This window comes from Cupressus sempervirens, chromosome 3 (genome assembly GCF_028749045.1).
Source record: "Cupressus sempervirens isolate cs-2001-9-10 chromosome 3, ASM2874904v1, whole genome shotgun sequence".
Classification (NCBI taxonomy): domain Eukaryota; kingdom Viridiplantae; phylum Streptophyta; class Pinopsida; order Cupressales; family Cupressaceae; genus Cupressus; species Cupressus sempervirens.
The window spans coordinates 97,934,905-98,006,993 of NC_143120.1; the positions used below are offsets into that span (position 1 = coordinate 97,934,905).

Sequence of the window (72,089 nt, forward strand, 5' to 3'; positions counted from 1 at the left end):
TGATAAAAAAAATCATGAAAATTCTTCCATATCATCCTCATCCTCAAGAGAGGAGTAGCTATTCTGCAAGAAGGTAGAAACCGGGTGGAAGTCAAAAGGAATATCCTCTATACTTACAGCCTGTTGTTTCACACTTGAACTATTATTTCTTAGGGGGCATTTTGTAATATTGGATTCATTATATGCAGGAGGTGATAAAGACCTTCCTAGGTGTTCCCATGTTAGATGTACAAGAACATTAAAGAATTGTGATCAATTGCTTGTTAGCAATGAAGATGGTCTTCCCCTAAAAGTACCCCAACTTCCAGGCACTTTAAAGACTGATCATTTCTTTTACTATAAAATCTTATACTCATAATAAAATGTACTAACTATTTGAAATACAATAGGGAAAGTAAACTTTGAGACGGGGGTGGGGGGGTGAATCAGTCCTTCAAAACTTTATTCATTAAAACATTCACTACACATCCATCTCATAATTTGTATATAAACTAAAATACCAAATAAAGCATATTCATCCATAGCATGAAAACTAATAAACATTCCACACATAAGACACAAGATATTTGGTTACCTAGAAACCCTTTAATGAGAAGGTAAAATAGGGGTGGGGATGACACTCACAAATCTCCACTACTTTAGTTGTAAAGTGTATCCAATGAAGGTTACAATGTTTGATCATAGACTATGATCTACCCTGTGAAAGGTCTATCATGTTAAAGGCTTACAAAGATTTTTAGATCCCCCTATTAAAGGATTTCAAACTCTCATGCAGTCCCTTGCAATAACTACTAATCAGATTATTATTTTGCAAGCAATAATATATTTTATGAAAAACTTAATGATGAATGTTTGCGTATATTTGGGCCGACCATACACATAGGGTATTAGACTTTGATTTCATTGCTAGATCATGTTTCCTTAATTTGATCAATTTCTTCAAATAAATTAAAAGGTAGCTTCAATTCATTTATGAATCTAACAGTTCTTTTCTTTTCTTAAAACATGGAACTTACAAGCAAGAGAGTTAAAGGACCAACTCATTGATGCCATGACAACATTTTTTGGACCCAACAACTTTCAAAAACTTAGGCTCCTTGAGAAATCAGGCCAAGCTTTGAAGTATATTAGGTTCAACTACAAGACCCAAATGAAAAAAAAAAAACCCTTATTATCAGTGAGCCCCCTATATTCCCATTATTGAGTGGGATAATCTTATAAAGGATACCACTAAGATAAAAGCAAGAGATGATGGAGAATTAATGGTACCACCCGAGGAAAGAAGGTATGTCATAATATTAAGAATGAAATTATGTAATAATTACTCTTAATACTTATGTGATCTAACATATTTCAAACTTCACATAGGTTGTCTAACACATCAAAGGCAACCGAAGCACAAGCAACACAACCTCGACTTGAGTGGATATCCAAAACTTGTTACACGCGTTGTAAGTATAAGTAAATGAAAAATTATATGAAAATATTTATAAATTATAAACAATTTGGTCTTGATGAAATTGATTACAAAAAAATCACGACACCAAGCAAAAATATAGGCCATGGAGTTTTAAAAAAACAATCTTTGAAGAGGACAAGAAATTAGCCTACACGAAAGGCTATACAGTCGTGGTTGAACAACTCCGAGCTATGAGTGCACAAGGTTCTTCTGTTGGATCTATCAATGAGGTAAATAAGTCAATTGATTTTTATTTCAAATTGAATAATTTAGCAATTACCATATTTGATATTAAGTTGAAAAATATAAGTTGTTATATTTGTTTAAAGTAAGGAAACAATGATTATATATTTGTTTAAAACTTTAAAGTGAATATATTTATACATATTGAAATGAATGATTAATATTTCTTAGTATTTTTCTTGTATTTATATGTATATATTTCTAATAAATTCACTAATTATTTACATTGGATTGTAGCCTACCAATCCTGGTAGATCAGTCGAGCACTATGGAGGCAAAGATTTGAATGTGGATCCTAGTACTCAAGGTATATATTTTCTATTCAATTTTTTATTTCTAAATTATTAATATAAGTAAACATTTTAAATTGAATGTCGATCTAGCAAACATACCCGCACTCACTCTAAGAAGAATGAGGAGATCAGTAAGAAGGATGAGGTGAAGGCTACTGTTGGAAACATGCAAACTCTGGTGGATCAGGCTATTGACCTGATATATACTTCTTAGCTGGTCGGTTGTTGTCCCTTTGTTGTACTTTTGCTATTTTTTCCAGCTCTGTCTTTTGTGACCTCCTGGTTGTTTTTGTTGGAGGTCTGTTTCATGTTGTTGTTGGATACTTTTCACTATTGCTCTATTATTTTGTTTATCTCTAGACTTCTATTGTTGTAAAGGTTTTGGGTCCTTTAAAACCTGTTTTTACTTAATCAAAACATTTTCAATTGAATTTGGTTTAGTAATACAAATTTAACTATAATATGTATTGGTATTAAGAAAACATCTTGTATTGTAGTTATAGGGGGTGCAGAGGTTGTTCCTAATAAGTGCGTTGAGGTCCAAGCTAGTGGGCAAGACGATGCAATTGGATAAGGTAAAGAGCACTACAATGTTCTTTAAAATCTTTAAAGTCTCAATTTTTTAAAATTTGACACTTTTATTTGTTATTGTTCTTTAAAATCTTTAAAGTCTAAGGTATTCTATTGTTTCTATTTATTTGCAATCATGTTTAATTACATTTGGTAACTTTTGTTGTAAATTGGGAAACATGAAGAAGAATTTGAATAGTGGAAACAAATGATATTTTATGCATTTTTGCTGGTCAATTTGTAGGTCATTCTAGTCATTTTCTATTGTCCATGCTCATTAAACATCTTGATCACAAGAATGTGATGCAGCAACCACAAATGTAGATTAATATCATAGAAATTTCTGCTATCCTTGCACAACACTCAAAATCACAAGCTTCTATAGCAATGGTTGGTGCCATGTCTGGTATGGCTTCCAATCTTAGTGATGATATAAATAACTAGAACAAGTCTTTTCAAGCTGCAATTGAAGAATGTTTGGTGCAATTTGCAAAAAAGGTATTAAAAAATAACTAGTTATTTTCCTTTCTTGAATGTACATGTTGTTAGATGACACATATGAAATTAGTATTAAATATCCACTAATATGTAGAGTTGGTCAATATAATTCAAAGTTCAACTTGTTTATACACAATCATAAAGAGGTGCCAAGAAATTATCTAAAATGATAAGAAATGCCTATAGACAAGGAAAGTGGAGTTTTTCCTAGCAAAACATAGATGTTAGATAGTAAAGGAGTTTCAACCTCCTAATCTCATCATCCAAGGTTGCTTCTAATGTAATGTCAAAGTCCCTCTAAATTTTATTTTCCATATGATAATTTAGACATTTTTAGTCCTTGGGATACCACTTTCTCCATTGGCTAAGTACTAAAATAAGAGTACTGCATTCTGATATTTAGTCATTATGTTGGCCTCTGATATTTCTAGAAATAATGATTCTTTGGTGACTACATATACCAAATCGATCACAACAATAATGGATTTGATACCAATATGATGTAGAGGGGATTTTTGTTTAACTAACCAAACACATTTTTCTTAACAAGATCTTAATGACCATCCAATAGTCTACTCATTACTAGCCTTCCTAAAGAATCACTTAGTACTTGTCCTCTGCCTTCCTAAATTATCTAACAAGACAATCCAATAATTCTTGGTAGAATCAAATTATAATTTCTCATAGAGAATGAATGTGTTTATATGTTGCTTAGACCTAACATGTAACCATATATACTTTGGTTATTGTCAATGAAAAAACCCACAATCCAATTTGTTGCAGTAAGGGCTAAAAGAGACATGATAAAATTAGCCCTCCTAATGAGGTATTTGATTTTTTTCTCCTACAATTTCCAAATGACCCCCAATTTAAATTTCATATTTAGAAACTCTTTTTAGGCTATGAAATAGTATCAAAGAATGGGAATTTGGTTTTTCTCTAAACTCCCTTCACCTAGATTGAGCAAGATTGGGCCTGATTTGCAGATTTAGGACCAACTCGCTCTATAAGTTACTATTGAAAATATTCACTAGACATCTCTATTACTAAGGATAAAATTCTATACCCTTGATTGTATGATTTTGATATGTTTTCATTGTTGGTCAAAACCTTTATATTATATTGTATGAAATAAGGAGAAGTGTTATCAAAGAAGTGTTACTAATATACTTATAATCTGATCCAACTTCCATAAACTTCTTATATAAATAGATCACTGGATTCTTCATCTTGTATTTACATTCTCATTGGGACTTATTTTTATTTTTCTATTGATTGTCCACCGTTATTTTTTCCAATTTGCTTCGAGTGTTTTCACATCATTTTTTCTTTGTTTCTACCCAATTGTGTATTTGTTCTCATCACGAATACATCCTTTTAGCATAGGGTGAAATCATTTGTTAGATAAAGGATTTGTATTTTGTGGAGTAATGTGTTTACAAGAACAAGAAATAACTACTTGTGTTGTTGCCATTGAAAAAAAAAATTGCATCTTTAATCTCACACAAAACTTGAAGCAATTAAAATAAGTAAATTGATAGAAGTATAGAAAAAATGTTCTTTAATTCCAAACAAAAGAATTATTCACTTTTTTTTAACCTAATAGTTATTACAAGATACATATAGATGTACAAATTTAATGAATGTGATCATTACTGTATTCAAACATTATATAGAGAATAATAATAATAATAAATTAGAGAGAGAGAGAGAGAGAGAGAGAGAGAATTCTAGAATGCATATTAAAGTCACTCTTAAATAAAATATTAAATAGTTGCTAATCTCTTGTCAGATCTGACATTGAGAACAACTACTGCTTGCTTGTTAATTTAAACCAAGATCTCATCATGACTTATGTCCTGTAAATTAATTTCCCACACTTCAAGTGATTGTCTACATGAATGTACATTCATCACCTTCTCTTTGATTTAAACCCCTCAAATTGATTACAAGGCATCCTTCCATCGAAACAAACATATCATGTCATCTTGAATGTTGCAGCATGCAAAAGCTAAGTTGAAGAATAGATTTATAAGAAATTACCAGAAGAAATTATTAGGGTTTTTTTGGCACCAAGTATTTTTCTCTCTATGTTGCTAGGCTTCCCATTTTATTATCTTTTAAAGCTCCCAATGAGTTTGTTTCGCATTTCTTCTTAAACATTATTTATGTGTCATCTACATTTATTGTTGTTTCAATTGGTTTGTGTGTTACAATGTTTAACGATTTTTGAGTTTAATTGTGTAAAGAATTTTTTTTTTATTAGAATGCAAGAGAGCTAAGGAGTTTAAAAACAATTCCTTCATCCAAGCACTAAAATCAAGATCAACAAGTCGTGAACAAATTGTAATATAAAAGCATTCATTTTTTGGCCTGAAAGCAATAGGAAAAGTTAGTTTATTCAATCATTACTTTGATGTACTTATTTTTCTTCTAGTTCTAATTTATTTACATGTAATTACAAGAAGGGTAAGATTTGTTGTTTTGTTGATTTTAGAATTAGATTTCTTTTTTTAGCTGTAAAGTGTTTCCTTTCATGCAAGCATGAATATAAGAACATAGAAAGAAGGGTTTCCTTTCATGTAAAGTCACTCTGACCCGAAATTCCACTATAATCATTCATCTAAGACATCTTCAAAAAATTTCACTAGCATGCAATCTTCCAATGGAAAACATGATCATCAAAGTCCCTGATGTGCTCGGCCATTCTCACAGCTTGGGTGATATTCTTATCTTGCATGTTTAAATATTCAATGTATAGTCATGATTGTGGACTAAAAATTCTAAACCAAACCAATTTGATTTTTTTTCTAACAAAAATCAATTGATTCTCTTGATGAATCATGATGAAAACGATCTTTGGGAATGATGAGTTTGGTTCTTGTATGGAGTAAGAGTTGGTCTTTGGAGAATAAACCAACAATAGTTGATCTAAAGGAAAGGGCCAATGTTCTTTTTTTTGGCTTCCATGCACATTGAAGATAAAATCAAACACATCTATGTAAGGATTTTTTTATTGTTGATGAAACAAGCCAAGTGAAAATTGTAGATTTGTGTTGAAATTTCTACACTTGGCCATATGTTTTAAAAATACTATCAGCTAGAAATTGACACCAATTCTCATGAGCAACACTATGCCAACAAAATTAAAACAATTTTTAAAAAGAAAAGTTTGAATCATTAGGCCAATTTCATTGTAAATCGTAGATTTTTTAAACTTCATAACATTGACCTTCAAATAGTTATCAATCTTAGTCTTGAAGATATACTTAATGTTTGTTGGATCCCAATGAAAAAGAGTTTGAAACCTATGGGGCTCACTTTGAATGTGGGTATTTGCATTGTAGGTCTATGGTCCACAACATCATTGCTTAAAGGGTCCTCCTCCACTTCCTCTTCTAGCAACAATTTTTTTTAATATTTCAGCAAGCTATCACAATTGTGACAGCCTAATCTGACGGAATGATGTTGGACGAATAGCATTTCCACTGCATGGTCGTTGCCATTACAACAGCTAAATTTGACGAATATCTATCGCACCCATGGCACTTTTGTCGCAAACTGTCTCAATTGTGACACCCACTCCAAGAAATGATTGTAAGACTTTGATTGTGAGTGTCACTATTGTGACGACATAGTGAAACTGTCAGATGTTGTAATTGTGACGGTGGCCTATTGCAAGTACAAAAATGTCACAATGACCTCTCGGCCTTTCCTTTTGCCAAATTGTAATGGCTTTTTACATCACAATTGCAATGGAAGAGCTTGTCATCATAATTTGCAATGCCAAAATTCTGATGCCCATCCGACAAGAGCTAATTATTGGTATTGTAGCTTGGGCGATGGTTGGTCATCACAATTCAGGTCCAAACATAGTAGTGTGTATATGTAATGTTTAAGATCGTATGCATTATGTCCTCCCAAGAAAGGCTATACTTAGGTATATAGTATAAGTACAAGTAGAAAAAATATCAAAAAATGTCTCATATGAATGATCAAGATGGTAATAATTTCTTTCGCTGGGAAATAAATGTTCAAGGTTTTCTATGTCATCACTTAAGCACTCAATTCATATTTCATTTTTCAAGGCTACTAATGATGAAGTTGACTCAGTTAATCAATAGTTATGTGAAAAATATTCTAGATGTAATGCTATTACAAGTTATATTAAACGATCATCACCATAGCAAAACAACACATTCTACACTTAAGCATCATATTCATAGAATTATAGTTCAAAGTACTTCCAACAATGTCTAGTGAATTTACTCATAAGTTTCCAATATTTATCCTTCAAAAGTTGCATAGTCTAAGTGGTAAATGCACGTTCACAGGTATTCCTTGATAATCCACATGTTACCAAAGGTAAATAGAGTTATAAGATATGACCCTCTTAACATATTCCTTATGATTTCTCTAAATAGAGGAAAGGAATTGTAGGGTCCACATTATCGTATTAAAATAGGGATTCTACTAGTGACATTACCATTTTATTTGCAATTTCTAACCTCATCAGTCCAATACTTCATATCTACCCATTATAAGGGATATGATGAATACTTTCATGTATTTTGTAGTAACAATTCACATAATTAGTTCATTGATTTGAAGTGATAAGATGGTAACAAACTTGTGACAAAAAATGAGGATAAGACCACAATGAAAGAGGTTATGTGAATCACACCTATAATGCAGTCAATGAACAATACTCTAAAGTATTATCTTCATATCATAATTAATAACTAGAATTGCCTCTAATTTTCTATTTGATTGACAAACAACAAACAATCGGTGTAGTCTAATTATGTCATTCCATAGTTATACCATATAGTTCTTCAAACTAAATTTGCATCAATCAAGAATAAGTTTTTTTTTCTTATAACATAGGTGGATGAAAATCACAAACAATGATGATCAGTTTTTGGATTCCATAACGGAGAATCTTGCAACACTACAATCATTCAAAGATAAATTATAGGGAGGATGGTAGTAAATCTTGGCCACGAAGATTCAAGAATCGATGATCATTATTACAACCCAAAGAAGCAATTAACAATTAAATGTCATACACAATTAAGAAAAGAGAAGTTGATATCTATCTTGCAGTAGTTTTTGTGAGAAAGTTCAAATGCTTCATTTTAAAAGGAAAATACTCTAATTTAAGCATGAGGAGTTCCCCCATGCTTTAATGCATTCATCATGTTTACTATGGCATGGTACCAAATTTTTAAGACTCGTATCCTTTCAACTTTAGGGATTCTCATGCATTATGGTTAGTAAGAGTCAATTTTGTAAAGAGAGAGAAGGAAAAGATGTGCATGCAAGACCATTCCAATACAAAATTACACACTTATAATGTATCTCAAAGTGTTCAGACTTACATAAACCAAGCGTGTATATATATAATTATTCTCAAATACCATTAAAGCTCAACTATTTAACACAAGTTGGATTAAAACAAATGCAAAAAGAAGGATTTGGAAAGGTCCACTAGTTGCCAAACCCCTTTTTTCAAAATCTCTCTTCCAGTCCTCTCATGTTCAGCTGCCTCTAGGTGCCTCCATCCCCTCCAAATTTCACAACCAATTGATCTTCAAAGCCTAAGGCAACTCAAAATCTCATGAAGTATCATACCCAAAAAAGCATGAAATTTATTCCCTTTGTCTTCTACAAATTGAAAGCCTTAAAAAAAACACTCACTGAAAAAAAAAAAGAAAAAAAAAGAAAAAAAAATTGTCCATTTCCATCTATGAAACCGTATCTATATTTTAATAAAGGAAAACCCTAATTTATAACTGCCCCAATCCCCAACTCTCGGTAATGATACAATTTTTTTTCCAATACATAACTAAATTTGTCAACATAAGATGACATAAGTTTCTAGTTATTTTGTTTCTTCATTAATATATATTTAAATAATTCCATGTGTCAAGGAAATGAATCCATGTATCAAAGAAATTTTGAGTTATTTGGCATCTAATGAGATAGGTTGTGACAATATTAAAAGAGAGATAAATATTTTTAAAATAACCACTCATGTGGTGCCAAATCAATGCACCATTTAACATGATTTAATTCATATTTATGTGTCTTATCACTTTCTGGGACCATTTTTGATGCTTGTACAAAATGGCATGCAAATGTTACATCATATTTGACCATGTCAATGTGAATTTTTATTTTTAAATAGAGGACCTAATAAACAAATAGTTGTAAAAAATTGAGAGTAGTTTAAAATTTTCAAGTAACATTATGAAAAGCATGTAATTATGGTGAACATGTACTCATTCCTCTCCCCTGGTACATGTTGTCTTAAAATGTTTAGTCAAACATGTAAATGCAATTTATCTTATGGTTGTCCTAGAAGATCATATCCTTAGTGACCTAACAATCAACCCATTAGTGTTTGCAAACTTTGTCATCCTTAAAAGCAATTTTAAAGATTCAAAATAATCAAGATGAACCTATTTTTAGAAGTCTATGGCTTGTCAATATATTGCAAGTCTCTATTCTTGTAAAGGTTATTTCATTGTTCTCTAAGTGTTATGGTTTGATGAAGGACAAAGACACATACTAGGAGACTTAAGTATCAAATTAGAATGTCATATGTGAAAATTGTTATCATGTATAAAGAGAATGATAAGGCTTGTGTACAATGCATTAACTCTTGTTAGATTCTCAAAACTCTTTGATATTATGTTAGATAGTGGCGTCTAGGTAGAATTTATTAAGGCTTCAATCATTTTGTTTGGATGGTTGTGCATTGCATTAATTATCAAGACAACTTTAGTCTCGATACTAGAATTTATTAATTTTGATACTTCCTAGATCCAAATCAAATAACATTATTGAATTTTTCATATAAAAATTTATCTTATTTATTTAATTTTTTTATTTAACTATATCAATATCAAAAAATGTTCTCTAATGAAAATAAAAATATAAAGTATAGTAATTTGAATTTACTAAAAGATAACTTTAATATTTACCTTGAATTTGATCTTCATTTGCATGTCAAAATATTTAACATAATAATTAGTCGACAAGCTTTCCTATTGGAGTTACCTTCAATTAAAATTTGACCCATGCCACTAGACCGTCATTGGTAAATATTTTTATAGTCATACTTTTTGCAAACGTAATGGTTTGGATTGATACAATGGTTTAGGTTGACACAATGATTAATTAAGTTCTGATTTTCTAGAGAGCTATTTCACATTGTTTGGCAGTTTTATATGTAGGTTGGAGAAATTTCCATCATTCATAAACTAATAAATGGATTTCATATGCTTTATCTAATTTGACAAATAACAACTTGCTTGATGGTAAAAGTGTACGCTTTCTAAAATTTGACAGCAAGCAACTCACCTTATTTGCATATTGCAATTATTGGGAAGCTAGTCCATACCTTCCGCTAATTGCAAATCCTGTACAATTTGGACCTATGACTTTATTGGCTAAATATACAAAGTTGTACAAAGTAAGAGACATTTTAGACAAGCGATGGAATTTAGGGTCTTGATCAAGATAGAATGTAAACACCTCAAAGAAAACCCCAAATACTTTGAATGCATCATCTACTCGTAGACTTCAAGTAGCACAAGATTATACACCTTATTTAAAAGTGCACACAAATTTCATCCAGAGTGCATCTATTTGTGGCTCTCCTCCCACACAACTTACTTAGTTCATCGAATGAGCCTTCTTCCTGATGACAACTCAGTCCCAACCATAACTAAATACTGATGTCTAGCTAACAAAATTGAAGAAAATATTGATAATTCAGATCAAGATTCAATGGAGTACTCATTAGTATATTGGGAAGGGTGAGAACCTAATGCCTGGTTTGCATTGGACTTGTAGTTTTGTGGCAAACCATAGGAGTCATCAAGTTCTAGGGCACTATTAGCATGGTTTAAGATGGACGAGTATGTTGTCTAGATGAGGCTTAAATCAACCCTAGTTTGATGAGGAAGTGTTTGTGCTCAATTAGTCTTTTTTCCTTGAAGTTTTTATGAAAGGATACAATTGTTGTTGGAAATAGAGAAACAAGAGAGGGAAAATGGAGAAGAAGAGGGGAAGATAAATTTAAATTTGAGAAGATGTAAGATGGAGATATCTTTGGACTTCCCCCAAATTCATATGAGAAACCACCAATGATATTGCTTGAGCAGAAGCTTACTTTAATGTGTTAGAATATAGTTTTCTTGCAAGACAACTATGCTGAAAATGAACTTCATCTTCAACAATGATGCACTATCAATGGATAGTGCAATTTGACTTAAGAGTTTGGATTTATGCCTTTATGGATTTGATGCAAGGAGGAGGTGATGATACTTGTTTCTTAATACAAAAACTCTCAAACTAGGATAGGCTTCTTCCAAGCCTAGCTAAGCATATCATATGTTATCCCTTAGGATTCTCCAAGGTTAGAGACAAGATGAATGGCCTATTCATTGTGCCACTCTCACCTATTCCAATTGTCTCTACCTAACTATAAGAATTTTGTATAGCTCTGATACCATGTAAAAAATTTCCTAAGGAAAGAATGAAACACCAAGATCTAGAAGCTCAAGAGATAGCACAAGAGAGACAAGATATGATCAAATGAGAATGGATATCAGATGATTAGATCATATCTTGTCTCTCTTGTGCTATCTCTTGAGCTTCTAGATCTTGGCATTTCATTCTTGCCTCAAGAAAATTCTTACATGGTATCAAAGTTATACCAAATTATTACATGGTATCAAAGCCATAGGAGTTTCATTACATATTCATTGGAGAGAAAAAAAAAAATTGCAGGTCAAGATTGGAGCTTGTTGGTGCATATTGGTATCACATTTAGAAGGTCAAAAAACCCCCAAATCAACTTTGTTTCATCAAAAACAAACATCTGAGGTGAAATCTAATGTCAATTTATTTTTGGAGGTGTCACAACAATGATTTAGGAAAAATAATTATAGAGGTGATTTTCAAACAGCGATATCTCCCTCATATGAACTCCTTTTTTTAAGCAATTTTTTTTTTTGTTTTGGGGTAGAATTTCGTGATCTACACATTGGTGCAAGATGTTTGAGATCTTTGTTCCTAAAAAAAATTCAACTTGTAAATCCCAATTTTTGCAATTTCAAAGGCTTAGTTCAGGCTCATCTAGGCACATATTTAGGTGCTATTTTTTTTAGAGTGCATGATTTTTTGTCTACTTTCTAGATCTAGTATCAATTTGGAGTAATTTTGATTAGACATAGTACTTTCAAATTTTGGTCTCATTTTGGCCTATTGGCACTTGTAATTAATTAGATCCTTGAGAGGTCTTGTGTCTTATCTTATTGATTCTGATATAGCATCATATTTGTTGTTGTAACTAGCAAAATCAAAAGTAGACTTAGGCCCTAAATTGGCAAGCAACCATTGTAATTGCACTAAATATTAAGTGCCAAGTCATGCATTAAGGGGGCCTTTCTTTGATTTTTATTTTTTTGCATTTTGGGGGTGCATACATTATTTGATCTCATGGAGTCATGTCAAAAGTGTCACTTTGGTTTAATATTCAAATTGACAAAAATGAACTATCAAAAATGGAGTGCTTTGATGATTGATCATCTAAGAGAATATAAGGAAGTGTTTCCTTATCTATATTCGAAGATATTTCCACCTAATATTAACTGGGGACATCTTTCTCTTCTCCTTTGATTTATGTAGAATAGTATGAGTAAGGAATCTTTTGCTCCGCCTAGTAAGGCAAGTGGTCCTCATGATGTTTGGATGTGTCTTTGGGAAGCATATGGAGATCCACGAGTCCCTCCATTACTAGAGGAAATTCTACCTCCAATCACTCCAGTTGTGGTACCTACAACTCCAGTTGAGACCATACCTCTTAATGCTCTTGTTGCTTCTATTGATCTAGTTCCAACCACAGATGCTCCTGATTCAGTGTAGCAAGAAACACCATGTCTTCCTATTTCAGCTTCATGGGATGACTTCCTTCCAAACATTGCAGTGTTGTTTGTGGAGTTTTACATTGAAGATGTTGACATCCATCTTCTCTTTGTTGAGGAGAATTCTTCTTCACTTTTTACAAGGGAACACTCTAACCCTCATCCACTTGATCTTTCTTTTGAGACTGACATGATTGTGGACACTTCTTTTCAATAGTTGGAGGTGGACTCTTTTACTTCAAAGGAGACATATCAATCTTTGGAGATTGTATTCCAATTTCCTTAGACATTATATCTTTTGAGGATTATTTCTACTAGTTGGGGAGCATTCTCTACTACACCTATGGCACCACTTCTTACTACCAGGAGGAACATCATTCAATTTTCATGGTGCAGCTTCTTCAGTCATCAAGGAGCTTCTTTCATGGGTGTGAATTCATCATTGAGGGGAGGCTACATTTCTTCTCATCCCATATCTTCTTATAAGCATGATTCCTTGTCTTTGGAGTTTTATTTACTTTCATACATGGACATGTTACCTTATTTGCTACCTTCTTTTGGGCATCCACCAGATTGGCGTGTGGCATCTACATTCATCAAGGACTTGTCAACATATGAGTAGACTTTAGAGGCAGCATCCATAGCATACTATATATGAATTCCTCATCCATCTACATTCTTCCTAAAGGGAGAAATGTCTTTTGTAGGCATTGGATACTTTTTTGTCTTCATGACATCCTTGTAGGCGATTATTCAATATGGGGGGATACCATCATGCATTTTTTCTTATGGGAGGCATATGCTTGTACATGCATGATGTATGGGAGGTCTTGATTACTTAATCCTTGCATTCATCTTGTACTACTTCATCTCTCTTTTTGGAGGAGGTTTTTCCCATGAGGTTTTCCCTCTTTCTCCATTTTTAGAGAGATTGCATAGCATTGTATGTAGAGCATTGCATTTGTACATGGGTACCTAAAATGGCCTAATAACTAGGACCCACATTTCATCTTACATTTATCTTTGTGAGCTTAAGTGCATTCCCTTGAGTTGCACTTAAGGGGAAATGTTAGTGTAAATAATTAATTATTATTATACTTTACTTAATTTTACTTAGGATAATGCATTTTTATATTAGTTTTCATGTAGACACTTAAGAATATGCATAGTCATATGAGTTGTCTTGTTGACAACACAAGAGTTAGCTACTTGTTTGAGCACATGGTGTCTACAACATCTCTTTATGAGATACACCTAGGTAAACTTATCCTCTCATCATCGCACAAACTCATGTGCTCAATGGAGGATAATCCACTCTCGGTGGACATGTTCTTAGTTGTCATGTTTATCTCTTTGTTGATTGTTAGTCATTCTAATTGCCTTTATATACAAGCACTTCTAGTGTGTATTCATCTCATATCCAATTATCTGATTAATCCATTCTCCTTTGATCATAGCTTGTCTCTCTTGTGCTATCTTTTGAGCTTCTAGATCTTGGCATTTAATTATTGCCTTAGGAAAATTGGAAAATTCTTGCACTAACCTTTCACAATATCCAACAACAAACTCACACAACACCCAACACCTCCATCACCTTACACCCTTCAAGATCTTTATCAACACCATAATTCAAATTACTTCCACAATGCTTAATTCATTGCTAAATAAGAGATTCTAACTTGCAAAGGTTCTACACATCTTAATGGTTTCAAAACACCAATACAAACTACTCTATCTCATAGCCTACCTTGGAATGTAGGTTAAGAACTCAAATTCTTTAAATCATCTATCAATATTAAAAGTATATTCTAATAATTTTTACTGCACTTTCTCCAATTCCAAAATATAAGATTCTAACTTGCTCATTTAAGCATATAACTTGAAGACTCAGGTCTATGATATTAGGCATACAATCCTCACTCAAATAATGACTCTTAACAACCTCAAATAACTCTACCAAATGAACTCCTATACTTCATTACCTCATTAAGATCTTTCAAACTATTGATGTTTGGGCTCCCAATGATTGTAGAGATCTTTAAACTGTCAAACCCCTGTATGGCTAAGAGTTTCCCTGCTAACTACCATAATTGGTTCCTACATTCCAATAGGTTGCCTTTCCTTCTCTCCCAAATGGTTCTTTAGTATCTTCTAGTTGAAAGAAACTCTTAAACATTCATGTAGCTCCTTCACTTACCTCTGCCACATCCATAAATTACTAATTCATTGTATCATTCTTTGCAACAGCATGAGGAATTGTTGATTCATGAAATCTCCATTACAAGACACCAAGATATTTTGTTTGAACTCATAAGAAGGCAATCCAGACAACTAAAAAGAATCTTTCAATCTTTCCAACATTCTACAATGATAACATGCAGTTATCTATTCCTAAAACACATGTGACTTGTTGCTAACCTATGGTTACATATTACTTTTCCATAATAGTGATGTTAGATATATATAGATGTTGCATTAACCTTGATCCACACCTTCAATAACTCTCATAAAGAAGTTTAATAATCACTAAAACCACGAGATAGTAAGGAAGAACATAATGTTGTAATCAAGTACCTGAGCATGCAGATTTTACTGTCCAAATACAATGTGCTGACACCTTGGTAACAACTCGATGGTATTAGGACTACCTATATTGGTTCTAAGATTTGTTCCTTCCTAAAACAACTTAAGAATCACCATAACTCAATACAAGGAGAAGATAATTAAACTGTGATCCAAATACCAATTTTATCAATAGTATTGCACAAATTGAATGATTTGTTATACAATCATATACATAAAACCCTTTGAGTCTCTTCTCCACACATTCTCTCTCTCTCTCTCTCTCTCTCTCTCTCTCTCTCTCTCTCTCTCTCTCTCTCTCTCTCTCTCTCTCTCTCTCTCTCTCTCTCTCTCTCTCTCTCTCTCCATATGAGATTAAATTTCTTTATAGCCAAAAATAAGACATTTCACCTCCTCTAAGAAGTTCGAACAATATGACTATTCATCTTCTACACTTTGTCAATTTTTGCAAAGAAATTACTGACAACATTTCTTGGCAACTTTTTACATTTTTTCCACATTTTGCATTTTAAGTTCTAATATACTTTCCTAGGTACCTTAAAATGTTTATCATGACATCTTAACACTATATTAAACTCCTATTTACACCCTTGTATGGCATTTTTCATGTTTTAGGAACTTTGACTTCCTTTGACTAACATATTGCTTAACATTAGAACTTGATCAACATGGCCTTAATTGAACACTTACTAATATGAAATGAAATTAGTAAATCCCTAAGATAAAATGACATAAAAACCTACTAATCATGACCCATAACTCCATGGAAGATGGTCAGGGTACCCTGCACTAGGATCACTTACGTGTACCCTCACAATGTGATACAAGTAACTTTGGAGAGAAACATTTAGTGACTAGTATATTAGCTTCTATCTCATTTTGAAAGATTTGAATAAAATTTGTTAAATAGTTATCAAGAAAGTCAAGATCGTTATATTTTAACATTGATATTTGTATCAGTTAAGGAAAAAGTTTACAACACAATGGTAATAATAATAAGACCTTTTATCCATCAAAAAGGAATATTTGCATCAATAAAGAACTTGATAAAATATAGATATAATAATAGAAATTTATGTTATAATATCTATATTTTATTGATATTACTATCTTTCAATATTATTTGACTATCTAAAACTATTCTAAATAAATTCATACGAATGATGTTTCATTATACCTATCTTATAGGAATGTATATAAAAGAGGCAATAATCATTGGTACATAAAGATTTCCTAGGGACATAATGTCCTTCGATAAGAATAAAATCATTGATCTTTTAAATTGAACAGTTGCAATTAGTCTGAACTTAAAATCTATACACATACTTTTTTTTTAATAATATTATACATTTTATAATATTTAACTTTTCTTTTGATGGTTAAGATCTATTGACTTGTATGCTATTTGAAGCCTTTTGATGAGAATTACTATTATATTTCTATCTTAATCTTTTTATTCTTAACTTCAAAATAAATATCCATAATAATAGATATTATTAACCTTAGAAATAGTTTTACATTTAAGCAACAATATAAAGTGAAGAGTACAATTTTCCATATCAGTCATACTAGGTTATAAAATCTTTAGGTTGGATTTTTTCAAATCCTTCAAAACATTTTTTAAATCTCACTTTTCACCTTCAACATGATTCTTTTCATTTAATCTTTTCTAATTTACTAAACTACATATGACTAACAATTTTCTTAGACCTTAACATAGGATGCAAGACAATACTGCAACTTACAAAAAGAGTAAAATGTTTGCATCATAAGTGTACTAAATTATAATACAACTAGCAAACAGGTAAGGTTGTTGATTGTTTTCTATTTTCTTAATTGCTTTTTTGGTTTTCAATTGCTTTTTGTGTAGTGAAATTGACAAATTTCCTATTTTATAAATCTTATGCTTCTAAAGTAATTTTTTTTAAACATATTAACTAACTATTCCAATGAGAAGCATTCAACCTTTCCATTAAAATCTTGTACTGAAAAGAAAAAAAAAACACTTCTAGTTTAAGCAAGATAAATAGTTCAGCTAAAAATACTTCTACTTTTGTAATGCATTTCCTTGATACTTTTTGGGCACAACATGGATGATGACAATGATGAAAGATGGACAAAAGAGAGGGAGAAATCTATTCAATACAATTGTGGCAAATGGCAGGAATTCTTTCTCACATTAGCATGCAAAATTTGGTAAGTTTTCTTTGTACCTTCTTACTTTTATTGAGCAATTATAATTCTTTTACACATATTTAAATCTATCCAATCATTTTAGAGTTTTTGAATTTAATCTAGTTTTCTTAACTTTTAGGGTATTTGATAGTTTTACTCTTAGGGAATTTTATAGTCAAACACTCAATGTCTCAAAGAGCATCATGTAAAGAAAACAAAATAATACTTATTCAAGTTCTTTAAATTGTGACAAGTTATTTTGTTTCACTCATATTTTCAAATAGATGTTCGTTATTAATACAATTAGAAAATTGGTTGGAATATTCTCTAAGATGTCATTTGAAGTTATGGAATGTGGATTCTTGACTTGTTATTTTTAGATTTTTTTTTATTGAATATTTTATCATGACAATGATAGGGCAAGATTACTGACCCGTGTCCTGAAATTACAAGAAGCATAAAGTATAAATTAGTATCTGGCTCAAAAAACCATGAATTGGGGGTTAGCTTAAAGCTCGCAAATATTAATTGTAATGTCTATTACAAGGACAAAAAGATGGAGTTGTTTTATTATTTTTTGATTAATTTAGATGCAAAATTGGTATGGGACACTATGGAAAGACTCATTACTATTTTTCCTCTATCCAATTCAATTCACCTAAAGTTTAACCAATCAGCAAGGTTGACATTTGCGCTAAACTAACATTTTCAAGGAACCTTCACTTTGCCAAAGCCTATTCAACAAAACCATTTTATATTCTCTTTCTACAAAGGGTTAAAAAAGATTTTGTTTTACATCTCTTGCTCTATTTTCATCCTGATGATGGATCACGTAGTGTGATTCGAAACGTTGATGGTAAAAAATCTCTACTCAATCAAATCCAGAAACAAATATATATTATGCAATGGATTGTGGAAATCTGATCTCTTTAAGGGTTAAATTTGTTTAACATAACCATTTTGAACACACCCATCTACCATGACATTATATGAGACCACATTTTTCTTAGACACTTAATAAAATAGATGGTAATAAAAAATGGATCTTAATTGATTGACTAAGGTATTAGGCTTCTTCAAATAGGGTCACCGCCACTAATAGAAAATAGATCTTGTTTGACTTTGGATTCTTTAATTATCATGTCAATGAATAACTTTGTTTTTAAATTTTCTTTTTCTATTAGGTACACTTAGCATTATTTAAAGAAGAAAGAATGAAACTTTGCAATCCAATCAATTATCAAAAGCTTCCTCTTTAAGTAAATCATTTTCTTACTCAACAAGAATAGCTAATAAGCATGCTTGATAGCCTCTCACCAAAGACATATTCTCCTCTCATTTTATTGATGACATAAGGGCCCGTTTGGTTGCTGGAATTAGATTAGAATTGGTATTCTAAATTCTAAAAATAAATTAATCTGTTATTTGGGTCCACCAAATCAAAATTGGAATTTAAAAAAAATAGAATTCCATATGCCCATTTAACCCCAAAACCTTGAGTTGGTATTCCACCTAAATAGTTGGAATTGATGTAATTCTCATTTTAATTCCAATTTGGTGAAAACAAAAACTATAGAATAAATAAAAATGAAGTTTTGTTGAGGTCCACTTGACCTATTTTATTTCCTCTACAAAATTCTAGGCTAGGCCATAAAATGATAGGGGGCTAGGGCCCATAAAATGGCTAGGGGGGTAGGGGCCCCCATAAAATGATAGGCCATAAATGCCTTCTAATCTAATGGAATATCCAAGGTTGTGTAGCTATCGATAGTGGATTGAGAAGGACTGTCGAGGAGATTCATACTAATCAAAATAGGTTTGCTTGCTTGTCAAATAGTGGTCTTGATGCCATAATAATTTATCCTCCTAGTCATTATCCTACTGCAATAATTCTTGCTAGGAAGAACACCCATGTTGTAGGGTGGATGCATGCAAAGGGTCAATGGCTTAAGGCGGTGAGAGTTAGATCGGTGGATTGATTGATCTGGGGTGAAGGTCGGAGAATCTTATCTACTGTTCTTCCTTCCATCCAAAGAAGGAGCTACCATTTATACTCTCATCCAAATAGTTTTCTAGATTCAAAAGATTCAAAATTCAAAATTCTTTGCGATGTCTTGGAAGAAAAAGATCTTCGAAAATGAAAGAACTTGAACTAGTCTATGGCCGCTCCTTTATGGTACTAGTTGTTGTTTTATTAAATTTGATTCATTAATAGGTTCACAATTTGACTTTGATCATTATGGTTTGGTGCCAAGTTTAGAATTCACTATTATATGTTTGCTTTAGTTTTCATTATTTTTTATGTGGAAATAGTCTTTCTCTATTCGTGGGCTATGAGTTTTGATATTTTGGGTCTATTTACATGTATAGAAGCTTTTATTATCATGATCATCTTAATTGTTGGTTTAGTTTATGCATGGAGAAAAGGAGCATTTGAATGTTCTTAACCCCCAAATTTTGAAATGATAAAAACATGGCCCTACTATTCTCTTGGTCGTGTTCTGGGCCTAATTTTAGTTTAGTTCAGAGCCCCTCAAATAGATTATTGTGGGATGGTATAATTGGCAGGTTTGGTTGGATAATCCATCCAATCCATTTACAGTTGTCCATTCCCCATTCTATATGGGGGGGTTGTTAGGATTAAACCATGGATAGAAATAATAATTACATGCAAATATAACCAATATCAGAAAATAATAGATCACACATACAAGAACACAAGACAGCAAGATTTAACATGGTTCTCCCAATCCCTGGGCTATGTCCACCAAACAGCAAGTCCGATATTATTACAATCTAGTGATTACAACCTGATTACAATTTGTAACCCCTTATAGCTCAATACTGTCGCAAGAAGCAATTTTGCATCACAACTATGAAACAATCCCTAATCCTAAGCTCCTTTATACAAGTATTTTTACCACTTTAGGGTTATAATTAATAATTACATGTTAGCCCAAAATCCTGATAAAATAGGGCCCACAAATTTTTTTAAAGAATTTATGAAGTATGTATGTTACTTTCCTGATCAGTCACCATAATCTAACAATCTCCCACTTGGGGACTAATTAGGCTCCACATTGAACAACAATCTCCCACTTGGAGATTGATTCTATAGTTATGTCACTACTCCATGAGGCTCCCACTAGATTAGACCAACCTGGACTCTACTATTCTTTTATTCATGTTCACTCTAAAAGACCAACTGAAGTTGAAGAGGAGTTCAGCTTCTCCCTTGTTACTACCTTTGTAAACATATCTGTTGGATTGTCATCTATATGTATCTTGTCCAGCTTTAACTCTCCATCCTCCAAAACTGACCGAATGAAATGGTACCACAACTATATGTGTTTGGTCTTTGAATGCAGAGCTGAATTCTTTGCAAGATGAATGACACTTTGACTATCTATAAATAAATAATTATCCTTCTGAGGGTGTCCCAATTCTTCCAAGAAGAACTGAAGCCATATCATCTCCTTGGCTGCCTCTGTAGCAACTACATACTTTGCCTACATACTCTACCTCTGTAGTGGATAAAGCATTAATATTCTGTAACCTAGAAACCTAGCTCATGGCTGCCCCACCAATAGTAAAGACATGACCTATAGTACTCTGCCTAGTATCAATATCCCTTGCCAAATCAAAGTCAACATAGCCCTATAAATTAGTAGTAGAGCTCCCAAAGTGTAAACACTTACTGGATGTTCCTCTCAAATATCTGAGAATCCATTTGACTACATTCCAATGCTCAATTCTTGGATGACTCATATACCTGCTAACGACTCCCACTGCATGTGCAATATCTAGCCTGGTAAATATCATAGCATACATCAAGCTTCGTACAACTGAAGCATAAGGTACCTTGGACATCTTATCCTCATCTTCTTGTGTCTTGGCACGCATCTCCTTAGTCAACTTCAAATGACTAGGTAAAGGTGTGCTGACAGCTTTAGCATTCTCCATATAGAAACATTGCAACACCTTCTCAACATAATCAGCCTGAGATAGCGTCAATTTTCTAGTTCTTCCTATCTCTACAAATCTTCATACCAAGGATTTTTTTTGCTGCCCCCAAATCTTTCATAGCAAATGCATGTGCTAACTGGCATTTCAACCCCTTTAATATGATCCATGTTAGACCCAGCTACAAGCATATCATCAAGATATAAACATAAAATAATGTAGCTGTCATCATCTGACCTCTTAAAATAACACAATGATCTGAATGACACCTATTGTACCCATGCTCATGCATAAAACTATCAAATTTTAGATACCATTACCGAGGTTCTTGCTTCAAGCCATATAATTTTTTCTTCAATTTGCACACTAAGTTCTCCTTACCTTTGACCTCAAATCCCCATGGTTGAGCCATATATATCTCTTCATCCAAATCATCATGAAGGAAGGTTTTTCTAACATCAAGCTGCTCTAAATGCAAATCTTCAAGTAGCCACAATACTTAAAGTAGTATAGATAGAAGTCATTTTAACAACGGGAGAAAATATCTCATCAAAATCAATTTCTTTTTTCTGTGCAAATCCTTTTACAACTAACTTGGCTTTAAAACATTTCTAACCTCCATCCTCTTTTTTTAACCTGTAAACTCATTTATTCTATAAAGCTTGTTTACCTACAAGCAACTTGCATAAATCCCATGTCTTATTCTTCAGCAAAGAGTCCATTTCATCTTTTATTGTAGACTCCCTCTAAATCTTAGTATCCACCTGCATAGCTTCATCATAACATTCAGGTTCACTAGCATCAGCAAATAAAATTGAATACAAAGAGGGAGAAAATCTTTCTAGAGGTCTAATTTGCCTTGCTAACCATCTAACATTCACTGGTGTGTGTGTTATTTTTTGTTGTGGTTGTTGCACATCATGAGGAATGGCTAGAACATCATCTTTTGGAGTATCATCCAGCACTACATAATCATCTTCTTTCTTTTGATGTTGCTGCAACAAATCTTTGTACAACACTTTCTCATTGAATATGACATCCTTCCTTCTTCAAATTTTATGATTTTAAAAATTCCAAAGCCTATAACCAAATTCATTAATGTCATATCCAAAAAATACACATTTCTTTGACTTAGCTTCCAACTTGATTCTATTTTCAGAATCTATGTGAGCAAATGCTTCACAACCAAAGATTTTGAGAAAAGAATAACTCACCTTCTTACTAGTCAATGCTTCCTCTGGAATACCACAAACCAAAGGAGTAGAGGGACCTCTATTAATCAAATATACATCAGTATTGGTAGCCTCTACCCACATGTGTAAGGGCAACCTAGCATGCAACCTCATGCTCCTTGCACGTTCCATTATAGTCATGTTCATGCGTTCAGCCACTCTATTTTTCTATGGAGTCCTTGGAACAGTTTTTTGTCTACAAATACCATTAGTGGAGCAATAATCTTCAAATTCATGACTGCAATACTCACCGCCATTATCAAATCTGAGACATTTTAATTTCTTACCAGTCTCATTTTCAACCAAGTATTTCCATTTCTTAAAATTTTGAAATACATCAGATTTTTGTCTAAGGAAATAAATCCATACCTTTCGAGTTGCATCATTAATAAATGTAACATAATAATGAGAAGGTGTTGCAATGTTTCAAAAGGTATGGATTTATGATAATTATGGATTTATGATAATTTATGTTGTCAAAGTAGAAGGAACAATATGACGTGTACAAAGATATAAGGTGCCTACTTTCACACCTTTTGCTACTACAAGGGAACCTTTTGAAACCTTCCAATTTTTATCATTAAAAGTAACTACAAAACCCTCATCACCAAGTTGCCCTACTAAAATTAAATTCCTACTTAGTCTTGAAACATGTCTTAGCTTATGTAGAAGCCAATGATTCCCATTCTGCAACTTAATCTTAACTTTTCCCTTTCCAACAATCTGAAGGGTTCATTATCCCCCAAATAAACAAGTCCAAAATCCCCTTGGACATAATCAATGAAATAACCTCTATGAGGTGTAGCATGAAATGAAGCACCAAAGTCTGAAACCCATGAATCATCAACATTTTCTAAAGATAGAAGCAAAGCATCCTCTTTGGATTTGTTACTTATCACATTTGCCTCTACTTACCACATTTGCCTCCTTATCTCCATCTAGTTTATCTCCTTCATTTTTCTTTCAATTCCAATAATCTTTCTTTTTATACCCTAGTTTCCCATAGTACTAGCGGTCATTCGGTCCTTTTGATTGAGACCTCCTCCCCTTTGACTTTCCTCTTGATTTTCCATGATTTCTGGAATTACTTCCTCTCTCAGTTGTTTTGCCTCTGCTTTGTGCATTCAAAGTACTTCCTCATGTAGATCCACCTGTGGTTTTCCTACTAGTTTCCTCACTCAAAATAACACCAATTATATCATCATATTTTAAGGTACTAGATCTAAGAACATAATTACTCACAGTCATTACCAAGCCATTCCAGCTTTCAGGCAAAGAACACAAAATCAAGAGAGCCTTAATTTCTTCATCAAAATTGATACCCATATAAGATAACTGACTAGTAATAGTATTAAACTCATTTAAATGATCTTTAGTAGATCCACCTTCTATCATTTTCATAGTAAATAAATGCTTCATGAGAAATACCTTGTTTGAAGCAGAGAGCTTTTCATATAGTTTCGCTAGGGTTTGCATCAACTCTTCTGTTGTCTCTAATTTTGTAATATTAAAAACCATCAATGGTGCCAGGCATAATCAAATGCTCCCAAATGCCTTTCTGTCCAAAAGATCACATTCGTCATTTGACATAGATCCTTGATTCTTGCTTTTGCCTTCCAACGGCTTCCATAAGTCCTTCTGATAAAGATAGTCTTATGTTTGCATCTTCCATAACTAGAAATTCTTCCCATTAAACCTATCAACCCCTCAGCTTACCCTCATCTGCCATCGCTCGCACTCAACCATGAGACTTTCTTGCAAAGGATAACTGGAAAAAAAAACCTCGTTCTGATACCACTTGTTAGGATTAAACCATGGACAGAAATGACAATTACATGCAAATATAACCAATATCAAAAAATAATAGATCACACAAAAAAGAACACAAGACACCAAGATTTAACGTGGTTCACACAATCCCTAGGCTATGTCCACCAAACAACAAGTTCGATATTATTACAATCTAGTGATTACGACCTGATTACAATTCGTAATCCCTTACAGCTCAATACCACTGCAAGAAGTAATTTTGCATCACATCTATGAAACAATCCCTAACTCTAAGCTCTTTTATACAAGTATTTTTACCACTTTAGAGATATAATTAATAATTACATGTTGGCCCAAAATCTCGATAAAATAGGGCCCAATTTTTTTTAAAAGAATTTATGAAGTATGTACAGTACTTTCCTTGTCACTCACCACAATCTAACAGGGGTTACTCATGATTTTGAGATAGATCTAGTAACCTCACTAGCACCAACATAAGTAGCAGCTCCAAGTCCTTATGAAGTAGTTAATCCACTGGCAATAGACATAGCAAATACATTTCCACCAGTTTATCCACTACCATAAGTAGGAACAGTTACATGCCTAGTTGTAGATTGTTCAGTTCCACAACCTACAATATCATATGCTATAGACCCGGATAAGACCGAGAAGCCCCTATAAGATAATACCCTAAAAGACCAACCCCTATAGTTTCCTATAAAATTGTAGGGGCCCTCCCACTGGAATAGTGGTATTAGAACTCCTCGCTATGGATGTTCCAGCAATTGAAGATTCTAAATACCATTAACGCAAATAGTTTGTCCTTCGACCCTCGAAATCTAGATTAAGCCTTAGAGAAGTTTTTTCCCAGATGCTCTGACTTTTCCCTTTTTTTATTTTCGTTTTTGTTGCTTTCCTGTGAACCCAAAATAAAAAAATGATGTTAGATTCATTTCCTTTTTTTATTGGATAAATAAAATTTTAGAAGGGAGAACACACCCCCCCCCCCCACTCAACTACAACTACTAGATAAATAAGGGAATCAGACCTGACTATAGAAAGTCGGGGATCAAAGATCTTCATGCCCTACTCTATCTTGGCCCCACCCTCAACTATATTAAGTGGCTTCATTCATATTTCTATACCTTGAAGATGAAGACATATTTGTGTCCCCCACCCTGACTAAACACCTCGAAGCGAATAAAGACTTCAAGAAGCTCCGAGCGGCCACTGCACCCCAATCATTCCTGGAGAAAGGCATTCATTTCAAAGAGGATGGTCCTTAGAATAGTAGGAGATTTAGGGCCATGATTGTCTAATAGACTGAAAGTGGGTGATATAGATGCAAAAATGCAATGTTCTTCTGGTTGCAAGGATAGGCTTCCATATGGATGAAAAGTCCCACAATTGGATGGGATGGGATAAAAGAGGCACCTAGTGGGGCTCCTTTTGATTCTACCATAACGCATCTCTACCCCCCTACTATTTTAAGGGTTATATAATTGAGGTTTCAATTAATAAACATCATTTGATCCCCCCACCCCAAAAAAAATCAATCTTCTCATAACAACCATTCAAACTTTGCCATTCTCAATTCATCAATTCTAGTCTCAGTTCATGCCCTATTATTCCATTCCATCACCATACCCTCACCTTGTTACACCCCTATGATGGAGTATGTCCTTCCCTTTGTACCTTCCCTAACCCCAACTTCCTCCCCTTTGTAGTATGTCCTTCCCTCTGTAGTAGGGGAATTATAGATGTGTAAGGTAGGAGAAGTTCCCTCTGTGGTAGGGGAAGTCCCCTCTGTAGTAGGGGAAGTTATAGATGTGTAAGGTAGGGGAAGCTATAGATGTGTAAGCTCATGTTGAACTAGCTCATCTATAGATGTTGAACTAGCTCGAAGAACAACCATCCATCGGGGGTGTGATATGAGGCCTTAAAATAGACTTGATTTTTTGGAAGAAAAAAGAAAGGCAAGGAAAATTTAAAAAAACTATTTCCTTTTTATCTAAGAAATAATCCAGAGACAAATTACTTTTTATGGCTGCAAAAACATATGGCGATATATTTGATGGAAAGATATCTGGTTTGAAAAAATTAAATATTGATTTAAATTTCGCATATCATTCAAAGCCGGTAATCTCATAAGTAGTAAGTAGTAAGGAGCAAAGGTAGTGGTTATTGACCTTGTTTAACCAAATGGAGGAAATCTATATTCTCACAATGAACTCTTGGTCAACCAAATAGTCCTAAATTGAATTCCCTAATCATAATCTGGATTCCAAATTCCAGAATCCCAAAGCCAACATTTTGAGTGCTAATGCTTAATTTATATTCCAACAACCAAACAGACCCTAACACTAGTATATTTGAGGTCATTTTTTACCATTATTGGTCAAAATTTTGACCTAATTTTTGACCAAATCTCGACCAAGTTCGAAAAAAATTTTTGGTCGAAACCTTTGAAACATGTTGGCACAAGTTCTGCCAAGCATTGGTCAAAATTTTGACCAATGCTTGGTCGAAAACTGCCAAGTATTGGTCAAAATTTTGACCAATGATTGGTCAAAAATAGCCAAGCATTGGTTAAAATTTTGACCAATGCTTGGTAGAAAACTGTCAAGTATTGGTCAAAATTTTGACCAATGATTGGTCAAAAATAGCCAAGCATTGGTCAAAATTTCAACCAATGCTTGGTAGAAAATTGCCAAGCATTGGTCGAAATTTTGACCAATACTTGGTCAAAAAAAAATTTAGGCTCACACTAGTTGAGGTCCACTTCAACAATGGCCCTTCTTGTGAAATTATTGTCTAAAACCTTTCTAATGAGATAATGTGTTATGAGCTCTTCATTAGTGGGATGGAACGTGAATCCAAGAGGCAATTGTGCATCACCCATATCATGACTGTAACTAAAGTTAAGAGCCTCTATTATTGAATTATCTTCCCTATTTCCCATAGCAAAGGAAATGAATATGGGTAATAGGGAAGAGAATTCAATAATAGAGGCTCTTAACTTTAGTTACAGTCATGATATGGGTGATGCACAACTGCCTCCTAGATTCAAATTCCATCCCACTGATGAAGAGCTCATAACACATTATCTCATTAAAAAGGTTTTAGACAACAATTTCACAAGAAGGGCCCTTGCTAAAGTGGACCTCAACAAGTGTGAGCCTCAGGGAGGGTTCAATTCCCTCCTTTATTATTCACTATGCGTATAATCCCACACACCCATTTGATCTCGAATGATGATATGTATTGAATGCTAAGTGTCTATGTTGAATGCTCCAAAACCATCCATTTCATGCCTTCAATTGTAAACAATGTCTTTCTAGTTTCTTTCTACTCGCATGCCCATTTCATTTCATATGATCATCTAATTGTGTCACTCTAAGCTCTCAACTATTTCCTCTTGATTGATCATCTCATAATTGTTGAATGAGAGCTTTAGGATAAGCTATAGGCATCCATCAAAGCATAAAGGATTTTGTCAGACGGTGTAGATGAAGTAGTAGCATTTGCCTTGGGAGACATGCTTACAAAATGGAAGCATAGATAAGTCATGTGAACTATTTAATAGGATGCCTGAACGTAATGTGGTCATCAAAAGCCATGGTTGCTAGATATGCACAAAATAGATATATTGAGAGAATATATTTGTTTAAGTTGCAACTGCCCTAGTAGACATGCATGCAAAATGTGGAATAATAGGTAAGGCATTTGAACTATTTTATTGATTGCCTCCATGAAATGTCATCTAATGGCAAGCCAATATTGTAGGATATGCATATTAATTTGCTGAATATATCCCGATGATGTAGTGACATTCTTGTTATTGCAACCAACGCTACATATGTATAAAACTGGGTTTCCAACTCTTGTTGAGGTTGTAAATTATGTTGAACATAGTCTCAAGCCATAATAGTTTTCTATCTGCCAAAATTAGAAAGAGAATCATACAAACTTGTGCGAGCTCTTTGTATTTTCTTTGATATGATATTTAGGAAAAGGATGAGAAACAAAACTCTAAATAAGCAGGCAAGCTCTCCATGTGCTCTACGCCCCATAGGTAAATCTACTCTAATAAAAGAGGCAATCAAAAACCAATTTACTTTGCATTTGTAACCTTGGGCAGGCTCTTAGTAACATGCTCGCATTGAACCTTTGACGTAAAGGAGAAATAGACAAGCTCATAACCCTCAGGAAGGCTTTCTTAGATAAGAAGTTTCTAAGTAGACACAAATCCTCAATAATAATTCTGCTACGATTTTCTTGTTTAAATCCAAACAAAGTTGTATTATCTTGGGCAGAGGAGACTACTGTTGTTTGTGGTTAAGGATCCTTTAGGTGAGTAGAATCACATGCAAACTAGATGTGACATTGCAGTAAGAAAACTGTAATAAGAGCTAGGAGCTTGCCTAGTGATTAGGGCTCGAGACTAGACACTGCATGAAGCATTTGTAGGCATTTGAGTCTAAAGTGTCACCAGTACAAAATCAAACTAAAAAGGAAACTTGGTGAATAAAACTAAATAAAAATAGTCCTCTTGAGTAAATATCAACATTGTATTAACAATACCATTACAGTGCACTATACTTGGTACAAATATATTGTTGGCTGAGTCCCATGACATCATGCCAGTTCCTAGGTATGTCAATATGCCTACTTATCCAAGTTTATCACTTTCTTACAGATAAAGGACAATCTATTGAAAAAAGAAAAGACCACTTTTTACAAATTCACACAAGTATAAACCCATTCATCTTTGAAGGTAATGCTCTTACTACCATTTCACCCCCAGTAAATTTGTTGTAAGTTCCCAAGTAACGATAGCTATAGCATTAGCAGGGAAAGCTCTCACCAATGTAGGCCCCAAGCCAGCATATAATCCTCTAAAACTGAGTTCTCTATAAATCTGCCAAACATAGAATTGGGAAATGGTTTCATGTTCATTAATATGAGCAGTTATTGCTTTTAAATTCATCTATTGGTTATCTAAGACTACTTAGTAGAATAGATCCTAGACAAAAAGAGAGAAGCTAAGTCCCGTGGTATTTGAATATTTAAATTTTAATCTTTTAATTAGAACATTCTATATACCCACTATAAAATAAGCATGCAAACAATCGGTGTTAGTATCGTGAATGATAATTTTTTTATCCAGAACACAAGAAAACATGCAAATAAATGAATTAACCCAATTCAATAATCTAACCATCAATCCTAATAGATATCCTAATTGATGTCATAAGAATCCAATAGCTTTGTAAAAGCCTAGACAAAATCTTTATTAAAAATTAATTTAAAAACATTTTTTCTAGAGTAGAGTCCATGTAAAAATGAAATTTTATGTCCTACCATCCTAATTGTGTGTATAGGATTTCTACTGGCATTAATATTTGGAGTTGTTTGAATATGGGTTTTTTCAACATTGAGAGGCAAAACAGCTGACCAAAATTGCAAAGCAAATTACAAGTTTTGTTGCACACATTTGATCTACAAAAACTAAGTTTAAATACTTAAATTGAAATTTCAACATTAATGTTACATACCTCAATTCTTGCAAGCCCACCAGAGACAACTCCAACTCATGCTTCTATAAAAACTTTAGAAGAATAGTTGACAAATTGAGAAGACTGGGAATTCATTTGGGGATTCACCTTATCATGTGTACTAATAAGTGAAAGCATATGATAACGATTCAATTCATAAGTACTGAAGAAAATTGTGTTTCCAATAGACTTCCTTAAAAATGTAGTTAGGCCACCACGAAACAAACCTTGTACCTGGAAAATTATGCACCAATGAAACAATCAAATAGTATCTTGTATAATGAAGGATACCACGTGAAGCATTTATATTGCATGTCTACAACTATCACAGTCCAAAGGCCCAGCATATATTTGCTGATGCTTTTTTAGTTGCCTGTTGTCATTCTCCTGAACTTGCAATCTACACTGTAAAACAACAAATAGTCAATGGTATGGAGTCTAGAGTTCAATTTATATACATACAATAGATACAAAGTCTAGTTCTTGTTAACCTTATTAACTCTACTGGGCACAGTACAAAACTTATTAATGCTCCACCAAAAGCCGTAAAAGGAACAACAATCTGAAGTTTGGGCTTGCCGCTGCCAGGATCTCCATACTAATCTCATGGAAGACATTATGTTTGTCTCTATAGTAAAATGTTGAAGACCAAGAATGCCTTTTAGCTGTTGGAGAGAAACAACAGTGGCTGCTCCAGCCATGAAACCCACGATAGTTGCATGTGATAGAAAGTCTATAATGAATCCCAACCTGTAGAAGAATCATAAATGATGTGACACATACTATTAGTGACCAAAACCAACTGTTTGGCTCCACTGAAAAAGATTCTAGTGTTGTCCATGAACTTTAAATAGTTATATAAATTGGTATGACTTTCTCATGCCATCCCAAATAAGCAGAATTACATAACTAAAAATAGAAATATGGGACTTGTTAAAACCATTGAATTACATGAGTTTTTAGTGCAAGCCTCCCACTCAATTATGTACAGTCAGATGTATCTTCTCTATAAAAGAAGAATCCTATGAAGGACAGACATTGAGAGGCTTGCATAGTGACATTATTGCATTATTAGACATGTAAATCATCAACCTGAAAATGCTCGTGCTTGCTTGAAAAATCCCAGCAAAGAATGTTGCAGTCAGGGCCAAGTGCAAAGCTAGTTGAGGATTTTGTGTTGGGGAGACCTCCTTGGCAATCAATGATCCTATAAGAAGTGACACAATAGCCATAGTTCCAACTGCAAGATCCCTTGAGCTCCCCAACATTGCATATATCAGAGGTGGAACAAAGCTAGAATATGCAGTTCATGAATACAACATTAGAAATTATATAATTAAAATCTTAATCATAGTAGATTTTCACAATTCAGACAAAAATTCATATGTAGATTATGTAGATTAAGATTGTGTTTATTTTTAAATTTTCAAATCACACTTCATGATTCATAATTAAGATGAAAGAGAGTTCTAATGAAATACATTATAAGATAGCTACAGCGTTAGAACTAAATAAAAAGATAGGTGACAAGACAAGAGAGAATTAATCCATATGAGATACTATATAGGATGTAGCTTTTTAGTCACATAGTACATTGTTGGTAGTCATTTTTCACTATTCATTTTGATAAAGAGATTTTTTTAAATTTATTTTATATAATTTTTACATCTACATTTTGAATCACACTTCATAATCTATGATTATGAAAAAGACTATGGTTATGAAAAAGATTATGATTTCACAATCTATGATTATGAAAAAGACTATGATTATGAAATAGATTATGATTATGAAAAAGAAGATAGTGATGAAATTATGAAAAGCTTAGCTGGCCAAGTTTTGGAGAATCATTATACCACTCATTCTATTCTCCTCAAATTAAAATGAAAATTACTAAAGTACCCAAAGCATTCAAGCACATAAAGAAAGAAGAAAAGTTAGTACGGAGCATCTGTCATAAGTCATCTCTTCTACTATTGCAGTGATTTGACAAACTTTTTGGAAGTATTCTTCTAAAATATCACACACTTTCTTTTTTTCCACATCTTGTTCAAACCATATAATGCAATCTCATTTATGAAGTGTATTAAAAGCTAACAGAGCATCTTTGTTAGCTGATCTCCCTTGCAAGCTCAACTGAAAGAGAATTCCTAAAGAAACTTAGTCTGCAAATCTATTTTTTGCTGAAAGAAATTGAAGAGAAAACAAATCCTTATGCTTCTGTAAGATGGTTTATAGCCTCTTCCAAATCACCTGAGAAACTCTAAGATTAGAACAAATGCAAAAGGCAATCTATGTGATACCCTTCCAGAAATAATATATGACAGCCACTCTATAGATTCTATTAGCAAAGAGTTTATACCATTTGACATTGCCTCCATTTCTTTTCCCTTGGCTGCTTGGGTAGAAGCTCATTTCTCTTCAATTACTTCAACAGAGGGATTTCCCATCTATCAATAACTACATATGTTAATTAAGGAGTTGATGTTAACATCATCAATCATGTAGAAGCTCAAAAAGCAATACTAATTCAGACTCAGAATGTTCTATGACATACATATTTTAGTTTTCAATAGAAAATATTATCAATCCAAGCCTTACTTTCTATGGGGGGTCATTGTCTAGTTCAACAACTCCTTCATTGTCAAGTTCAATGTCTGATTCAACAATCTCATCATCACTGACATTTTCTTCTAGCACTTTTGGTGTAGTGCTTGAAGTACCAAATTGTTCATCTAGATCTATATCATCATCACTTTCATCCTCGAAAGTACTTTTTTGGAGCACATTTTACAGAAATTTAGTTAAAAAAACTACAAACATTTTGGATTCTCATGAACGTTATAATTTAGATTAGTATAAAACTCCATAGAAACTGATAAAATTGATTCAACATATGCTTGCTTTATTACAATTCCTACTTGAAACTCCTTGGAATAACACTAGTGAGTTCTCAGGTGAGAATAAAGTTAAATATGGGAACCAATTTTTATTTAGAAAACCAACTAATAAAGCGCAAAATGTACACAAAAGAAAACTTCAAAAGCACAAATACCAACAAAGATGTTTGGGACTCAACTTTGGAGTACAAACGTATGATATTAAGATATTTTATAAACTGTAATTCTAGTATAAACCTGCCTGCTAAATTATAATATGCTTGTTTGCCTCAAAAACACACAACTGAATCCTAATAGTAAGATCACAATTTGACTTCTTGTGTAAAATATCTCCTACTTATCAAGCTTCAAATATCTTAATCTTTTTCTACTTTACTTCTTCCAGTAATGCTTGAGAATTAAATGGGACTTCAATGTTTCAATTTGAAACAAGTACAAATTTCCTATATCTAAGTGTCCAAGTCATTTACTATAGTCTACACTAATGCAATGTCTTTGTTCCTCATATATTTTGCCTAAAAAATTAATTAAACTAACTAATTAAATATCAAATTGTCTTGATATTACTGATATTCTTTCATTCCATTATTGAGCTTCTTTCATTCCATCTGTCCCATATGATGATTATCAGGAGAATTTTCCAATAGAATTTAAAGGTTTTCTTTCAATTTTCAATGTCTATCCTTCTATAAGGGACTTAGTAAATTTGGACAAGGTCCTTTCTCGGTTCAAGTATTTTCACATAAAGAAACATGAGAAAAATTTGGTCATTGAGGGGGGGTTCCAGATACTTCTACGCTATGAAAACGGTATTAACTATTTAAGTTATTACAAGCTCAACATAGTAACTATTTAAGTGAATTTTACGTCTTTATTTCCTATTAATCTAAAAACCTTTAATCATTCCAAAGTTACCTTCTATAATTATAGCCTTATTCTACATGTACTAATCAGTGATAAGTTCCATAGTGCATTTATCAGACACCCAAGATGAATTTGACATATTAGGGAATTTATGTAAGATATGAAAGTATATATACATAATCAGTTATCCAAATCTAAATGGCTGGATCTTTTCATGTTTGATTATCCTCACATTTTCAAGTAGTTGTTTCCTTATGATCTTGCAGACATCAAAATTTTCCTTTGTCTATAACTATCTTATATGTAGTTTGTATGACTCCTACTATCATTGATATGTGTCTTGAACTACAATATATTTTATATCCCAGAATCTTGGCTAAACATCTTACATTAATTTTCCTAATATAAGACAATTCCATTTCTCTTCGATCCCATTTAGTCCCTATTTTTTCTCAACTTCCTTCTTTATAATTTCAGTTCAGTAAAAATATGTATCGATTCCTTAGTTTTCAAGGTGGTTTGTTATCCTAACCAAACATATCATCATGAATTTTGCTCAGAACAGTTATTAAACATATTATTGAGGTTTAAATTATCCATTGTTTTTCGTGGCACAACCTTCTACCAAAGTCCACCATTTTCACAGGGCACTTGAGTCCCTTAGTAAAAGTAATAGCTTGCAATGTCAAAGATAATAGTCAATTACATATGCATAATAGTTTGTTGTGTTGAGCCTGCACAGGTAGATGAGTTGGCTTGAGGTTGTGGGTAGTTCCCCATGGTCTCCAAATTGATCTTCATATCTTTGTTCACCTCACATATAAGTTATTTACAATAATTAGAAAATCAACCTCTAGTGCTATGACCAATACCCTATGACCAAAATTTTGAAGGAACAATAATGTGCAATTAGACTTCTTGATGTATAAATTGGGTTTTAAAAAAATCAATTTCCTTTGGGGAAAGTACTTATTTGGTTTTGAATACTAATGTCGTGGAGTTCATTTCAAATCATATAGTGTCTTTTCAAGTGACATACCATGTGTTCCTTTTCTTTTCTAACAAAATTGGGTTTTCAGATCTTCATTTAGGAATGTACTTCATATCTATTTGATGGATATTCCAACTATGATTGGAAACAAGCACTGCCAACATTCTAATCATAATTATCTTTGCAACCAAAGAAAAGATTCTTCAATATTCAATTTGTTGCTCTTTAGCTACTAATCTTGCTTTGTGCTTGTCAATTAAAACATTATTTTTAAACTTGATCTTAATACTTTTTATAATCAATGGCTTTCTTTCCAATGTCTATCTGTCGACTCGACACATTTTTTCATTTTTCTTTCCTTCTTGCTTCATCCTAAATACTTGGTTCACAAGTGCTTATGATGTTCTTCTTGCTAAGATTATGAAGTGGACAATGACTTTCAATCTAGATAATCAATTTCTTCTCTTCCTTCTATAGATTCAATGGGACTTTCAGAGTATGGCTCAACTTTTTTGGGTAAGTGTGATGATATGTAGTGCACTACAAATTTTCACTTCAATGAAAGGATTAGCACCTCTAATTTTCAAATGGCAATCAACCAGAACTTGCTAACAATCTAACCTTAAAAATACATTTTATGCCAAATTCCAGTCACAGTTAAAGACATTTAGCTATTGGAAAATGGCAAGATTATGTCTTATTTCAAATATGCAATAAAATGGGCAAGAAATGTGGAAGAACGTTAAGTTTTTATCCACCAAAACATGAGTAAAATTGTATAAACTGAATGTATTTTTAAAAATAATGTCAATTACCTTCAAAAGAAATATTTGGCATGCAACTTACTTGCTGAAGATGTTTCAAGTTCAGCAACTCTTTAACCACAGGATCCACAATAGTTGGAAGCTTTGACTTGTCTATCAGTTGTGGCTTGGCCTACAGCAACCAAAAATTCATTAGTATATGCATCTCAACATTTAAAAAATACATTAAGCAATTCAGGTCAGTTCCAATCTGTAAATTAATTGGCATTTGTTTCTTCTTTAACATATTCAACAATCAAGTACAAGGTTTTTTAGTTTGGACTCTGCCCTGATGAGCATTGCTAATCAAAGTTATAAACTTCTTAAGGCTTCTAATGAGCATGTCAAGATCCTTCTTGGTAAATTGGAGAATTCTAATGAGGATAGAGCCATTATCTAGCTCACTGATGACATTTCTCGTCATGCAACAAAGAATCCTATTGGACTAAGTAGAAGGACTAGAGCCAGCTATAAAAGGAAATAGTCTTCTGTGGCCTCTGAGGTTAAAGAGCTGAAGAAAGTGGCAGAGAATATGAACAAGCTCGCATTGGAAGCGGTTGAGCTACTCAAAAATCTTGGGTAGCTATTTGTCTGTGATTCTTCTCTGTGTTTTTTTGTCTTGGGTCTTTGTGTTGGGGAGCCTGCCCCTTGCTTTTTTGTCATCATCTCTAGTTGGCTGGCCTATTTTGTTTTTGTTATGTTTCTCAATTAGTACTATAATTCTTCCTATCTTTAGCACTATTTTGTAAAAGGTTTCAAGATCCCTTCAAAAACCTATTTTCAAGTAATCAAAAATGTATTCAACAATCAACTCACTCCCTATAAACTACAATATATTTACATATTCAACAATCAACTCACTCCCTATAAACTACAGTATATTTTATAACTTTTTAATTTAATTGGTAACACCACTGCGACATGTGCCTTGGTATCACATGGACTGAGAGAGACTAGTCCTTGTGACTTCATGCTTTGCCATTGAAAGCACTCACATTTATAAAAATAATCTTAAGACCAATGACACCAATCTCCTTCAAAAATATGTTAGTACTCTTTCTTGGCAACTAATACATTGAATTTCCTAAGCTAAAACATAAAATGATAAAGCATACCCAAGTAATGAGAGATAGGCCTCCTTCTAGCATTGATTTGTCTACAGGCTTTCTTCTAGTAATCAATTCCAATAGAACTACTCCAAATGCATAGACATCACTTTTTGCCATCAATTTCCTTGTCATTGGTTACACAAAGATAATTTTGTCATTGGTTGTACAAAGAAAATTATCTAAGTAGAGGCGAATCAATGTCATGGGGGCATTCGTAGCATAGAAAACTAATATTAATTATATCTATTTTCCTAGGATGTGATTTTTTTTGGAAGCAGATATGCCATAAACATAATTTGAAAGCTCAACCTAGTATTTGAGGCATACCATCTACAAGGTATTCTGGAGCTACATATCCCAAGGTTCCCAAAACTTGAAAAAAGTTTTTGTCCACAACTCCTTGAACTATTAGAGCAAGACCAAAATCTAAAAGTTGCATGCCATATTAAACAGGCAAGATTGTTATGAAACATACTTTCTATGTGAAAATATTCCCTTACAATCAAATTTACTTACTTTGGCATTGTAGTTTGCATCAAGGTGAACATTTGATGATTTCAAATCATAGTGAATGATAGATGGATCGCAGTGCTCGTGCAAATGCTTCAACACTTTAAAATATTTAGGGCATAATGACTTTAGATTCTGTTGCACTGTCTTTATTTTTACAAAAGAAAAACATAGAGAATTTTCTCTTGGCTCAAATCATTATCACTATTGGCTCAAACCATTTTCATTGAAACTAAATGAATAGGCATCAGAAAAGAGATAAAACAATGCCAAAACAAAGGATGGTCTATTTAGAAGTTTTAATAGCCCATAACCACTTTAGGAGGCTTATTGAACCTATTTAGAATTGAAAGTGAATAAAAATGGGATAAGGTTAAGAATTGAAAGAGAATAATAAATGAATATAGAATCTCACTTGAAAACAAATATAACTAAAGATTTAATGTGATGAAGAAGACTGGAAAAGAAAATGCCAATGAATAGAGCAGATCAGGATGTAATGATCGTGTGGACAAAAATACAATCAACCCATTACTCTTCCCATCAGAATAAATTTTGAACAAACCCTTGTAACTGCTTCTCACTATTTTTGTTAACACCACAATGAACAAGAAAATTGACTTTGTGGAAAACAAGAAAACTCTTTGATAGGAATCTGTCTCGAGACAAAAAAAAAACCAAAGTTGTTATGTGTTTTCCATAGCTGCATATATTTGTTATAAGTATTTGTTGTTGCATCAAAAATTTGAACTATTAATGTCAGATAAAAATGGTAGATTTATTCTGATCCATGGCATGAATCTCAAAAGAGGCATTGACTACTAAATCGACAATCTCAATAGTAATTAATTGACAAAAGATGCAGGGATGCAAGGTTTCACGGATGGGAACGAGGGTTTAAATTTGGAGATGGCATAGGGACAGTGGGTGAACAATGGTGGAGCACTGGCAGGGGTGGTGCTGCTATATAATATAACATCTTTGTGAGTTTTCATGAAGGTGGCATTCTTATTAGAAGTGGTTAAATTATGTTACAAATTCTGAGGGAAGTGCTTACCAATTTGTTACCAATCTAGCCTTTGACATTAATCAAAAGGACTAAAATGAGACCGAGCTCTGATACCACTTGTTACAAATGTTGTTGCCATTACACCAAAATATTGACCTATTAGTGCTCGATACAACTAGACTTATAAAATCTATAGGAATTATTTGTAGTTCATACCCATATGTGTCAAGTAGTCATGTGATCACCTCAAACAACTTGTAGTTCAATTATAAATATAACTTACCCAAGACTAAACAAATGCTACCATTTCAAAAGCATTCTGCAGTATCAACATAAAGCCTCTATTAACATTACTGAAATCCAACACAAACAAGCATGTGTTCTTAAAGTAAATTTCAATTTTAGGACACCTACCAAAAGATCTTGATTACCTGAAATGAAATGAATTGAATCAACCACAACAAAAGTTAAGGTTTACCAAACCAAAAAAGTTGATCACGAGGCTTCAATTGAGTCCCTACGACTGCATCTATTGTTGCATTGTCCAAAGCTAGTTTTGTTATCACATGTTGAAGTTTTGTGCCAACAAACAGGATCAACTTTCGTAAGTATGGAGGAAAGCGAAGATATTTGAATCAGAATAAATAAGGTGGTCTATATACTCAGTAGTTTAGTGCTTGACAGAATTAACTAAACAAAAAAGTCATTTGACATGAGACAATATCAGAAAATAAAGATAACTACAAAGAAATAAGTGATTGGCTTTAACCGATGAACTTGTCATCACTTACTATCACAGGGATGAATGATATCTAGAAGTAGAAGTTCAATCCTGATTCAGAAATTAACAAGATTTGATTAAGCAATTAAATGTTAAAGATGATGGTTATTAGTTGGACCCAAATATAATTTTAGAATAGATTTCTTTATGAAGATAAGCAAAAACCATTTTGTCATACATAACAAATTGAGGAATTGAGCATAAATTTACCATGCAGATTGAAGAAAATGCAGATAATTACATATCCCCAGAGTGGCTAGCTGCAAAAATACCAATCATTACCTAATTTTAGGTTATTCATTCGCTTTTACAGATCATATTTTTTGTTTTTCAAAATCATACAAGTAGAGATTGACTCACTGTAATAAATTATTAATTATCTTAGTGGTATGTTCTCTAAAAGAGGCCATAAATCATCAATAAACATATCCAAAATACAAAAGGAGGTCAAAAGATTACAGAAATAACTATTTTTCTTAAAGGGCCATGTGAAATGCCACATGTATATTTGTCTCTCCTCTCTCTGGTCCTTTTACATGCATCATTATCTCCTGTATTGTCAAACACATTGTTGTGCAGGACTTAATTTCAATTATGTATTAGTAGGTATTGAAGTTTTGCCATAAGTTCCTCCTTATAAGTTTTGGTGAATACAAATACTACACTCTCAACATATATGCTTATATGGATAACATTTTAAAATTTAATACCTCTCCTGACTCAGCTTGTATGTATGTTCTTTTCAATTTTTGTACTACAGTCTCCTGTTTCATTCTAGAAGCAAAACACATTTTCACTTAATAGTCAGGGATTATGAGGTAACATAATCATCAATAGTGTCCATACTAGTTTCAACTACAACAATTTTAATATGTGTGGCTAAGTTTGACAATCAGGAAGTTATCATCAAAAATCATAGCCAACAACATTGTCAAGTATTGGCCAGAAGTATTTGGAAGACAAGGTCCTTATAAGCTGAATGGTGATCTGATCAAATGGGAAGCCTTGATACATGATTGGTCAATTGTCTGAGTTTTGGCACAAGAGATTTGGTTTCTTGCACAATGGAGCTCTACCTCTTTTGAGGAATAATCCAAAACTAAGTTCTTGGTTACAACTGAGAAAGTACCTTTTCCCCATTTCAATCCAAGGGAGTCTATGCACATTTTTTGATGTGATAATTGGTTTTCATTATTTTGGCACATTAAAGACATGCATACAAGGTAATGGCTCTCTTTGTCTGGCTCCATTACCATGTTGAAAGCTATATTGTGTGTTGTGCCCATCAATTCTATTTATTGTTTAAATTTGACAAACAATGCAGTGGAAAACTAGATGAAAGTTTTAAATGGTTTTTTGGGTGGCTCAAACAAGTCTCACTAAATCCCTCTAATAAACTAGGATTGTATCTTTTGCAATAAGAGAAATAGGAGCCTAGTTGTCAAGCAAATTTCAACAATACTTGACACTGGGAGAAAAACTTGTCTTGAAAGTGTTCAAGAGCTCAAAGAAACATTGGTGCAAAGTAATACAGAACAAATACTAGGACTCAAATGATTTAACAGGAATTGCGGCTATATTTCGACTAGGTGATCAGCTATTAGGCAGTTCATGTGAGAGTGCAGAAGCATCGTTGTGAATCACATTTCATGGAATATTAAAAAGGGCAACATATTGGACTTTTGGGACAACTCATGGGAGGGCCACCAAGCATTAGGCTCTATTTAGGAATATAAGACTCCTAAAGGAGAAGGTGGTCTCCGAGCTCTCTGATTACACTACCAAAATCTATTCTATATGTTACTTTAACACACAAACTGTAATGGTACAAATATAAAAGTTTGAACTACGAACCATTCATGATAATGTTAAGGATATAAATGAACAAAAGTAAACAAGCACCAAAAACAAAACATGAACTCTTTTGTTAATAATATGAGATGTACTCTCGTGTGATGTGATTTAGCTATACATTCAAACTAAAGGTAAATATAACCAAACCCAAGTTTGAAATTTGGTAGGCATGCCCCTTAATTTTCTTTACAGTTTGACACTTTAAATGTCGAGGTTAAATATGATCTGTAGTATTCATAAAATCATTTACAAGTAAAATTGCAAAACATAATAAGAGTGTTAAAAAAATAGTCCAACAACAAACAGTCTAGTGGTAAGATTGATTGGCATGTACCAAAATCCTTTAGTCATGCAATACATATACAGAAAACAATCTAGTGGTTACAATATTGTTGGGACAAACCAAATTGCATCAGACAGGCAACCTGCTTCAAAACAAACACAATAATGCAGGTCCACTAAGACAAGGCTAAAAGAAAATACCACAGGTACTTTTGATAGAAAATATATACACCAAGCATGACTTCTATGCCAAATATTATTCAAGCTTGATAGTCCATTCTCAATGCATCAAGTGAGAGAAAGCTAGTTTTAACCACTTGGGCAAAGAAATAAGAAAATAATGTCTATAAATAGAAAACAAAAGTTGACAACTGTTGGAAATCAACAAAAAGCAGTATTGTGAACACCTTGTGAGCCAAAGTGTTAAACAGATCACGCAATAAAAATAGTATAGTAAGAAGAACATCATCTAGAATTCAAAATACAAAATGACATGCCTAAAATATGCTACTAGCAGATAGTAGGACTAGTACTTGTTGCCTAATAGAAGGAGCCTAATTTACTTGAGTAAAGCTAATAGTATGTGGAAAAGTCAAAATCAATGAAAGGAGGCTCAATTATATCTCCTTAATGTATGACTCAACTCTCAGAAGCAATATTAAAATTAAAAAATATCACTTGCCTATTAGCAGTTTTTGACTAGTGACTGCTGAAAAGAAATTTCAAGACCGTTATAAAGAGACATGAACTAATTATGACATCATCGTCTTATTGTTTATATTGAGTATTTTTATCCTATAAAAGTATGGCAATCGTAGGCCAACCCTATTAGTGACATTATTAAACAATTCATTGCTGAGAGCATGGAGCATATGTCTTTGGCCTACCAAATTTAAGGTGCTAATGGTTAAGCAGTAAGCCTATAGATAAATTGTTAAAAAGGTAATGTAGTTTAGGCTTAACAAAGCCTTCATCAATAGGAAATCTTTAGTTATTATAGTCCTGATCAATGTAACTAATGCTTTGTTTAGGCCTATAAATGTTGCTTTTATCTTGGTGATTCAAACTAGCATCTCAAGCGTCTTCAATCATATTTGACATCCATTATCCCAACTTATAAATTGAGGAGGTCAGAGTTCACAAGATGTAGCATTTTTTAGAAAATATGAAGCATTTTAGGCACAACATTATGTTATCCCTCATGTACGATTTTGATAGATACTATCAGTGTCTTGTTGCTGAAAGTTTTAAATCCAGTAAATATTTCTTGTAGTTCCTCATTTGATTAGAGGCAATAAAGACCAGAAATAAGAAATACTTTGGCATTCCACTAATTTGAGAGGTAGTTTAAGTAAATTTGAAAAATAAGAGCTGAAATCTGTCATTCCTATGAAGGATCCTAGTTATCAGAACCTAAATTTGGCAAAAAAATTAGCATTTATACAGATTGTGAAAAAGGCCCATATGAAAGATTGTGCTTAAATAGGAGGTAGATGGAGTCGCTACATTTGAGAAATGAATTCAGTGTTCCATAGTGATGTGTCCCTTCCAAGAAAGCACATCCCCAGTGCAGGACATTTTTGAGCCTTCAGGAAACATTCCCCTACAACACCAATTATGCCACCTATGCTGGGGCCATTACTAGGTCGCTTCCTATATGACCATATATGTCATTACATACTGATTGTGACCTTTGACTTTGTGAAAACTAATTTACCTTTCATGAAGCACTAGCAGAGATATTATCCTACAGATATTGCCTTGAAGATTTCAATTCACTTAAATTTGTATATAAGCAATAGTACATATCTTCTAACTCAGATACAATACCATGCAGCTTAGATTTTTATGTATACGGTAGCAACATATTAGTTTTCACCCAATTTTGTAATATGCAACTTAGTTATGCAAGCCTGCAGAGACATAACTATTTGGTCATGCATATTCAGAAGATTTAGTAATTTCAAAGCTCATAAAAAAATGTTTGGTGGAACATGTTCTGATGTTGTTTTTTAATTTGTAACTTATTTGTAAAACTCAAAATGCTATGTTTAGAATTTTCCATTTCTTGCACTTATTTTCATGTGTGCAGCAGCTAATTTATGGTTGGGGAACCCATTACTAGCACCTACTCAACGTTCCCCCACCCCCCCACCCCCCAAACAAAACAAAAATGGAAAGAAACTAGTCCAAGGACTTGGCAGTGTTAATAGTAATAGGTACTCTCGTTAAGAGTGCAACCCAGGTTAATATCCATTTTATGATCAAGTCAAGGTTTACCAAGCAACATGCATGTCGAGTGCACTTACATTTGAGATGCTTGGGGCTGCCCAGTATTTGACAAGTCAAAAGAATAATGTTATAGTTAAGGTTGTGAAGTTGTCCATTATTTGAAAAGGATACTTTACCAACTACCACAAAAATATGGCAAATAGAATGGTAACAGTGGCTCAGTACCTAGAGGTCGCTGCGTAACAATATTGGGCAATTTAAATATGACTACAGTGTTGTTCAACCTTGGCATAATTAAATAGGAAATCAAATTGAAACTAAGATTAGAATCTCCCTTGCTGCAATAAGGTTGTTGCATAACAATTTAGTCTATATTCAAGGAAGCCTAAAGTGCAGTTCATGCTTAAAAAATCACATTGGTCCGAACAATTATGATGGAAATCACTATCAAGATTGAAACTAACATTAGAATTCCCCTTGCTACAAGAAATAGATTATTTTGTAACAATTAAAATTCAAATACAACCCAAGGAAGCCCTTCGTTCACTAGCACTAACAAAAGCACGATCAATGTTCAAATCCCTAATGATATAGCGTGACCCACATTACTCAAAGTGTAGATAGGTTTTCGATGTAACAATTAAAAGTTGAATATGACCTGAAGGAACTCCATCGTGCTAGCTGACCAGAAGCATAATCCACATTGTAATCCTTTTAGCACAATAATGTAGCACAAAAATCTAAAGGGCGGCGTTGGTAGTATTTTGGTGTACCGACTATGGGGTACATTCAAGACTAATCCAAGTGCATAGGTGTAGTATCCTCCCCTATTTTTTTCCCAAATAAAGAAACTTGCAAGCTACTTTATGATATCAATTAATTTGCTTAATAACTCAACATAGCATTTTTGTCAAACTCTTGGCACACATACTACAATATATAGGAAAATCTGAAACTTCTTATTTGCTAATTAATTATTGATTTTTGCCATGTAAATGTGCTCATACAATTGTTTAACATGCTGTGACAAATATCAGTCTCGTATTCAACAACTACAATGTAAAGTATAAAAATTTGACAAAAGAAACCTGGAATTAGTTGTTGTAGTATTTTTGCAAGTGTAGTTGGCAGCCTTCCAAACACCCAAATCAACAAGAATAAACAATAAACTTGTTGCAAATACTGTTCATGCATTGTAGCAAAATCACTATTCATGCGCACTGTAGCAACCACTATTCACGCGCACCATAGCAAAACACTATTCATCCGCACTATAGCAAAACACTATTCATGCACACTGTAGCAAAACACTATTCATCCGTACTATAGCAAAACACTAAATGAAACCCAATGTGTTTGGAAACACCGTTAATCCTCTTGATTGTGTCTTTCAACAGCGAAGAGAATGCTAGCAAAGAGGGATTCCGTCCTCCAAGCCCGATAATCAGATATCCAGCAACATAACATTAATCTTCATCCAAGCATACTAAAAAGAAGCTCTTCCATTTCTTTTATAGTGTTCTCACAAGAGCTCAATCCTTTGTTTTCTCAATGTGGGATAAAACATAACTCCCTTTATGTAACTTATGTCTCCAATGTGTTATTAAATAAAGGGGACTCTTTTAATTTAAATATTTTCCACAAACTATAGTCTATGCATTAATAAAGTTAAATATTTAAATTTAACTTTACAAAATAACTTTATCAATGCATAACAAATCTTATCAATGATAAACAAGTCTTATTGCCGTTGCCACTGGATGTCCGACCATGTCCAAGATGACTTACTATAAAGAGTAAGTTTGCCCAAAGTTGCCTCAAAACCCTTCAAAAAGACCTGCAACTGAAACTATCTAGGCCAAATGGCCTCTAAGTCCCTTTAATGTCCTAGTTAGCCTACGGGACCATGGGAAAATAGGCTAACGACAACATCGTGCTATGAATGCTAAAAAGGTAGCACATAAATCTAAAGGGTGATGTTGGTAGTATTCTGGTGTACTGACTATGGGGTACATTCGAGACTGATCCAAGTGCATAGGGGATAACTACAGTGAGGCTATAGTGTAATAATAATGGGCTTACACTCAAACACAGCCCAAGAATAGTCAAGCTCTACAATCATCTTACCAAAGGTTTATCAAGAAAAAAGAAATACAATTAATGGCAGAATTGAACATAGATCCATAAAACCTATAGCTGAGAGCTAAAACACTACTTACTAACCTCAGTTTCCAACCTGGTGATGTGGGAAATCAAGGCGGCCTTAGCTAACCCTACTCCTTTGCTCCTTCGCTCTTGCAGCTCGTGTGCTTCATGAAAATCAAAATGAATGCTTGTGCAGCTCCCACGCGCACTCTGTGAAACCCATTTTCATTTGAACATGTTAAGCTCGTGTTGGTCAAAATTTTGACCAACACGGGGATGGATTTTTAAAAGAAAATATTTTCCCTTCCATATTCTGACCAATCTAAAACATTTTAATAGATGGTCGAAAAATGAGGTCCAATGTACTAGTGTAAGGATATATATTTTTGAGGAAGAGTAATTAGTGACACTTCCTTTTATGTCATAAAGATTCATTTATGCTTTCATATCAAAGACTTATTGGTGTATCCCTTGCACCTCCTTTGGATGCAAGTGCTAGTAAATATGATATTAATTTTAAATAACATTATAAGTAAATGAAATACAAATGAATTTAATTTATATTTTAAGAAATAGTCTTTATTTTTATAAAGGAAAATTAAAATAGATATATTGAGAAAATTGCTAGTACCTAAGTAAGAGCAGAAAACAACGAAAAAACAAATGAAGTTCCGCCTCTCGCTGTGGGCAACGTCTATACAGCCACGAAAATGCAATTTTTTTTAAAAAGTTTGAAAAAGCAATGTAAAGGAAGTGCATTTTCGTGGCTGTATAGCCACGGGCCTCGCTGTGGCTGCAAATTCAAATCCACATGGAGTGATTATTCGAAAGGTGAGATTTTTGCGAGACGCAATAATGCTAACAATCTCATGTAGAGGAAAATTTTACAAATTCAAAACAATCTTCGTGAGGACATCTTTTTCAAATTCCTGCAACGCACAAAAGCAATTACAAACAAACAATAACAATCCAATCGACTATGCTGCCCTTTTGCAGGCCTGCAATGACCTCATTACACTCCGCCAACTCCATGCCAAAATACTTATAGGTGGCCTTGAACATGATCACTTTCTTGGTACTAAACTCCTCAGTTTCTATGGCCTGTATGGCAGAGTGGATAATGCGCGTCAAGTTTTTGACAGAATGCCCAACAGAGATATATACTTATGGAATGTAGTAATCAGGGCTTGTGCTAAGAATGGGTTCTGTAGAGAAAGCCTTCAACTTTATCACCAAATGCAAGAACACGGAGTAAGGCCAAATGAATTTACTTTTCCCTCTGTGATCAAGGCTTGTGCGGAATTATTGGCTCTTGAAGAAGGTGAAGGATGTCCCAGTCTGTTGGCTCTTAGAGAAGGTAAGGGGATTCATGATCAAATTGTCAGATTTGGATTCTGTTCAAATGTATTTATAGGTGCTGCTCTCATTGATATGTATGTTAAGCTGGGAAGTCTAGAAGATGCACACCATGTGTTTGACAAAATGCCCCACAGAGATGTAGTTTCATGGACTTCATTAATGGTTGGGTATGCACAAAATGGAGGAGACGCTGCAGAGGCGTTAGTTTTGTTTCATCAAATGCAACAGGATGGCGTGATTTCAGATCCTATTGCCGCGATGAGCGCTCTCCAAGCTTGCAGCCGGTTGGGTGATTTGGGACAAGGTAAGATGATTCATGGTTATGTTAATAGAAGAGAAATTGAGCCAGATGCTGTTGTTGGTACGGCGCTCGTAGACATGTATGCGAAATGTGGGGTTGTTGATATTGCAAGCAAAGTGTTTGACAAAATGCGTATGAGAAATGTGGTGTCTTGGAATGCAATGATGGCGGGATATGCACAGAACGGATATGGCATTGAGGTGTTCGAAATGTTTGATCAGATGAAGTTGACAGAGGTGGAACCCAATTCGAGCACCATGGTGAGTGTGCTCTTGGCTTGTGCTCATTTAGGAGCTTTGCAACAAGGCAAGCAATTTCATGATTATATAATTAGGAGTGGATTTGATTCGAGTGTTCTTGTAGGAACGTCGCTGGTTGACATGTATTGTAAATGTGGAAGGGTAGAAATAGCAAGACAAGTTTTTGATACAATGTCCGAAAGAAATGTGATTTCATGGAGTGCGATGATTGCAGGGTATGGTATGCATGGACGCGGGGAGGATGCTGTTGCTCTATTTTCCCAAATGCAACAGACCGACCTGAAGCCAGATCATGTCACCTTCGTTTCTCTGCTGTCGGCATGTAGTCATGCAGGCCTGGTAAAGGAGGGTTGGCAGTTTTTCGAGTGCATGAAACGAGAGTATTGCATAATGCCAGGAGAGAAACACTATGCATGCATGGTGGACCTCCTTGGACGAGCAGGGTGTTTAGATGAAGCTAAGGAGCTTATCAGAGAGATGCCTCTCAAACCTAATGCTGGTGTGTGGGGAGCATTGCTTGGAGCGTGTAGAATCCATGGCAATATTGAACTGGGTGAACTTGCAGCAGAACATCTTTTTGAGTTGGAGCCTCAAAATTCAGGTGTTTTTTTACTACTGTCGAACATCTACGCTGCTGCTGGCAAGTGGGATGCTGCTGCAAAGGTGAGAAAAATGATGAAAGATAGACGGGTGAAAAAGACACCGGGATGCACCTTGATTGAGATGAATCACAAAGTTCATGCATTCTGTACGGGAGATAGATCACACCCGCAATCAGAACAAATTTATGCAATGCTGGATACTTTGAGTCGCCAGATGGAGGAAGCAGGGTATACACCGGATACAAATTTTGTGCTACATGATGTAGAAGAGGAAGTAAAGGAACGTATGCTCTACAGTCATAGTGAGAAGCTGGCCATTGCTTTTGGGATTATTAATACCAGTCCTGGAACCCCTATCCACCTCATAAAGAATCTACGTGTGTGTGGTGATTGTCACGTTGCATCTAAGTTTATTTCCAAGATTGTTAAGCGTGAAATAATTGTTCGAGACATAAATCGTTTCCATCACTTCAAGGATGGTTTGTGCTCATGTGGGGATTACTGGTAAGGGCTGGCCTTTGAAGAGTCACAAGAGATATGAACTTGCATATCCACGAAGTAATGCTTATAACATGCTAAGCCTGTGTACATCTGCCAATCTGTGTGTCCCTATTGTCGTGTTGAAGATCCAAGGAAATTAAAACCAAGTGCACATAGAAAAAATTGAAACCCACATGAACTGACCTTGACCAGGCACTTTATTGTCTGATATGGTAATGGAAGTTGTGAAGCAAACGAGCAACTAATATTTCAGAGCTCCCATAAAGGGCTTTAAGAATTATATTATGGTAGTTGTAAACTGCTCGCGACATAATATTTTATTGATGGAAATATACAAGGGACTTTCCTTTCTAGTAGATGGTCTCCCTGTGGGACAATGGAACTCTGAGGAAATTTAGGGCTGAAGGGTATGTTATTATTGTTTTAGTCACTATTACGTTTTCTAGGCATGTTTGTTGAGCTGTAATTAGATTATTTCCTTAACACAGGGTAATGAAAATGGCACACAAATGCTGCATATCTGTTTTACATATTAAAGGCAAAAAATTGACTGATTATTTGTATGAATTTCTCAACTTGTTGAATTTAACATTGTTTTGGCTTGTCCCTGCAGTGTAATACACTTTTGAGTTCTATCCAAATGTAATTTTCTCAATGTACTATTTTTTATAACTTTGGAATTAAGTTGACAGTAGTTTATTGCTAAAGCCATTATTGAAGATTACAGCAAAGGATTTCAGAGCTCACCTATAGTCATTGAAAAATTGACTTTGTTCCTATGGTTTTGTACAGGAGTTCAAGTTAACTTTGGATCTTTCTCATTGGATTTACTAGTCACACCCTTTCTGGTGGAATTTTTATATTATAGCCAATTGTGACAGTTGTAAATTGGGGAAGACTGATAAGGAGGTGCAATTTACAGGTGATTTTATGACTACTCATGGCTTTTACGGTCTAGGGTGTTTCTGTTGCCAACTTATTCTGAACATCATCTTCTTTTGGAAAGCGGCATAGGCACTTGATTCTTTTGCAAATTCTGTGCCAAAAACAATTTTATCAGTGGGTGGATGAACTTGGAGCAAGCTCTCTTGCTTTGATTTATTCCAGTCAATCTTCTTCGGACTTTCAAACTTTGTGGAGAAATGAAAGCAAGTTAGTGGTTGAAATGGCAGAGGTCTTTGACTATCGGAGAAGCAATTTAAGTACCGTCGAGCAAGATAATACATGATTCAGAGAATAAACTGAAGGAGACAGAGGAGCGCATTACAAGCCACCTTGTTTAAACCCATACTGATGTGCATTACCTTGCCGACATGATGATGGGAATCACTGCAATGAAAAGGTCCACCATGTTATCCATCATTCCCTGCATTTATGAGCAACATTTTGGTCCTGCTTATTTCTGTTTATCTTTTTTCTATTTAAGAAAATGCACAACCTCCCTATTTCTGATGGCTATCGTCATATTTTTGGCTAAGAATAGTAGCTCCTCCCATATCCTGAAGGGAAGAGATTTTTGCAGAGGTGTGGTGATCATCAGTAGGCCTTCCAGGCCATTATTTGTTTGTATGTTGAAATCAAAATTTCCATTAATCCATTAATCTTTTAGCACTTTTCATGTTAAGTTCAAATGTGTTTCAGTATTTTCTGGAAATGATTGGTTGTTTTTCAAAATTGTTTTGGAATATTTTTTTTGGTCTACTAGATTGAGATTTAGGCTTTTGGCTTGAGGTGATGTAGAACAATTTTTTTTGCCATACGTTCGAGATGAAAAGTTGCTTGTTCATCCATTCTGACTTGCGTAAATAAATCTTTGTTTTACACAAACAACTTTTAAATTGACGAATGCTTTGATTTCCGCTCTAGCCATTTGTCGATCCCAGCCCCTGTTTATTATCTGTATTAATCGTCTGCATTTTTGTCTGTTTATGTTCTGTATGAATTGTCTGCATTTTTGTGGACTACAAATTTTCAAAACTGGGAAATGTATAAAAGAACATAAACCCTTTTTTTCACAATTATTTATAGTGTATACCATGTCAAGTTACTGTGTGTTCATTGTCTTTCATTGTTTAATAGCTTTAAACATCAACAAAGTGCCACCTAGTGGCGTGTATTTGCCGGAAGTTATAATAGTTTAATATTAAAATTTAATAGTTAGAAAATAGTAAGTTTAGATAAGTGATAATAGTTTTAGAACAAAAATTTAATAGTGAGTTGTAATGATGAGTGAGTTGTAATGATGTTAATTAAATTTAGTTTACTCAATATGTATTTAAGATTTAAAAAAACTATTTTCATATATATTAAAATATGCGAAGAATACTAATTTCTAAAAAATAATAATCATATAAGTGTAATGTTAGAATTCACTTATTCTCTTTAAATTAAATTATTAAGATTAAAAACAATTATCATTCAAACTACATATATCAAATAATAGTTTTTAACATAAAAATATTTTTGAATTTATAATATGTAACTATTATAGCTAAAAAAGTATTTAATAAGTTTTATGAGTTTGATATAAGTCTTATGTGTTTCATATATTATATATATTTCATCCTTAAATATAAGGTAGTGGTTCCTGGAAATCTGTTCCTATAAGACTCAAATAATATGAACCAATCAAACTAAAGTAAAATATTTTTCATTATTTTAGAAATTAAGATTTGACATATAAAAATTAGAAACAATCAAAAGATTAAATTAATTATAAAAATACTTACCTTTCATTGGTCGAAGTAGGTAAAATTAATCACTTGTTATACACAAGTGATTGCAATAGTATGTGCCTTTGGCAAATACAATAAAAAAGGCTTTCATTGACACCAATCCATCGCCTGATCCTAGACTTTAAATTGGTCGTTATCTCTCAAGATCAAATGAATTTCAATGATATCATTTGCTTATTCCTATCTATCGTGCATGCTTCTAAGCAATCAAATAGGTAAAGTGATATGAGACTTGAAATGAAATTGAAATAAATTCCTACCTAAAAAGATAAATGGGAGATGGCTTATAATGCTTAGGACATGTTTATATCAAAGAACCAAAAATCAAAATCGGATCGGAATCGACAAGGCTTGCTCGAATCGTGAATCGCCTATGAATCTTTTATGAATCGAGAAATTAAACAAACCCTTCAAATTTAAAGATTTTAATATCTTAAAACTTATTCCATGCACCCTTTATTGAATATAATTAAAAGAAATGTAACATCATCAAACAAAAGTTAACATATATAAACAAGAAACCTAATTGATAAATCCATCAAAAATGTAAAATGTAAATTGTAGCATAAATAAATAGAAATCATAGAATCATAATGAGTCACGACATAGATATATAGAATTATAAATGTTGTCAAATCATAAATGTATGTAAGATGAAGATCCATAGAACTAATGACATCAAATCATAAAGGTATGTAAGATGAAGATCCATGAAACATATATCTATCTATAAACAAAATGAAAAAACAAGGCTCTAGCTCAAGCCTCATCATCATCCTCAAGCTCGGTTGCAATCTTAGCCTTAGCCTCAACCTCTGAGTATCTTGTATGTCTTCTACAAAGGCGTCTAAGGTAGGTCCTAGAGAATTGATGAGCCATAGCCCCCACATGTTAGATGGGCGCATGAACATCACTAAGGCGTGTGTCTATGGCATGCTCTATGTGTGCACGCATGCATTTGTCGGTGCTTGCACGTGCTCCAGCCTCCTCCTCTGCCATGGTCATAGCCTTAACCTCTCTATCTACCTGGTCAATCCACTCATAGTCTTCCTCAATGAAGATTGTTGCATTTGTAGCCTCAGTGAGCCACTCCGACTCTAGATCAATCTCCTCTAGAATGATCAAAGTAGAGTCTACGGCCAAAATTTGTCTGGTCCTAAGGCAAAGGTTGTAATGAACAAATACAAGATAATTTAACCTCTGCACAGACATGTTTTGCCTCTTCGAGTGAATATGCTCAAATATGGACCAATTGCGCTCAGATCCAGAAGCGTTGCTAGGCTAACTAAAAATACAGATGACAATCTTTTGAAGATTTGGGATTGATTACCCTAACATTCGCCACCATCTATCTGAAATAAGGGAAAAGAAAAATAATTAGTCTCATTTACAAGCACAACTTTAAGGCTAAATTACAAAATTAAAAACTAAATTGCATAAGTTGTAACAATTAGCTTGAAAAATATATTATTTTTACCCGATTTTAATGATGTGTGAGCCTCTATGGCCATCCTGTTAGAGAAAAGTGACCCCTCATTATTGAATTTGTCCAACTCAGTGGTTGTAGTTGAGGCACTACCATTAGGACATAGCCTCTACATGACTATGTATAGGTCAGTTAGAACTTCCTCATCTGCCCTAAAGTCAGGAAGGAAACAATATGTTGGATTAAGGTAATAGGCAGCTAAATGGATGGGCCTATGGAGCCGATTTTGCCATCTCCTATCAATAATATCCCAAATGAGGCCATACTTCTCCAACAATCCAGCATACTGGGCTCTAATGGCCTCCTTGGCCCTATCCATGCCCTCATATATGTAGCCTATAGAGGGCTTCTCCCCATCAACAGTTCGTAGGAGAGATACAAGGGGCTCATTGATCTGCATATAATGTAAAAAGAAAAATGAATTGAAACTTAAAACTAAAATATAAAACTAAATCATTAAACAATTAAATAATTAAATAATAATATAATTGTTAAATTGTAAAAAAATTACCTTGATTATTTTTTAAGTAGGTGTCCAAAAACCATCCTCATCAAAGAGGATATTCCCCACATCTATCCCCACAATAGTCGTAGTATAGGAAGAGGAAACAAACTCCTCCCCAACAATCATGTGCCTCAATTCTTCCTTTGATGTCATCAAAGACTTCAATGTGATGAGCAAACCTCGTGATGCTGGGATGAGCTAACTCCCTATTTCTCATGTATTTCCTCATTGTGGTGGGTACAAATACATGATTGTCTATAAACTTGAATACATTTTTTGTCTTTTCTACACATGATTTGATCCACTCAATCTTACCAATGTCCTCCAACATGAAGTCAAGGCAATGTGTGGCACAAAGAGTCCAAAATATTGTAGGGTGTCTCTCCATCAATAGTTTACCTATAACAACTTTAAAAATTAATTAGAATTTTACACATGTTAAGAAACTTAAAATGAGAAAAATTTAAATTTTGATAAGTTAAACATCCAACTTAAAAATTTACCTGCAATAACATAACTTGTTGCATTATCTGTCACCAGTTGCACCATGTGTTCTTCCCCCACCTGTGTTATTACTTCCTCAATAACATCACACAAGAATGTGACATTTTTGACATGAGAGGAAGCATCAATAGATTTGATGAACATGGTGGATCCTACAAAAGTTAAATAGATAAAAACATTTAATTATCATGGACCATCAAAAAATTAGCAATCAACAAATCAAAATTTAAATTATTCAAACACATTTCACAATGCATGTAGGAAAGTAGAATGATCAATCACCTCCACAGAAAACAAGAGAATTGAGGAGTGTCCTTCCCCTCTTATCTGTCCAACCATCAGTCATTGTTAGAAATATTAATCTTTCCTTGGATGTATTTAATTTGAGATATTCCAAGGATCCCTACATGTAGTTTTTCCTATTTTATGCATGTGGAGGACATGTCATTTACTTGTCCTCTAGGCCACATGTGAGTACAACTCATTTTATAATTCATTTTATAAAGGAACTTAATTTACCCCCTTAAGAGGATCTTGACACTTTGCATACACTTATTATGAATGTGGGATTCATAGAAATGAGAGTTACACATGCGAACACATGCAATTCCTTTCTCATCTCTTTAAAAGAGATGCTTCTTTCTCTTTCTTCTTTACACATCACATTGATGTTATTGTATTGAGCTATTTTGCTCCACCACTTTCCCTCTTTCTCTTCTCTAGGCATTTGCCTTCACTCATAATACTCACAAGTGATTTTCTTTGTTTTCCCCTTTCAAATTCTTGTCTCCATTGTTGAACTACCTTGGTGCATGCTCTTGGATCTTGCCTATCTCATGGTAACATTATTTCACACTTAACTTACTTGGATTGTTTTCTTTCTTTTCTCTAGTTTGTCGTTTCTTACATGGTATCAGAGCTTGGTTACTAATCCTTGTTTGAGTTTTAGTGTTGAAGGTTGCCATTATTGGAGCACACCTTATTTGGAGACATTATTGAGAGGAGAAATTTTTGTTGTGGTTTTTAGCTCATTCTAACATCTTGTGTGCAGGTTTTATCATTTTTCCTAACCCTCTTTGAAAGGCTTGTTGCCAAAGGGTATTTCTATTTAAAAATAAAATAAAATAAAAAATTGCTCTTATTTTGGAAGATATGCCGCTAAAACAAGTAGCATTTATCAATTCTTAGTTTAATTTTTTTTTAATATATAGTGTGAATTTTTTTATTAGATATTTAAAATCAAAATTTATTATTTCTCTAATATTTTCATTGCAAGAAACACTTCATCATCCTAAGTGTTATTATATTTTGTTATTCTACTTACACTAGTTGGTTAAATCTATCTCATATATCTTTTAAAAACAATTAATTAATTTAAAATCTTCTTTTATCTATAACTTTTGTTTTTAAAAAAAATCTTTGATAATTTTTTTAAGCAATTTTGTGCCCTTCTATTATATTCAAATCATAACTCCTCTCTATTTTAGATCATTTATTTTTATTTCCCTATTTTTTCTCTACTCAGCGTCATCTATTTAAGATTGGGTCTGCATTCTTGTTTTGGTGTTTGATCTTTTTCAAAGCTTAGTACTCTTGCTTGGTTCATGCTTGCACCTACTATCTCCAATCTATCCTATGACTTTCTCACCCTTCGTTGCCACTCCCTCCCTATGTTCTCTCTGTCCTGTTGTTGTCATGGACGTGGACATGCCTTATCCCTTGCTGGCTTGTGTGAGTGTAAGTGTGCTCTTGCATGAGCTATCTCCTTGCAGATTTTGTTCCTTTCTTTCCACCATTGTGCGCCTCCCTCCTCCTTCCAATTGATGCCCTCTAGCTTTAAACTTCACTACTTACCTCTTCATCACGTGCCACTACCTCCCACCTTGTAACCCGAGCCTCCTCTTGCATTTGCATGTTCTCCTCTTGCTACCTTTCTACCTTGCAACTGTTGCTTCTCTCCATCCCTACTTATGTGCCCTTGCTGCCCTATTTTTTTTGTTCCTATACGTGAGTGTCCTTGCAGCTTGCTGCATTAGTTTAGGGCTCACGCTAGGCTTAACAAATTTTTTGTTTGTCATTACCCTAAACAAGGTTTAATATAAAGTATTTTTTAGTTTATCTTTTTGTTTAGGGCTCATTGGGTTTAATAAGTTTCTTTGTGTTTGAATTTACTCTAACTTGGGCCTCCTCTTTTTTTCATTATCATTCATAAGTTATAAGTGTGGTTTTTTTTATATTATTTTTTTGTGTTGTTTGCAATTTATTTTTGAATCAATTAGGAATCTCCTTTGAGTCATATATTAAGTTGTAATGCTTTTCTTTCTTCTCTATATTTTTATTCATCTATTACCACATCATTACTATTCTCTATTATTATTTCTTCATTTATTCCTTTAGCATTTTTTTGCAAGGTTACATTATAATTCATTATTCATTCTTATTTCTTACTTTTTATTTTTATTCATTTGATAGAGACTAGTTTCAAATCTATGTAGCTTAGGAATCTACAGTCTCTAGGCACTTTTTTAAATAATTATCTATTATCAATTCTATTTCATTTGTTTTTTGTCCTCATTCAAATTTAGCAAGTTAAATATATCACATTTTTTTTTATTATCTAATTCATTGTAATAAAGTAATATTTCTATAAGGGAGACTTTTTTTCCATAAAGATGTCAACCTTAATTCCCAAAATTAAACTTAATAATTCTAATTACCACTCCTAGAAAACTCATTTTTCATTCAGTTTTCATTTTAAGCACATGTTGGACATAGCCATTGATGCTTCTGTTGAACCTAGTTCAACAGTCACCCAAGATGAAAAAGATGCTTGAAAAATTAAAAAACAAAGAAGCTTTTGTAATGCCAACCCCTAATTGACTTTTTGTATTATATTGCCGAACTCTTTTATGCCAGTTTTATGTTATGTTTGATGATCAATGATATTTGTTTTCTAGATTGTTGGATATTATTTCATACTCAGTTGATTATATGATGAGTTACTTTGGTACTAGTTATTTCATGTGTTTATTTTTATCCTTTTGATAATGATATATGTATGTTCAGTTAGTGATTTCAGTTATCTCACGATGATAGTTAGATAAATTATTTATATGCAGTTTCTATGGATACTTGCCCCATACTTATATGTGTATGGTGTACCTATCTGTTTCACTTTATGATTGACGTTCCTAATATGGTTGAGGGAGGGAGTCGTAGTCACCTGTGAGTCGAGATCTACATAATGCATCACTTCCTGCCATTGTTTGTTTAGTTTAGAATATATGTGTATGTACATGCATGGATTTTATACCATATCGCAATATCTCAATGGTAAGAGAGGGGAGATAACTCTTGAATCTGAATCCTATCCTTAAGCCAATTGTCCTATAGTGTAAGACAAGTATCTGAGTTGTTTACCCTTTCGAATTTGTCAAGTAATGTAAATTTGTGATTATAACCCTTGAGTTTGATCTAGTTTCCAGTACTTTATGATGGGTTTTCGTAGTTCATCTTGTGGATCTATGGTGATTTTCTGTTATAATTAAATTGAATTAAAAGAGTATTTAATGATTTAATTTAATGGAGATTTATTAAGAAAAATCAATATTTAATTCATTGAGAAATCAATTAAATAAAATAATTAAATTTAAAGATTTAGTTAAAGTCTAATTTTTGGCATAATAATATTTATTTAATTTAATAATAATATATTCAAGAGTTCATTTTTAAATAAATGCTAAATATTATTATTACTTAAGTTAATAAATATTTGTATGAAAAACGTCTCGAGAATTAATTATAGAGGGAAAAATAATTATTTAATAAAGATATTTTACTTAAATGGCAAAAAGGTTGTGCATGAAATAATAAAAGATAAAAATCAACGAGTCTTCTTGCATGATTGCACAATCAGAGCCCTAAATTTAGGGGAGAACTCTTTATCAGAGATCTAGAGCTCATTTTGTAATTACAAAGTTTTGGAGGAGTTGGTTTCCAAAAAGAGGGTTTGGAAAGAAAAGGGAATTGTTTGCAAGTTTTGTGCATCTATTGTTTAACATCAGATCTAGGTAGGATCTTGTGGTTTGTGTAGTAGTTGCTCGTTCTTTGATTTCTCTATCTTCTCTGTGATTGCAAATTTGTTTTCAAAATTGAATTGGGTTGAAACCCTTGTATGTGTTTTTATTGTTCTTCGTTTGAGAAACCTCTATATGAGAATTGAGAATTTGAAACCTTGTTGTGATTCTATTGTTTTTCATTTCGAAATCGACTATAAATAAATGGTAGAATAGATTTGTTAAAATCGGGATGTGGGTTTTGAAAAGAAAACCACTTCTGTTTTATAGATTTTGGTTATTTGGTCCGGGTTTATATACCAAGATTATATATATATATATATATATATATATATATATATATAGGGCAAAATTGTTTATATTTTCATAAAACAAATTATTTTATAATTTCAAAAAATTGGTGAAAAATATGGATGCAAATTTAGGGAGAGGCTTGTTGTTTTTAATAAAAAAAATTGTTGGTGGGCAAGGGCCACCACCGCCTATCCTTCCTTCTTCTTTTCTTGAGCTGACATGACAATAGTTGCCATTATTGGCAACTGAGCCACTAGGCGGCTTTCCCATTAAATGGGATATGCGATTTGTATCACATGTAGTTTTTGCAAATTTTTTAATTTAAGTTCTATTTTATTTTAATAATATTATTAATATTAATTATTAATTATTAATATTATTATAAATAAAGTTTATTATTGTTATTATATTAGTTAATTTAATAATTATTATTATTATTAAATAACATATATTATATATGTTATTAATTAAATAATTATTCGTATTAATAATTTAATAATAGATACTAAAATCTTAATAATAATATTTAATTACAAAATTTTTGTAATTATAATTTATTGAAATTCTAATTAACTTATTATTACAATATAATTGTGAGGCAAATGGGTAATTATATATTGGGAAAATGGTTATCTTTAGCAAACTTGGGTTGTGTTGGATGGTTAAATTTAAATATGAAAATGATTTCTATAATTCAAAAACCTTAGAAATCTTCACACGTTGAAAAGACATAAAACTAAAACCCTGATTGAAATCGAAAATATTATCATTTGTTATACTTGGAAACAAAAACTAAAACCTTGGTTGTTATTGAATCTTTATGTTCTAAAAATGAAAATAAGAACTTGGAAACCTATAGTGAAAATTAAACTTGTGTGTTTTCCAAAACCTAATGAATTATGAAAAGTTACTATTGCATGTGTTGTATGCAATGTGTGGTTTACTGATGTTGGGTTTCGGGATTGACTTAGCTTTGACCAAATCAGGATGTTTACTAGAGGCTGGGGAGTTTTGTTCTATGATGATGTTATGGCTTATTTTGGTTACGATCTTTTATACCCAACTATGGTGATGTGTCATGTGTGCTCTATGCTGAGTTAATCAGATGTTTTGTTATTGCTTTCAGTTTCTCTTGTGTAGAACTGAGGTGAATGGTGTGTCTTTTTTGATATAACCTTTGAGTCTTCGATTAATTATTTTTGGGTTGCTTCCCAATTGCTTATATAGGATTGAGGTGATATTAAGTTATTGTTTATGGCGATTTCATGTGATTGCATGGATTTGGTTTATGTGTACTTGATGTTGGATCAGTCTTGTTAGGATGATTGTATTGGTGAAACTTGTGATTTTGATCAAGTGATATTTTAGTGCTTTCTAGTTGCTTATTTAAGAACTGATGGGTATTTTATGGTCGTATGAGACCTTCTACTTTTGTTGAGCTTAGGGTAGGTTATTTGTATGTCATGTTGGGAAGTGACTTGCAATGGAGGTTGTAGCCCTAAAGAAGGTGCATGGGTAACCCATTGTAGGTTGTTTTAATAAGTGATAACACTACATTAAATGAGAGTAAAATTAATAAGAGTCATTGTTTTTCTTCACCTGTGCCTCTAGTGCTAGTACAAGTTAGGATGGGAGTATGGAGGATGCTTGGTTGCGACCTTGCTTCATTAGTATGACTTGTCAATACAAAAGGATACTAGTGTCGCATAGAGTCACTAAGGGATCGGGTCCAATCAGGCTGCCTAGGTAACCTTAGAGTTGGCTCATGCGATGACACTTGCCCATTTACATAGTAGATTTCCTACGTGTCATTGTTGCCTCTAGGTTTAGATGTCATTTGCATCTTGGTACTTTTGAGATAAATTACTTTCAGGTATTCCTTGACCTAGATGTTGGATGTGACTTGTGAGTTAGTTATCCTATTTGGGACTTGAGACTATCTCCTTAGTGCGGTGGGAGTGGACCATTTAGGTTTCATGAGGTTGAGTGGTAGTAATTTTTACTTTTACCATTGAGATTTGACAGTTTGATGTCGTGGCTAGACTTCCCTATTATGTACTCTCTTTCATTTTGTGTCTTATGTACTATGATGGATGGTTGTACTTTATTGTATTGTATTTGATTTCATAGATCTTACTAGATGATGTAATCTATTTTTATGATGTATATTCTTTCAGCCTTTCATATCCTGTGACTTGTATAGTGGATGATTGTGCATTCTAGTTATTGCCATGTGATATTTGAGATAATTTTATATTATTTAAATAGATTCATAATTGGAGTTATTTTGTATTGTGGAATTTGTGTACATTGGTTTTAGTATTAATTAAATTTAAATGTGATTCTACGTCATGGGACCCTTAAGAGATGCAATCTGTTTATGTGTTGCTTATGTATGAGTGTATGTTATTGCTTCCACTATTTTATAACTATTTTTGTATATTATCTTTCAAAAAAAAAAATGTTTGGCAAATTTAGTAAAACTTTAGGTTAATTTCTTTTGGGTTCCCTGGCAGGGCGTTATAGCTTTAGGTTTAATTGGTGTTTCTATCATTCCAAATTTATATGTTTTAATTGCAAATTGTTCCAAAGCTTATGAAGCCTAGACAATTCTGCAAACAACTTATGACAGTACAGATGAATCTCGCAAAATACAGTTGCAAGATCAACTTGAAGATCTCAGGTATACAGACTTCAAAACCATGGATGAATTTTTGTTAAAATTTGATGCTATTAAAAGTCATTTAGTTGGTTTAGGTGTTCAGTTAGCTGATATTCGTTTGATTCATTATATTCTTAAAAAGTATCTTCCTAGACAGTTTCAGCAGCTTATAACTAATATACATGCTCAACTTGATGCTCAATTGACTTATGTTATATTTCAAAACTTATTACGATAGGAAGAAGCTAAGCTAGTTCAGTTTGGTACTCTTAAATCAAGTGAACATGTGTTTATGTCTAGGAATTCAAATAATAATTACTTTTGTTCAAATAATAATTATCATAATCATAATAATAATAATTCTAATCATTCAAATAATAAATCTAATGTCAAACATAACAATAATAGCAATAATCACAATAATAATTGTAATCATTCCAACTATAATAATAATAATAAAAGGAATCATTCAAATTCCAAACCTCATTGTTCTTATTGTGACAAAGATGGTCATGTTGTTAATAATTGTTTTAAAAAATAAAATGATAAAAAACCCATGAACAACAATAATCACCATAAGAAATCCAATCATAAAAAAAGGTAACGTTAATGGTTCTACTTCTCGTCATGCTTTTACTTGTGGTTATAATGTTTTTCGTCCATTAGAATGGATAGTGGACAATGGTGCTTCTCAACATGTTACTTCTCACAATGAAGTTTTTGATTCTCTGCAACCTAATCTAGCTAACATTCCAATTCAATTAGCTAATAATCATACCTGTAAAGTTGAGGGTTTAGGTGATATAAGTGTTCCTAATGGTAAACTAAATGATGTGCTTTATGTTCTTGATCTGAAAACTGATCTTCTTTTTGTTGCAAAGTTATTTTAGGACTATAAAGTTGAACTCTATAAGGATATGTGTTATGTGATTGATCCTCAAACTAATGAAGTGATTGCTAATTCTAAAATGGATCGTGATAATTTATTTATATTTCATGAATTTTCTATTCAAGGTATTCTTTACATACCTCCATTGATTTCAATATATGGCATGAAAGACTTGGTCATTTAAATTCTGATTATATTACTTTAATGTAAAAAGGAAATATGATTGATGGTTTGCCTCACATTATTCCTTCCAAAATTATGTGCATTGGTTGTATGAGTAGTAAGATGCATAGGGAGCACTTTCCAAGTGGTAAATCATGGTGGGTAACTCATGAGTTGTACGTTGTCCATAGTGACCTTTTGGGTGGGCCTCGTGGAGAATAACTCCATCCAAGGTTCTTAGTATGCACTTACTTTTGTTGATGATTTTTCTAGAAAAACTTGGATCTATTTCTACATAGCAAGGATCAAGTTCTTGATACATTCATTGAATCTCATTTATATGTTGAAAGGCAATCTGGTTTTAAACTTAAAATTCTTAGAACTAATAATGGAAAGGAATATGTGAACAATGTTTTTCACTCTTATTTAAAATCATGTGGAATTAAACATGAGCTTACTATTCCTTATACACCACAACAAAATGGTGTGGCAGAAAGAAAACATCAGACCATTCTTGAAATGGCTAGATGTATGTTACATGCTAAGAATATGCTTTATAAGTTTTGGGTTGAAGCTATGTTTTGTGCAACTTATCTTCTCAATAGGACTCCTACCAAAGCTCTTAAGGAAACTCGTCTCAAAGAGGCTTGGTTTGGTAGGAAGCCTGATTTACATCACTTGCAAATTTTTGGATCTATTGCTTATGTTCATACTCCTAAATAGAAAAGGCATAAATTAGACGCTAATTCTTCTCCTTCTATTTTTGTTGGGTATGATGAAAACACTAAGGGTTGTAAAGTTTACGATTCTACTAGTAACAAAGTTCAAGTTGCAAGGGATGTTTGTATTGCAGAAAATGGAGTTCATGATTGTTCTAATGCACATGATGCAGAACTTAATAGCACTAAAATTGTGCTAGTGGAGGACCAACCTCCTTCTCTAAACCTTACTCCTCCTCTTAACCCTACTCCTCAACCACCAATTGTTATTTTTGCTCCTTCTTCTTTTGCTAGTAATGATATTCATATAGCTACTAATGATGCTTTTATTGATGATGATTCTTCTTCTAGTGATAATTGATGGTCCGCCTCACAATAGGTTTGTAATAACCATGCTCAAGGCCTTACTTAGGAATAATATATTCAATTTAAGGATTATTCTTCCTATCATGAGGTGCATTTAATTTGTCAACCCAGGGATGTATACTTGAAATGGTCGGCACAGTATGTAATGTCCCCATCTTTTTAGCCTCTCAACGGAGTTCTTAGCCTTTCATTCTTTGAAGGCTAAGTGGAGAAATAAGGTGAAATAATTAAATTAATTTCTTATAAAGTCATTAAATAATTTAAAAATTAAAAGGTGACTTTATATTTAATTAATTTAATTAAAAAGTGAGTAAAATAAATATTAAATCATAAGTCAGTGAAATAATATTATATTATATGGAAAAGGGAATCTTCTAGAAGCACAACTAATTATTGTTGGAAAGGAAGAAGCTTCTAGAAAAGTGCAATAAAATAATATTCTTGGTTCTTCTAGAAGGGGTGAAGGAAAAGAATAAATAGAGGAGAGAGCCTCATTGTAGGGCATCTAGATTTGATATTGACATTTGTTTGTGCACTTGTGGAGCCAAGGGTTTCTGCAGGACATTTCAATCATTGAGAACGATAATTCTCTTTGATTGGCAACTTTGAGGCTATGAAACTATCAGCTGATATTGTTGCATTTGTTGGAGGTGATATTTTAGTCATCTCATTGAAGCTTATTGAGTTTTTGCAGCAATTCATGAAGAAGATATACTTCAGATTTAAGGGGTCATTCAATGCCCTCATTTTATCTGCACTTTGCAAGAAGTTAAGCAACTAATTTGGAGGCATATTAGGAAGTTTATACCCATCTGCTATAGTGCCATTGCTACAAGAATCGTGAACAGTGTCATTACTACATTAATCGTGAATAGTGTCATCGGTACAAGGATCGTGAATAGTGTCATCGCTGCAGTGGTCGTGAATAGTATTGCTACAATGCTTTGAACAATACGACTATAGTGCATGACAGATTCTGATAAGTTTTAAAGTTGCTTACCAATCTCAGGTTCCCTTCATTTTATCTTCATGTTTATGCATTATCTGAAATACATCTACATGGTTCTATATGGATAGTCTAGTTAGATTGTTGAAGGCATTGTAACCTGATTTTATATCAAAATTTTTATATCAGAAAAATATCAATTTTGAAGTTTGAAATATGATGTTAATTTGCATGCCAACTTTTTGTCATAATGTCACTTGGCTATAAGTGTTAATTTGCATTGAATAGATGTCATATATTGCATCAAGAAAAGAGAAAAAAAAGAGTTTCATTTCATGTTAGGTGTAGACTAAGCAGAAGAGAAGTCATTTTTCAGTCATCTTATGATATTAGAAGTCATCTTTCTTATTCTGAAAACAAACTAAAAATAAAATTAGTCATATATCCCTCTGCTGTACAAGTGTTTGACAAAATTTCTAAAAGCAAATATAACAAGTTTCAATCATATTTGGACAAGGATATTACACAGTATGTGCACTAGGTTTCTTAAAATGTCATTACGCTTATGCTGCAGGAAAGTAAAATGCAAGGAAAGAACCTACACTAATGTTGCAGGAAACTATCATATTTAACTCTTCACTGAAATAAAAATTGAAAATGTAATTAAATGCTAACCTATATTCCAACTTAGACCATTCACTATAACCATTCTCACAAATGTTGTAGGAACAGTCACAAAGTATGATGTTGCAGGAGGAAACTTACAACTTCTACTTGAAATACTATAAATGTTGGAAGTAAATCTACACTATTCTAGTCTAATCCACCTTCCAAGTGGGCACCCTTGGTTGGCTTCTACTAATCTACTAACATAGAATGTAAACCAAGAATTATCTCATTATATTTCAAAATTCCTTGCATGAGAAAAATACATAAAACTGTAAAAACAATTCACTACAAGAGTCAGCAGTTTCTTTTCATAAACTTTCTTCCAACCTCCTAAAACTATCGATCCAATCCCTATAAATAGAGGATTGACACTTATTCTAAAATAAAAAACAAGTTGATAACAAATATGCTAGAGAAAAAGAAGGAAACATAACAGTTCACAGTTCAAACAATAAAGTCTAAATAACCAAGTCAACACAATAGTAAACGCAAAGGAAATATAGCAACGGTTCATCCCCGCATTCATGAAATAATGGCTCCTCCTTTCTAGCAGTCGTGTCCTCTGATACCATTATAGTTCTTCCATCGTGACTCGACTTTAATGTTCCTCCTTGAATGTTGTTAACCATCTCCAGCTTCTTCCCTATCAAGTTAGTTATGATGCAGAAATATTTGCAAACAAGCATAATCAAATTAAATCCAACTATTAGAACACACATTCTGATGGTTATATGGAATACTGCATTATATATATAATATTGGCAAAATATGACATACTATCTACCCATAGGTTAATGGTTCTATCTAGACTTAATCATAGGTTTAGCTAAACATAAGTTCACAAATGTCTTGGCAATATTAAAACAAAGTATTTTAAAATTATCATAAAATAGAGGCAATAATTAGCCTCATCAATAATTCCATTACTACTAAGCAAAAACCTAAATGAGCTCAAGGCCTACTTAACCAAAGTGATGACTATATTACTAGATTTGGTGGAATTAAACATGGGAGGATTAATTATTGCAATTATGCTTTGATGATTTCTGAATTCTAATGATCCTAAGTCTTTTGATCAAGCTAACTCTCAACCTCATTGGAAAAAGGCTATGCAAGATGAATATGATTCTTTAATTGCTAATCAAACTTGGGACTTAGTTAATTTATCTCAAGGCAAGAATTTAGTTTCATGCAAATGGTTATATAGAACAAAGTTGAATGCCAATAATGAAATTATTAAGTTTAAAGCTTGATTAGTTGCTAGAGGCTTTTCTCAATTTGAAGGGTTAGATTATAATGAAACTTTTGCCCCTATTGCTAAAATGCCTACTACTGAATTAGTTCTTGCTTTAGCTTCTAAAATGAATTGGCCTATTCATAAAATGGATGTTGAAAGTGCTTTCTTAAATGGTGATTTACATAAAGAAATCTATATGGCTCAACCCCCCGATTTTGTTAAAAAAAGGTAGTCAAAATCTTGTTTGCAAATTGAAAAAATCTATTTATGGTCTCAAACAATCATCTAGAGAATGGTCTTCTAAGATAAATTCATTCTTTATTTCTCAAGGCTTTTCTAGGAGTAAGAATGATCCTAACTTATAGATTAAACATACTTAAGATGATATTATCATTGTTATTCTTTATGTGGATGATCTGATTCTCACTTCAAATTCAGAATGTTTTAATTTTTGATATTAAGTTTCAAATTAAACAAAAATTCCAAATGACCAATTTAGGTATTTTACATTACTTATTAGGCATGCAAATTTGGCAAACTCCTAAGGGTATTTTTCTTTCTCAAAGAATGTATGCTCATGAAATTTTAGAAAAATTTAAGATAAATGATTCTAACCATGTTTCAATTCCATGCAAATTAGGAACTAAATTAATGGCTGATATGAATACTCCTTTTGTTGATGAAACTTTATATAGACAACTAGTAGGTAGTTTAAATTATTTAACTCTTACTAGACCCGATATTGCTTATAGTGTTGGTTTGGTTTCCAAATTTATGTCTAAAGCAACAAACACATTTCAAAGTTGTTAAAAGAATATTAAGGTATATTAAAGGAACTATTACTATGGGATTATTTTATGATGCAAATTCTGCTTTCATTTTACAAGGTTATACTTATTCCAATCTCAGTGGAGATTCCAATGATGGGAAATCTACTTGTGGGTATTGTTTCTTTGTTGGTTCAAGTGCAATTTCTTGATAAAGTAAAAAAGAACACTCTATTTCTCTTTGCTCAATTGAAGTTGAATACAAAGGTTGTACTAATGCCTCTAAGGAAGCTTTATGGCTTAGAAGAATTCTTGAAGATTCAGGTCTACCTCAACAAGCACCTACTCCATTATATTGTGACAATCAAAGTGTCATTGCCTTAGCGAAAAATCTAATTTTTCATGCAAGGACAAAACATATTTCTCTTCAACATCACTTCATTCAAGAACAAGTTGAGGGCAAGCAAGTTACGCTCCTTTATTGTAAGGGTGAAGATCAAGTGGTTGATATTTTGACAAAACCACTTTTTAAAGAGAGATTTTGATTTTGTTGTAAAAATTTGGGTTTACAACCCTTTGATGTAAGCTCCCCAATTAGAACTATTAATCTTTCCTTAGATGTATTTAATTTTGGATATTCCAAGGATCCCTATATGTATTTTTTCCTATTGTACACATATGGAGGACATGTCATTTACTTTTTCTCTAGTCCACATGTGAGGACAAAACATTTTATAATTCCTTTTATAAAGAAATTTAGTTTATCCTCCTTAAAAAGATCTTGACACTTTACACACACATTTATTATGAATGTGGCATTCATAGAAATGGGAGTTACACATGCGAACACATGCAACTCCTTTCTCATATCTTTAAAAGAGATTTTTTTTCTCTTTCTTCTTTACACATCACATTGATGTTATTGTATTGAGCTATTTTGCTCCACCACTCTCTCTCTCTCTCTCTCTCTCTCTCTCTCTCTCTCTCTCTCTCTCTCTCTCTCTAGGCATTTGCCTTCATTCATAATACTCACAAGGGGTTTTCTTAAATTCTTGTCTCCATTGTTGAACTACCTTCCAGTGTATGCTCTTGGATCTTGCTTATCTCATGGTAACATTATTTCACACTTAACTTACTTGGATTGTTTTCTTTCCTTGCTCTAGTTTATCATTTCTTATAGTCATAATGGTGCAACCCTTTACAGTCCATTCCTTTTGGTGGTCCACTAGATCAAACTTCATGTCCTCAACCATTTCATCTAAGAGGTAGCCACTGAACTTAGCCTCGGTAGGGGATTTAAAGTTCAAACCACAAATAGTTATGACATCTATCATGGCTTGCCAATAAGGAGTCATGTCAGAAATAGATTATGATTATAAATTTAGATGATGAATCATTGTGTAATATCAAATATGAATCTATGATTACATAGGCAGAAATAATTTTTAAAAAAGAGTTGATTAGCTCACTGCAATAAATATAATGTCGCAAAAGTACCAAAACATGCAAAATTATTTTTTTGCAGCATCGTGAATCTCCTTATTCAAACTACCCATGCTCTTAAGTGAGGGTTATGAGCTAGGAGTAGTGCATGGCACTAAGCAACTATCCAATCTGGACTTTCACACTCTAGACTGAAATATAATAGGCCCAAGCTCAATATAAGATGACTAGTGCTATGACAAACACTAACACTAGCACTAGGACGAAAGGGAGGCCTAGCAAAACCCTCTCCAACACAACCTACAAATTTCAATGCGGATGTGGATGCGGGAGCATGGGAGCCAATAACACTTAGCTATTGAAGTTGTCTTTTCTTATTTAACTTATTTTGTTCCAGTGTCTCTAATGCCATATAACATTTTTGTTTTGCCTCAACAATTTGTTTAGTGTACACAGTAATATCATGTCTAGGTATGGCTGCAATATGATATTTGAATCTATAGATGCCACCCGATTTTATTTCTTTACAAAAGCAACATATTGTTTGATATTTTGTTTTTCCAAGAAATTTTTTGTTATAGATCCAAGCCTCGCCCTTTTTAGGCATTGTGGAAAATAAAAGTTAAGGTTGACGCAATAAGAAAAATCCATTAAAACTTAAACTGAAAAAAGTAGCAAACCCTACATCATTTTTGAACAATTTGTACAGTGTAAAATTAAATAAATGTTTGCAAATTGTTATAAAAATATTGTAGGGTTTGCAAGATTGCACTTTGCAATTTAATCAAAAAACATGTAAAAACTAAAACACATTCAAGATTTGCAATGAAAACTAGAAAAATTGACAAAAGAATGAAAAATACACTAACATAGAAAAATAATCAACACTTACCTCTTGAAAATGAGTTGAGAAGTGTTGCCATTGGCTCCTTAATGCTTCCAATGCAATCTTATGACCTCCCCAAATTGATTTTTGATCTCCTTGATGCTCTTCTTTCTTGTTGTTTGCAACCCTATGGTTTCTCTTTTCTCTTCTTCTCTCTCATTTTTCCTCTCTTCTTCTCATGCTAAACAATTCAAAGGCCTTTTAGTGCTATAAGAAAGAGGACTGGCAATAAAAACATTATAAAAATGTCTATTTAAAAAAAAATATTTTTTAGTCATCTCATTCCCTAGTCGTGCGACCAATTTCACGTGTTGATTCAGGCAATTTTTGCATAAATCAATGATTCATGCAATTTTTTACCCAAAAACTACTGATCTAATTCATTGACTCACCAGATATCGCCTAGCATTGGTTGAATCGCGAAATTGGGAAAATCACCTAAATCGTGACAATTCTCATTACTTTAGGTCATATATCATCATAAAATGCCTTCTTTAGTGGCCATACATTTTCATAGTTCCTTTTCTACCATATTTGGTCATGATGAGTGATTAATTAGGTGCACATTAAGTTTCCTCATCCTTAAATCTTGATTGTAACTGCTTGTGCCTCTTGCAATTAACAAAATATTATATGTGTGTATATTTGGGGCTAACATTATTGAAAGGACTATCATTTACAATGGAACCTTTGTCTCATTAATGTCATTGAAATCGTATACTAGTATGTTGTGGGTATGTTTGTCATCTTTAGTGCAAGCTTCAATATATGTTGTGGGCATGTTTGTCATTTTTAGTGCAAGCTTCAATGTGTGTATGGTTGTGAGTATTTGTGACAAGGTTACCCCAAGTTTATAAGACAAAGATGGCAAGAGATGATGGGGAGATGAGTTTCTGAGATTTTTTTTTTGTCAAGTTTGGCGGCAACAATCGGACAACTATATAAAATATAGGGAAATTTTAAAATATTTAGACAAAATTGCATGTATATATTATATTCATATGAAAACATAGATAAAGTATGGCATTTAAACATCACAAAACCTTAACATACAACATTTCAATAGTCAATAGTCAATATGCATTCATAATTTGGAATTCATCGTCAATATGCATGCGATATTAAAAATATGACATACAAAATACTAAAAGGAAAAACTATTGCCATGTAATTTTCATGTTCAATATAAAATTCAAAATAGAGAAAAAACAAGCACATTGTTGCTCCTATTTTACATCTCCCCACATTGCATCAAAATCAGAATCCTCTAAGTCATTGTCACTATAATGCACCACCACATCCAGTGGAAGCCCAATCAATTTGTGTGCTTTCTCCTCTTCATCAACTTGGGCCACATTTTCAAGGTCAACATCCCACCATAAAGTTGGATTTTTTTGTTACTTTAGAGTCTAACAATCATGAAGTTGAAGATCATTATGTGTGATCACTAATCTCTTCACTTCTCTAGAAATCTATTCCTCTCAGTGGAATGGATTAAGCCATAGGTAGACAAATTCCTCTTTATCACATGAGAATTGGAAATCTTTGCAATGAGACAAGAGGCAAGAACTTTCAGTTGTGGTGCATCCCTCCCATCCCATGTTCGCCATCCAATGGGATCTTTCTAAGCTAATATGACTCTATCCAACCTCATTTGTGGTTTACTCAATTTTGGACTACAATGCTTTTTAAAGTCAAGGAATTGTGTTTCAAGTATGAAGACATGCTCCTTCACAAACATTTTGTTAATGGCTTTAGTGAGCTCATCAATATCTCTAGATGATCACATGTAGGCACCCTTCCATCTATTTTTGCACAATATTTGGGATTCAGAGCATAGATTGCCATATGAAGTAGGGTGCTCATTATCTTCCACCATCGCACCACAATGGGATTAATATGTTGCTCGTATAACCCCAAAGTAGGATTCCTGGGCAAAATTGTTTATTTCTATCTTCCTAAGCATATTGTCAAATGCCTCATATATCTCTTCAAGACTAGGAGAGTGACATATCTAATGGTATCTATTATGGGTGAAATGACACAACAAAGACATTTGTAAAATGCAACCAATATGTTCAAAAGAATCATAATCATAAAATTAATATGAATATTAGCAATTTAATGTTTAATTTTAAATAAAATCGACAATTTATTACCTTTCACCAATTGCCATTGAGGATCTTTTGTTTGTTTTGTTTTCCTTGAGAGCTCCAATTAGGCCATTAGGTCCATTGTGGATTCACCAACATCAACATCAACTGTAGAGGCTTGTGCACCTCAAACATTCTCTCCAAGAAGATGAAATTGTGTAGACACCTAAAAATGGCTTGGGAAATTTGATTAAATACTAATTATCTTATTGATGTCTATTTTTCTATGAGTAAATAAATTATTAAATTTATTTATGTGATTCATAGCTAGTCCATTCTTCGTATAATCAATCCTATATCATCAGTCTTCTAAAGTCTTTAATAATTAAATCATTTTAATCATTTAATTTCTTTTCATCCATGAAAAAGTCAATTCTTCTAAATCCATGCCATCCACCATCTCACTTGCCACCTCTCTCACATGTGGATAAGAAAATTAAATATTTTTAAAGATTTAATTATATATTTATTCTCGACTTCATTCCTTGGTCATAAAGAGAGAATGGCTATCTCATATTCATTCTCCACATTCCCTATTTTGAAGACCTTTGTCTCTCCACCTCATCATGATCAAAGGTGACTCATGAGACATGTCTCATGAGGCCTATCTTTTCTCTCACATTTCAATAACATGGAATAGGTCTTCTACCATCTTCTCATGGTCATGGATAAACTTGTGACATGTGTTTTATTCTTTCATCTTTCCCTCCAACTTATCAATGCGGGAGGAGCATATTTCTTACTTTTGCTTCACAATATAACCAGCTTCCTTACTCCTTTCTCACAATTCAACCAACATCTCAAC

The 72,089-nt window shown here is 33.1% G+C and overlaps 1 pseudogene across 3 annotated transcripts; it reads left to right on the plus strand.

Moving 5' to 3' along the window:
* Positions 1-46,542: 46,542 nt before the first annotated feature.
* LOC149564966 (pentatricopeptide repeat-containing protein At3g26782, mitochondrial pseudogene) lies at positions 46,543-50,409 on the plus strand (annotated as a pseudogene). Of its 3 annotated transcripts, XR_016361983.1 has the most exons (4): positions 46,543-46,593; positions 46,759-49,192; positions 49,399-49,427; positions 49,578-50,409. The product of XR_016361983.1 is annotated as a pentatricopeptide repeat-containing protein At3g26782, mitochondrial pseudogene, transcript variant X3 (transcript). The 3 variants fall into 3 exon arrangements; XR_016361981.1 differs by having other exon boundaries at positions 46,547-49,192; XR_016361982.1 differs by lacking the exon at positions 49,399-49,427 and having other exon boundaries at positions 46,547-49,192.
* The last annotated feature ends 21,680 nt before the right edge of the window (positions 50,410-72,089 follow it).